Below are 60,750 nucleotides of genomic sequence, written 5' to 3'. Positions count from 1 at the left end.
CACCTCCTTGGGTGGTGCCCTTCCAGATGCTACTGCTGGTAATGTGATTATGGTTATCTTAGAACCAGTTGTGCCATGATTGGCTTAATAGAAAATACAGATTAAGGCCATGGTGCCCACTTCATCCCCACAGTACTGAGAGGAATGGTGAAAAGGTTACATATTAACCTGAACATCCGTCACACTCCTTGGCACCCACTAAGCCAATTCTAGACACCGCACTGCCTTGGATCAAGTGTTTGCCCGTAACCTTGCTTAGAGCCGCACTGTCCCCAGGTACTCCTATGAAATGCTGTATGTCTTGTGATGCCTGGAAAGCACCACGCCTGCCTGCCACCGTGTTCTCTAGTATGATAATAATAGACTAAGCCTCTGAAACTGTAAGCCAGCCCCTAACTTTCTTTTCTAAAAGTTGCCTTGGTCATGATGTCTCTTCACAGCAGTAGAGCAATGAGTGAGACACCATCTTTGAGATGCTGTATTGATTGCCATGCCTGGAAAGGGTCGTCAACCTTCCTTTCATGGAAACTAATAATCAATTATGTGTGGTCTCTCCTACACTCTTTCTTTTGGGTTACAGAGCCTTCTCCCCAGACCCCGGACTCTAATTGCTAGACCATTCTTTCCAGCTTAGGAACCAAATGTTAGTAAAAAAGCTGGGAAGAGAACTAACTGGAATGGACCGGGCTGTAAATCAGTAAAACCAAGGCTCAGACAGCTGAGAGAGTTTAGACACATTACACACACCCCAAAAGTGCTGACGACCGGACTCAGGGAAAATGGACAATCTTAAGTCTAGGAGACATTTGAAATTAAGATTTAAAAATAACTATTTTTAGTCTATTATGGGGAAACTTGATTATATCACTTTTAAAAAAAAGAAGAAGAAAGAAACCCTCCACACTAACCATTCAATCTGATGGCTATCTAATCTCATCCTGTAAACATTTTCAAAGCCAGAGATTCCTAGGCTTGACAAAATAGTACAAGCAGTAAAACTTAAATTTTTAAGAGATGCTGTCGAGGCTGACATGGCACAGGGAAATGAAGGCACAGCTGGAATGGATCAAACACATCTGTGCATTAAGTAAGAGTGGCTGTCGGGGTTGTGGGGCTGAGGCAAAGACACCCTCGGCTCTTGGAACAATTAGAATCCCCTTGCTCAGAACTAGTTCTGCTTCCTGCCTGGAAAGGTGGAGGGAGGAACTCGAATTCTTGGAAGACTCGTCTGGATGTCATGGCCTCTGTGCCTCTGTGGAGATAGGACACCGCTGTAGCCTAAGCATTTTCAGGGTAGAGGGTGGGTGGTGTCGTGGGGAACCGTGACTCCAAATATCACAGGGCGGCTGGAATGGGACCTGTGCTTTGGCTCAGTCGGCTAGCTCTCTCAGGACTGCCCGTCATCAGCCTAGCCAAGGTCACCGGCAGCTGTCTCATTGAAAGAAGAAGCTTCTGGCTCCGGGGGCCACATGACTTTATCTAGATTCCATCAGCATGCTGAGCTGAGGTCCTGGTGAGTTTAAGCTTAAGAACCAAATAGCAGCAGAATTTGATTAGTGGTCTACCATAAGTGAAATGTAAATCCCAACAGAGTTGTGAACTACACTGGGGACGCTATGGCAGGTCAAAGGTTATGATGGTTTGAATGGGAATGGCCCCGTAGGCTCATGTTTGACTGCGTGGTCCCCACTTGGAAGAACTGTTTGGGAAGGATTGAGAGGTGTGGTCTTGTTGGAGGAGATGTATCAGGGGGGTGGGCTCTGAGGTTCCAGAAGACTCCTGTCATTCCCAGTCTATGTCTCTTTCTCTGCCTTATGGTTTTGGATGAAGATGTGAGCTCTCAGATCTTCCTTTGCTTCCCATCACGGACTCCAGCCCACTGAAAGTGTAAGCCAATTAAATGCTTTCTTTTATAAATTGCCTTTGCCACTGTGTTATCCCAGCAATAGAAAAGTAACTAAGACGAACAGCATGGGAAAGCAGACTAACTACACAAGGTGTTAGCAGACCAGGAGCTGTGTGATGGGAGGCAGGCACCACTATGAGGGCTCGTCATGACCGTTTTATCCAATGAGTCATCTGAAAATTCAGGAATAAGTGACTCTTTTTCTAAGCTTAAGGAATGATGGTTTAAAAAATAGAAAGGGGTCTTGACTTCTCTTGTTGTGGAGGTAGGAGTCATGGTTATAGCAGGATGCTGTGTAATTCCCATGCATACAATAATTGCATGCAACAACTAATTAAAATGCCAATTAACTAGTGCAGTTCTTGCATCTTATCACATATGTTCCCTACTTCAAACAGGAAAGTCAGACGATGTTAATTGAATTTAAAGAATGAAAATGTACTGTGAAAGGGGGGAAATTATGGAGATATAAATGAAATGTGTTGTCTTTCCTATCAGAGGCTTAAAAGAATCAAAAGAAATTCCATTTTTAAAGAAATTTGTTTTATGAACACTATATGCAAAAATCCCTTCCCCAGTCAGCACTGTTCTAAGATCAAAAGACTTTGTTCATAGTTATCCAGTAGCATAAGCGTGTGAAGCCAAGCTCTGAGCACTCAGAGACACAGGACCCCTTTGCACTAAGAATAACACTTGCCTGCTTGATTTGACATGGCTACATACATATCCTTCATCGGAAAACATTTTCCCCTGAAATACTTGGATTGTGTGGTAACTTTCTTGAGACCCCAGACCCATTTCTAATACTCTACTTCCTGGGGGAGATTCTGCATCAGTCGTGACCCTCTGGAGATGCGATTCTCCAGGACAGAGTCTGAAGGTGCAAATACACCTTGCTTGCTCCACAATTTCAATCATCTCAGGGGCTGTCTCTTCACTGGTGCTCCATTGCTGGCCCCGTCTGCATTCCCAATGTCTTTCCATGACCAGAAGCCTCATCATTAATCCTCAGCCCACCTTTATAGCAAGGAGTGCGGGGCAGCCCTTCCTGCTATGGCTGTGAGCCCCAGGTGCTGCCACCTGCCACTCCTAGAAGACTCCAGTCACAGCAATTTCATTCCAGCTCTTCTGTCTTTCCATTCCCCTCAGATACGGTTTCTAGATGGGACTCCTGTCTCCTTCACAGCTGTGCTCTGGACAACACACACTGTGTGGACTGAAAAGATCAGGAAGACATCCTCCAGGGCTGAGTGCGGGCACGGGCTTCCCTTACTGGGAAAAACGTAGGCTGTGCTGCAAGGTGGGCCGAAGGAAGCTCAGTGGTGGGGTGGAAGAGCACCCCCTCACATGCTTCCAAAGAAAACTTGAAATACATTCTAGGTTGCTTTGGAGTGCTCTCCTAAGAATGCATGTCATGATATTTATGAAAATGCAAATAAAAAACGGGGCAAGTCTCTCAGATGGTGAAGTGTGCTGTTCCCTAACAGAACTGGATCGCTTTGTTGGTGCCAATAGTTTCCCACCACAAGAACAAAAGGAAAGTAGAGCAAGATAGAAGGAGGAAATCATGAAGACACAGGACTGGGAAAGAGACCCTTGCCCTGGAGTCTGGTTAAAGCTCCTCCCCAGGTGAGAAGTAGGAATCCCAGCACAAATAACTTTGCTGCAAAGGCCCCAACAAGAATTCACATTCCTCGCTTACATAGGCTCATGTTAAAGTAACAAAAAGGGCCTTATGACCTTGGGAAGGGCCTCTCTCTTCTTCCCCGACATTTACTGAGAATCTCAGACTGCTACTTTTGTTTACAGTGAAAATATCCACTTTCTGCATCCCTGGTCTAGACTTTAACCTTATCAACTGTAATCCTGTCAGGGGCCCTCAGGAACCACCCTGTGCTCCCCCCATTTAGAGCAGGGCCACACTTGGATGACAGCTTCACACCCCACCAAAGTCCTGCATACAGCTATTGGAAGACAACGATGTGGATTCTCCCAGACGCCCAGGTCTGTGCTCTTAGACGTGTCTTACTTGTTTCTGAACATCACCGGTTTCTCTTAGTCCTCATCCTTGAGTCTATATTAAAATCTTCATTAAACCTGGACTCTGCTTTCTAATGGCTAGTCCTGAAATTCCTTTCTGAGTCAAAGCCACAAACCCCACTTTGCGGTTGGACAGTATTCCACAAGGGAGGCAAGCTTGGGCTGGGGTTGAACCTAGGAAGGAGACAGATGTAGAGCGGACACTATGTAACCGTCAGGTAGGTGGAGCTCACCAAGGAGTCTAGCCGTGGCCATTTTATGTCTGCACTGCTTCCACATGGGAATGAGCAGGACACAGGGGCCATGGTTGAAATCTCTGCACAGGGTGGGTCTCTTCTGAGATACCCAAGGAGATGTGGTCACTCCCCTGTTCCACTTCTTCAGTTGCTATGGTGTGCCAGGCACCTTCCTTTGTGGTATCTGGTGGGAGGCAGGATAGGAGGCAGGTTTCTATTCCTCAGACCTAGACTGCAAAAACAGACGGTGAAGGATGGGGCAGTGTCAGAACAGACAGAGGGGGATGGGGCAGTGGTGAAGGACAGACAGACAGAGGGGCTCCACAGCCTGGTTTTCCTGAAGCCAAGACGTGGCCCAGCCCCTGTTTTTCTCTGCTTTTGGAAGTCACCTCTACCTCTGAGACGGTTGTTCTGCCCAGGACCACATTTAAACAGAAAGCCACATGGGGCCACTTCACTAGCACAGTTGCAGAGCCTGCTAGTTGCAGGGAATATAGGGCCCCAGGGCAGCACACACTTCATACACTGATGGAGCTGGTCTCACAGTGGCCCCTGTTGTTCCCTTGTGTGGCCCTGAGGATGTCATCTTGACAGCATCTCTGACATGGGTTAAGATTGTCAGTTCCACACTCTGTGTGCTGTTCACAGATAGAGGGATCTTGGTCCTAGGTGTTCCTCTAGTGCAGGATCGGTGCCTGGAGTTCTCAGTTCTCTCATGACTGTGCTCAGCCCTGCACAGTTTTCCCCCAGGAGTTTCTGATCAGTGTTCTCCTTGGCTGGGATCTCCCTCAGTTATGTGAAAGTTTACTCCTCACCCTGTCCAGTGTGCTGGGTCACACCCGTTCATATACCTGCCCCCGGCTCCAACACAGGGCTAGGGGACAGGAGGGTGGGGTCCCAGTGACCACGCCCTGCCCTCCATCTCCGGCGACTCTGCTGTGTTGATGGAGTGTTTGCAGGCTTCTCCCACCCTGGTGTACATTCCCTGCCGGGCTTTCTCTGGACCTAGATGTGGCCTTCATTATTTCAACACCCCCAGGGCCTCACAGAGTGCATGTACCCATAAATGAGTGACCCCATCCAGTAGCCAACTCTTCCACAAGGGAAGCCCCAGAACAGAAAATCCCATCTTCCTCTTCCTCGGAGTCTAGAAGTCAGTGCTATCCAGTATGGCCACTGCATAAATGTGCTTTAGTAATTCATGCGTTTCATTAAGGAATTAAATAGAATCTAATCCTTTAGCCACACTTGCCCCGTCTCAGATGCCCCATAGAGCTACACGCCACTGATGATCAAGAACACGTTCTCTGCTTGGGCACCTGCTGGTGTTTCTGACTCAACTTCTGCCATGGCATGCTTTCCAAGCTCACCTAATGCAAAGGCCTGTCTGCCGCAGTGGAACCTCAGGGTGGTGCGGCTGGAGTTGGAGCGGTAATGACCCGATGGCGATGAGAAAGTGAGGTTTCCACAGGCTTGCTTTAAGATGGCTCCTCTTCCTCATCTTAAAGTTTACAACTGTTTGTAGTGTCTTGTGAAAGACCTCTGACTGGACAGACTCAGAGTATGAACCAAACAGTCCTGAGGAAGGAGCCAGGGTGCTGTGAGAGCCACGGTGATCTTAACAGGTGCAGGCAGAGGAGCACCAGTCACTACTAACTTACTGCTTCTGGTTGTGAGCCTGAAAAGGAGCTTCACTGAGCACCTGGACTCCAAAATGAGAACAAAGACTCTCAGGCAGGGACAGTTCTCCAGGTAGGGCCCAGTGAAAGACAGTGTCAAGAGCAGTCAGGTGCCACCCACTGAACATTAAAAAGGAAAGGTATGCAGGAATCTGCTTGTCATCTGCATATTCCAATAGTCTGGCGTGGAGTGGGCTGGCGCTGGCTGTACAGTCCTCCTCTCTCGCTCTGGTGTTTAAAGGTGGTTTTTCCCCGGGAGGGTATCTTTCCCACCTTTGCCACAGCAAATCTCAAATCCTTTAGCTGTGCTGGTAGCACCCCCTGGGAACTGTGTGCAAGAGATGCACAATGTGGACCCATGAGAGGAAGCTGCTGGGACAGGATTTGCTCACAGGCTCAATCCTATGAACCTGCTGACAGCAGCCCTCACATATGCCAAGTGGAGATGGGAAGTTGACCCCCTCTCTCTTCACTTTCAGCACTTGTAGGTTACAGGGCAGGCCAGCAGCCCTGAGTGGTGCAATGTACATGATACTGATAAATTGTATGGGTTGCTTGAACTCACTGAAAAGCTGGCTTTGGAAGTCAAGGTGGACCCCTGATTTCAGACCTAAGCATGTTTGCCTCAAATTGTCCTCCAGAGTCCTTTGTCTGGGGATGGCGCCACTAACTCTGTGACAGGGAGCAGAGAACAGCAAAACAGCCCAAAAAGAAACACACTGTGCCCTTGAGAACAGCTAGAAGGTGGAACCATTTCCAACAGAAGTTACTACTGTTTACTTCATGATATAAAAATGCCTGCAGTGGGAAGTTGGGTGGTGGTGGCACACACCTTTAATTCCAGCACTTGGGAGGCAGAGGCAGGCGGATCTGTGAGTTCTGGGCCAGCCTGGTCTACAGAGTGAGTTCCAGGAGAGCCAGGGCTACACAGAGAAACCCTGTCTCGATAAAACAAAACAAACAAACAAAAAATGCCTGAAACGGGAAAGAGAAGTAGAAAGTTGGAAGTTCAGCCATGGAGAGAAATCTCAATCAGGAACTCTAGTTGACTGCCTCCACTTCCGAGCTGATTTCCCCTGGATGATTTGAGGACCCTATTGAAGGATTTCCCCTATTTATCTATCACCATCCAACTATCCATTCCCTGGTATATATCTTTTCCTTTGCTTACTATATACTTAATAACCTCCTTCTCTGGATCCTATAGAGCCGATGAGAACAAGAAGGTCTCCCCTGAGATTGCTATGTGTGCCCCAGAATCCTAGTGCAATGAGGAAGACACGTAACTGAGCTCGTGTTGGCCTCTACCACTCACCCAACTTTATTTCAACTTGCTCACTTATGTGAGGTCTGTGTCCATCTTTCCTAGAACCCCTCTCTCTGTGGCCAGGCAGGATCCCAGAAAAGGTGCGGGAAGGGATAGCCATTGGCCTCTGGGAAGCAGGGGCGGGGGTTTCCTGTCCTCTGAGACCCACTGCGCGAAGCACAATGCTACCGAGCTCCCAAGTTCCAACACCCTCGTGGCTGTCAGATACACCCCCTTCCAGTCCTTCAGGGCATCAGAAACTCCAGCACCAGCTGTCAGGACTCTAGCTCCTTCCCTTACCTGCCGAGTAAGGGGGTTGAACAAGTCCTGACATGTCTAACCTTGGGTTTGTTATCTCTGATGCCTCCGAATGCACAGAGCTGGTGTGAGGATTAAACTTTTAAGGCTGACCCAAGATAATCACCACGACTGAAACACTCATTTCCCATGGCTACCCCATTGGTGCCACTGCTCTGTGCCAGCCAAAACTGAGAAACAAAAAGCATGTCATTGCCTCCACTGACTTTGTGAACTGTGAAGGAAAAAGCATGCCATTGCTTCCGCTTTGGCCGCTTCCCTCGTGGCCTCCTGTTTCTGCTCCTCCCTATCCCCTTTGCACTTTCCTGAGTCTCCTCCACACAGCTGAGGTCCATGGGACCTCCCTGTCTGAAAAGGGCTCCCTCCAGAACCTCTTCTTAGGTTTTCATATTGCTGAACAACGGTGCTGAGCAATCCTGAGGAACTAGGTTGTGGGTTGCAACATCTGGGCTCAGCTCCTGCGCTCTGTGCACACCCTGCCCCCACCCCAGCTCTCCTGCACTGGGACTCTGGGCACTCATCATCATTATTCTCCTTTTTGGAATCCACAGAGAGCAGTGAGGATGTCGGTGGGCATCAACAGAAGGAAGGAGGGTATAATGAGAGAAGATGGTAAAGCCAGCACGCACACTCCGGGCCACGGAGTGCGCTGCGCAGGGCTGAGGCGACCTTGACCACCTTCTCTCCGGCTACTCGGGGAAATCGGAGTAGAGAAAAGTATCGAGTAGGGTAAGACTTGCTCCAACATGGCAATTCCCATGGGTGCTGAGCAGATTCAGTGATCCCATGAGGGCTGCCTGTGGCCTCCAAGACAGCTGGGAGGTGTGTGAGTTCTGGGGTCTTCAGCCTCAGTGGAGCCTGTGTGGCTCTGGGGAGACCTCGTGGCACTGAAGGTACTGGGTTCTATAGACTTTTCATATGTGTGTAATAAGCAAAGCACAATTAAGAGCTCAAAGTAAAGCCATGGCACCTTCAGTTCGGGTTGTATTGAGGACAGGACCATGAATTACGTGTGTTCCTTTCACTTTTTTTGTGCTGACATAAGTCTACTTGGATTTATTCTATTTTAAGTGGCATTTCATTATTATACTGAAATACTTGAAGACATATATATATATATATATATATATAAACTACCACAGCATAATTGCTTCTATTGAAAGGCACAGACAAGGTTTGATGGCAATGGAAAAAATAATTATTTTCAGGAAAAGGAAAGAACTCCCGGAAGCTGCCCATGTTCACAGTGCAGGGCGTGGCTCCACCACGGTCAGCAGGGCCCCTGCTCCTCAGGGTGCCTGATGGAGCTGAGCCCTTTCCATCCCAAGGCTGGAGCAACCTCTTCAGCGGTAGGGCTCACTTTCATCGGACTGAGCCCACCCAGATGGAGGCTGAGGAGGTGTGCTCCTGAGAGGCGGTTTACTGCAGGGGGGACACTTTTCTTCCTGGAAACAGGCCTTCCAGGTAGCAGAGAGCTAAAAGAGAAGGTTGTAGGAAGCGAGGAAAATTCCATTAGTTAGCCCATTGTTTTGTGGGATTTCCCGCATGCTTGTCCAGAAATGCCCTAAGAACTTGCTAAACACCTGGCACAGCCCAAGCTGTCAACCTAGTTAGATGATGTCAGCAGACCTCGGGCCTACTTCCTCCAGGTACAACAGCACCCCACTCCTCCATCATTCCCTGAGACTAAAAGAATACACTGAAGCTTTTAGACTGCCATGCTGTCTCATAAACCTTTTGTCTGAACCAGGCCCTTCCCTAAACCTAAAGGTTGGTAGCCATGATGTCCTTATTCGAAAAAAGAAGTCTGGCCTTGGTGCCCAAGGTCACCTCCTAGGGCTGAGGAGGCCTGGAGTCCTATACAGCTTCCCCACAAGGTGGCTCTGCTCCCTAATCTCCACGGTGTCCCCCAGTGACCAGATCCTGTGTCTGTGCTACAGATGCTCAGAGTGAGGTCCCCAAACTGAGACATTCCCATCAAGCCTGAAGTCAGAGGACAGGAACCATCTTGTCCTCTTACCAGACCAAACCCATGATCGTTTACTTTTTAACTGTGTAGCTTTGGAACTAGCCTCAGAAACATGTTGCATATTTAAAGTTGGAGGTTTTAACCTTAAGCCAGATATATCTACTGTTGTTGAAAATATACATCAAAGTACAAGCAGCCTACACAAGGCAGACCATAGTGAATTTTGTGAGCACAGTTGCCAAGTTTTGGCATGTCAGCTCCACAGCAGAAAGCCCTGGGAAACATCGAACTCAGCCTCTTGCCCCGTTCATGCTAATGTGCTCAGAATGCTCAGTCCTAACTCACTTTGCTCTTGGAACCTTTCAAGTTAGACATTATTGTTCCACCCACAGGAGACTGCCATCGTGACTGAGTAGATTAACTACAACACCCAGGGTATTGACAGTAGGTGTATAAATTTATAGGGATTGATATTCCATATCTAGTCATACTGTGGAATAACTAGTATCAATTAAAACAGTAGAAAGGTACATTTTTCAATAAAGCATGCTTCATGCCAGGGAGCTACATCTGAATTCTACCCAATATTTCAGACAGAAATGATGCCCTCTCCTACAGAGCATGGATCTGGGAGGAAGAACCTTTGCCACACTGTTCTCTTTGGATCAACAGTAAACACCATGGGAAAGGTGAATTACAGACCAAATGTGCCTGACCAGATTTGCCAAATCTAATGCCAACCATTGACATCTATCAGAGATGTTCGGAAAGAGAAGAAACTTAAGATTCCAGGGTAAGATGCTCAGGGGGCTGATGAGAACATGATCCCTCTGTTGGGCACTGAGAGTAAGGAGGAGGAACAGTAGGCATTTCACTGAGGCAGGGCCTAGATAGTCTGCAAGGAGGGTTCTCTGGTGGAGTGGCTATCAAGGGGGCTTTTAAAGAGGAGCGATGTCTCCAGCCCTGGACCACAGCATCTGGGCTGGTCAACAGGCTGTGGGAGTAGGTTCTGATGGAGAGGGAGGAGGCTGGGAAGGAGCACTTATTGGGTGCAGATGCTGTCTGTTCTCAGCCAGGTCTTCCTCCACCTGCTGTCAGATCAGTAGTGACCACACATGGGCATGTGGCAGCTTCCTCAACTAGCCTCTGTTGGGCCAGTTCATCTCTAAAAACTAGCAGTAACATTTCATCTAGGCCTGTCCAGTTAAATCCAAGCTTATTCACTGCGAGAGTGTTCTGTAAGTGGTTTGGAAAAGGCCTGAGATCTGAGCCACTTTGGAGCCAGAGGACCCACTAGCTCCTCAGGGAGTCAGTTGTCTGACCTCCAGGAGGAAGCCGATAGGTAAAGATGCTGGGGAAGAGAGACCTGAAGTGGGCTGCCCTGGTTTCTGCAAAGGGAAAATGGCATAGCTTATTTGGTCAGGATTGATCCGGACTTGACCGTTTTCTTGTCTCAGGCCTCATACATCTACTATCTCCATAGCCCCTTGGGGCTGACAAAATTTGGGGAAGGAAATGAAGGAGGCCCTCGCCTCCGATCAGAGGACTCTTGTGAACCAATGTTTCACATCTTGAGCCCGTCCCTCCCTGTCCAGCTACAACAGTGGGTCCAACCACTGCTCAACTCACACACAACTCCCCCGCAAGGTCCATGTGGTGATAACAGATCCTCTGCATAAGCTCCCAGGCACCAGGCCCACGGGAACCCTGGGTAGGGACTTATCTTCCATGTATCATCTTCCACCCACATTTCCTTGCAAGATACAGCCACTTCTCACATCTGGCTCACGCTCTGGGCCCATGATGCCTCCAGCTTAGGCATACCACAAATGCAGCCACCGCACTTCCTCAGGCTTTGTCTGAGGTTTTATACTACACCTCACAACATAGCACTAGTAAGTAGGCCCTAAGAACATTCCAGTATCACAGAGCAGGAACTGAGGACAGAAGGTGAAGCATCTTCCCCGTGTCACGTGGCTCACGTGGGACCTGCGTACAGGCTAGCCAGCAACCACGCCCAGGCTCTGGTCACTGTATTGCCTCCTCTCGGGAAGAGCCATGTCCTGCCATCAGCCTCACATAAGCGTTAAATTCCCAGCACACTGAGAGACCCTTCTTCCTAAGTCTTGCATTGACTCTTCTGGACCCTGGAGGTCAAGAACAGGAGAACCAGGAACCTGAAAACTATAATTTCTTATGGACTTCAGCCACCGGTGTGTCAACGGTCACCCGTTTTAAATCTGTTTTCTAAGACTGTGGATTAAGAAGCAAAGACACTAAAACATTCGAACGTAAGACACACCAGAAATTGAGGCCCCAGGCTAGGAAAGCTTGCGTCTGTACCAGCAGGGCCTGCAGCCTCCCAAGGGCACCTGGGAAACACCAGAGTGGACTCTGACCCTCCCCTCTGCAGGTCTCCCAGGCGCTAGCCACTGACTGCTATTTGCATATCAGTACTGAGACTGTGAGCAAAGGCTGTCTGCTGGACAGCCAGAAAGGAGAAGGGAGCTGCTGGCAGCTCCCAGCCTGGCCTCTGTCCCCATGCTCAGCCGCTCGGTCAGACTTTAGTCAACGAAGACCCAAAAGCCTTTCCCTGAGACATCTGAAGCCAAGCAGCCACCTTGCTGCTTCTTTGGGCTTAAGTGCTTGTCTCCAGACATGGTCAGTTAGGGAGAGGCTAATTATCTGTGCAACTGCTGCCGGGTAGGCGGTTGGTTTGGAATGCTCTGAGTTCTGAGCCAGTTGGCAATTCAGCAGACCACTGGCCCTCAGGGTGGTGCTGGTGGGCCGTGGGCATCTGGGCCCCTGGAGTTTAATAGGGCTTCACCCAGAGGAAAGACCATGTCTGTCAGCTCAGAGGGTGAAAGAGCCCAGAGTTGACTCAGGATTCGGGCCAGGGCCCTTTTCAAGGAAACCAATCATTTCGCCATCGCCATCTTGAGTTAGGAGGATTTGGGAAAATGATGATAAGTCCTAGGCTTGCTATCCATGGCATGACCCAGAGATCTCTGAGGGTCAGGAATCTCTGAACAGGTTTTTCTGCCCTGCAGTCATTACTGCCCTGTGGCGTGCTGGGGGAATCCAGTTATCTAAGCTGCAGTGTGCTCAATCATAAGGTAGAAGTCATGGTCCCTCACCGCCACACCCTGCATCACATCACACCACTGGCTTTTCCAGGAGCTGTGACCAAGTGCCCTACTGAAGTCACCGTGACACCAGGTCCTGTTAATTCTTCCAGACACATGACTGAAGATTTTTTAGGTAGCACTTACGAAGTACCAGACATTTTTCTTCACGTTTTTTTTTTCTGTTTATTTTCAAAATAACGAAATACTAGCAAGCAGGTCTGGTGGCAGTTCTATGTTGAAGAACAGGAAACTGAGACACCAAGGGGCTGAGCACTATCCCCAGCTTGGCCTGAAGGCCACCAGGAGCTGGCAGCCCCTGTGAAGAGTGTCCACCTGCTGTATACTGCTCATCTCAATCACTCCTGCCACTGCCTACTTAAACACAGACTAGAGATAAATATCAGTGATCAGCATCCTGCACACACTATATGAACACTGCTGAATACAGTGGTTCATAGGTTTAACCTGCACTCAGTAGTTCAGGACCTGATGTTGTCAGTCCAGAGACTACTCATATGCGCATAACCTATCAACACAGCATTACTGGTATTTTCGCCCACTTTGACTGCTGTATGGTATTTCATAACATGCAGGGACTGAATGTGCCTTTAGTCTCCTCATTCCAGTCAGCAGCTGCCCCACTTCTCACAGTGTCACAACGCACCTGCCTGCTGTCCAGCGACAACACAACGGAGGGTGAGCAGTGACTGCATCCTCTCCGGTTTGCTGTGTGATACACACGTGACACCATGATGCACACATACATGAATAAGGTGTGTGTCCCCTCTTTGAGTCACTGCAGGGTTCAGCATATTCCATTGTGACATGATGCAGCTGAGCTTTGTGGTCTTTGATGACATGACACCCTCAGGAACATCGTGACATACTGTGAATCAAGGGCTGGTCCCTCTTTGGCTTGTCTTATAATTATTAGATAGACATTAGATATTAGGTCTATTATGTAGTTACCCAAAGTGACAAAAATGTGTGCCCCCTACAGTTGTCATATATCTTATGCGACACAGTGTAAGACAATCTAAGCCCTCCGTTGTCACATAGTACCATGTGACACGTGGCTGGTACCTCTCTCCTCTCAACCGATACATTCCATTTATGCACATCTAATGTATCTCAGGTCCGCATCCCAGCTCATCTTGTACATGACATTTTACATAACGTAGAGTGAAGACTCACACCTGATATGAGGACAGATTGCAGCCCTGGCACATCGCATTAATGTCACAGATGATGTCCCATCACCTGTGTGAGAGACTGTGGCTCACGATCTGCATACTGTCTCTGGACTGTCATATTAAGCAAAAAGGTGAAAAACTGTAACTCCAGCCTCCACTCCTGACCATCTTAAGGTACCGTCTATGCACAGTGGCCTGATGTGATGCTCCGTTCTCCTCTGGATGACTGTGTGACATCATGATGTAATGTGGCTCAGTCACCATTTCCTCTCCCAGATGTCATATGACATCTTATGACTTAGTGACATGATATGTAGAGATATGTATCTTCCATGAGCTGTCATATGATATCACAGGCGGCATGGCGGCACCATGGTGATATTCCAGTCTCCATCCTTCTCGGCTGTCATAGGGTGTAAATGTTAGGGAAGCAATGTGACTTAGCTCTCAGCTTTCAGGGGGCCTCGTAAGGAACACAGTAATATTGTGTCTCAGGCATGTGTCCCTGTTGGGGTCTGTTAGTTTGTGTCTTAATCAGTGTGTTAAAGAGACAGTTAAGAATTGCTCACACTCCAATATCCAGAGTTGAGTACGTGAACATTTCATTTTTTTAGGGCCAAAGTCTCATGTATCTCAGGCCAGCCTGGAACTCACTATGACAGAGATGACCCTGAGCTCCTGATTGAGCCTCCAGTTACCGAGTACTGGGATTACAGGGGGGCACCACCATGCCCGCTTTCTGTGGTGCTGCAGATAGAACCTCGGTGCATCATGCAGAGTAGGCAAGCGCTCTACCAACTGAGCGACATCCCTGCACTGGCTGCTTTTGTGTGTCAACTTGGCACAAGCTAGAGTCATCAGAGAGGAAGGACCCTCAGTTGAGGAAATGCCTCCATGAGACCCAGCTGTAAGGCATTTTCTCAGTTAGTGATGAACGAGGGAGGGCCCAACCCATGGTGGGTGGTGCCATCCCTGGGCTGGTGGTACTGGGTTCTGTAAGAAAGCAGGCTGAGAAAACCAGGGGAAGCAAGCCAGTAAGCAGCTCTCCCCCATGGCCTCTGCATCAGCTCCTGCCTCCAGGTTCTGGCCACGTTTGAGTTCCTGTCCTGACTTTCTTCAGTGATGAACAGCAATGCTGAAGTGTAAGCCTAATAAATCCTTTCCTCTCCACCTTAGTTTTTGATCATGGTGTTTTGTTGCAGCAATGGAAACTCTTAACAGACAATCTCCAGCTGCAGATGACTTTTAAGTGTATGATTTAAATGATTCATCATAATTTGGTATACTGTCAACATTAAATTACAGTTACTTTGGAGTATATTTATTCATGCCAATTACTTCTTCATGTACAGGTGTCTTAGTGACTTTTCTATTGCTGTGCAGCCACTACGACCAAGGCAACTTATAGAAGGGGTTATCAGGGTCTTCGTTTCAGAAGGTGAGTCCATGACCATCATAGTGGGGAGCATGGCATCCGACAGGCAGGCAAGGCCCTGAGGCAGTAGCTGGTAGCTTACACCTTGATCCATAAGCATGACGTAGTGATGGGGTGCAGGGAGGGGGGGTGCACCAGCCCCCGGTGACACATCTCCTCCTACAAGGCCACACCTCCTAATCCTTCCCAAATAGTCCCACCAACCGAGGACCAAGTATTCAAATGTATGAGCCTATGGGTCCATTTTCATTCAAACCACTAAAAGGTTTCTTCACTGTAATTTTAAGTTATTCAGATCTGAATTCACTACTTCAGAGCTTATCGTGGCCCGAGAAGATAAAAAGAATGCAACCAGACGCTTCAACGACATACAGATAGATAGACAGACAGACAGATAGATAGATAGAAATAGAGATATAGATGACACTGCATGGAATGTAACTGTAAAAGTGTCAGCCTTTCTGCAGTGGCATAGTGTAAGAAACCCTGCTTTAGGAAGGTGTCATTCCTCTTACTCATGCTGCAAGCTAAGAATTTTGACACTGCCAGGGGCTGGGGAGATGGCTTAGTGGGTAAAAGACCTGCTGAGCAAGCGCGAGTTCAACTCCCAACACCCTTTTCTTTTCCATTCTCCAGTTGTAGACTGTTGCTGTGGTTTACAGCTTGTCTGTGGGGTGGGGCTTCTTTTAAGCTCTAATAAAATTGTCCTTGTGCTTCCATGTGAGTTCATTCTTAAATTATTTTATGAATGAGGCTAAGAAGGGAAGCTGGATTTCCGCTGTATGGTTCTCCTGCAGTCCCCAGGGTGGAGGACAACAGTCCGGCCAGCGTCCGGCCTCCAGCGGCCTGAGTCCGCGCACACTCCGTGCTGGCCGGACCCGCTTCTTTAAAACACCGGGATGCAGAGGTCAGGGCGTGCACCTCCGAGGTCAGGTCCCTACCGGAGCCCAGCGAGCCCCAGCTCCACCCCACTCCCCGCGCTCCGACCGAGCGCGTCCAGCAGCCTCTGGAGGGGAGGGGCGGGTCTTACCGAGCGTGACGCACGGCGCGGAGAGCCCACACTTACCGGAGGGGCGGGGCGCATGCGTCATCCGCGCCGGAGATTGACGTAGGGGGCGGGGCTCGCCGGAGCGTCCGGGAGAGGCGGACTGGGGGGCGGCGGGCGGCCGGGCTATGGACCGCTACGCGGGCGCCGGGGACGAGGCTGCGGACCGGGCCCGGCAGCAGGAGCGGCACTACCAGCTGCTGTCAGCGCTGCAGAGCCTGGTCAAGGAACTGCCCAGGTTCGGGGCCGGGCCGGGGGCCGTCGGCCAGGGGCGGGGGGCGTGGACCAGGGGCCGGGCGGCTGGGGTTATCGGGGACCGGGGAGCGGAGGCCGGGGACCGAAGGGAGGTGGGCGGGGGGCGGGGAACGGGGAGCGGAGGCCGAGGGGGGAGCCCGGGGGGCGGGGACCGGGGAGCGGAGGCCGGGGGGATCGGGGGCCGGGGAGCGGAGGCCGGGGACTGAAGGGAGGTGGGCGGGGGAGCGGGGAACGGGGGCCGGGAGGAGGGGACCGGGGTGGGAGGCGGGGACGGAGGGTTAGGGGCCGTGAGCCGGAGCAGGAGCCGGGGTCCGGGTTGGGGGTCGGAGCGAGGGACAAGGGGCTGGGGGCTGGAACGGGCACGAGGGTCCGGGTTAGGGGCCGGAGCGGGGGCGGGGATCCGGGTTGGGGGCCGGAGCGGAGGCGGGGGTCCGGGTTAGGGGCCGGAGCGGAGGCGGGGGTCCGGGTTGGGGGCCGGAGCGGAGGCGGGGGTCCGGGTTAGGGGCCGGAGCGGGGGCGGGGGTCCGGGTTAGGGGCCGGAGCGGGGGCGGGGGTCCGGGTTAGGGGCCGGAGCGGGGGCGGGGGTCCGGGTTAGGGGCCGGAGCGGGGGCGGGGGTCCGGGTTAGGGGCCGGAGCGGGGGCGGGGGTCCGGGTTAGGGGCCGGAGCGGGGGCGGGGGTCCGGGTTAGGGGCCGGAGCGGGGGCGGGGGTCCGGGTTAGGGGCCGGAGCGGAGGCGGGGGTCCGGGTTAGGGGCCGGAGCGGGGGCGGGGGCCGCGCTCACCCGGCGGTCTGCCCGCAGCTCCTTTCAGCAGCGCCTGTCCTACACCACGCTCAGCGACTTGGCCCTGGCACTGCTGGACGGCACTGTGTTCGAGATCGTGCAGGGGCTTCTGGAGATCCAGCACCTCACCGAGAAGAGCCTGTATAACCAGCGACTGCGGCTGCAGAACGAACACCGAGGTGTGGGGGGGGGGGGGACCTTCCCAGGGCGTCTCTGGTAGCAGGAGCATTGGGTGGTGCAGAGCCCGTCTATGCTTGCCCTTTTAGCCTGCTGCTCAGAAACTTCTTACTTGGGTCCCCAGGTCCCCGCATTCTCCTAGACAGGATGGGCCTTGCTGCTTGTAGGTGTGTTGACAGGTCTGTGGTACTGGTTAGATAGCAGCCGGTTATTCGTAGCTCCTTCCTATAAATTATACTAGGCTGCTCCCGTTGTACCTTCAGGTCTCCCTCCCATTTTATTTGATCCGAGCTTGACTCGGTTCACACAGTGTAGGAAAGATGAAGGCCTAGTGTGACAGTGTCCCCGTGCTCTCCACTAATACTTTGCTCTAGATCTTTGGGCTTTGTTATTACTTTGGATTTTGATCCTGAGGACTGAACCCAGGGCCTCTCAACATGCTAATCAAGTTTTCTGTATTGAGTTACATTTACATGCAAACATTCCCAGCCTTTCTGGGACAGGTCGTGTCTGTGTGCTGCCAGACAGGAGTTCCCCCATTAGAAATGTGTGTTGCGGGCGGCGGTGGTGGTGCATGCCTTTAATCCCAGCACTCGGGAGGCAGAGCCAGGCAGATCTCTGTGAGTTTGAGGCCAGCCTGGGCTACCAAGTAAGTTCCAGGAAAGGCACAAAGCTACACAGAGAAACCCTGTCTCGAAAAACCAAAAAAAAAAAAAGAAAGAAAAAGAAAAATGTGTGTTGCATTTTGTTAAAACCTTTGCAGTTCCTATGGAGATGATCAGGTGGCTTTTCTGTTACTACAGTGAGTGACAATGATTTTTCTAAATTCCTGACATGAACTGCATCCTGGAAATCCGTTCTGTATAGCCATGATGTATTTTTCTTTTCTGTATGTTGTTTTTTAAATTGTGTGTAGGTCTGTGTGTAGTGTTCATGTGGGTGTGTCCACGTATATGTGTGCTCATGCATGTGGAGGCCAGAGGTAGGCATGATGTCCTGGGTAGGGTTACTATTGCTGTGATGAAACACCAGGACGAAAAGCCACTTGAGGAAAGGGTTTGTCTTACACTTCAGCATCACTGTTCATCATCGAAGGAAGTCAGGGCAGGTCTTGGGGACAGGAGCAGATGCAGAGGCCATGGAGGGGTGCTGCTTATTGGCTTGCTCCTCATGGGTTGTTTGGTCTGCTTTCTTATAGAACCCAGAACCACCAGGTTCTGGTGGCACCAGAGATGGCACCATCCACAATGGGGTTCGCCCTCCCCCATCAATCACCAATTAAGAAAATGCCCTACAGGCTTGTCCACAGCCCAGTCCTATGAAGACATTGTCTTAATCAAGGCTTCCTTCTCTCAGATGACTTTAGCTTGTGTCAAATTGACATAAAAGTAAAGCCGGGTAGTGGTGCACGCCTTTGATCCCAGCACTCAGGAGGCAGAGGCAGGTGGATCTCTGTAAGTTCGAGGCCAGCCTGGGCTACAGAGTGAGTTCCAGGAAAGGCACAAAGCTACACAGAGAAACCCTGTCTTGGAACTAACCACACAGCAACAAATGTCTTCCTCTGTTTCTTGCCGCCTTATTTTTTTACACCAAACCTGGAGCTCACAGATTTGATCCTGTGGCTGGCCATTGAACTATAGGGAGCAGCCTGTCCCTGCCTCCCCAGTGCTGAGCCTACAGAGCACGCTGCTGTGCCCAGCTCTTGACGTGGGGGCTCATTTATTGACTGAGTCACTTCCCATCTTGGTCTGTTGAATTTGATTCATGAGAATCTTAGGTGTTTTGCCTTATTCCTGATAGACAACAACCTTTCCAATTTTTTTGTAATATTTTTGTGGGTATGAAGATAATGCTTGCCTCAGAATGATTTAGAAGTCTCTTCAGTTTTCCAAGAGTTTTATTTCTTCACCAAATGTTGGAGTGGCTGTGTCTTTTTGTTAATGTTTTGATAGAGGTATATGGTGTATCTAGTTCATAAGTACATGACTCAGTTCATTATTTTCTTTGCTTTCTTGGTTTACTAAGACAGTGTAGTCTAGAATTGGCAGTCCTCCTGCCTCAGCGTTTCCAGTGCTGGGATGCCAAGTCTGGGCCAGGCCCTGCTTTGCTCACTGTTTTCAGTGTCCTGACTGCCTTGTGTGACCAGTAGGAGGCTTTGCCTGGCTCCTTCTCTTACATCCATCACTCTTCCAGCACTTTCCTTCTGGTACCAGAAAGGAAAGACCTCCACTCTTACTTTTAATTGTTCTCCCCCGACTTGATCTGGAATTGGCCATTACTCTGCGGAGCCCCTTTATCTGGAATGTTTTGGTACCTGCCTCAGGCCTTCGCCATTTGTCTTTCAGAAGGCTTGGCCCAGGCACAGGTGCACCTGGCAGTGGGAGCCTCCGCGGCCTTCAGCCAGATCCAGAAGGTGGTGATGGGATGGGCACCTTGATTCCCTTGGTCATTACCATGCCCAGGCCCCTCCTGAGCGAGTGGCCAGAATGGACTCTGGGGATTGGCCTGGGACTTGTAGCAGTGTTGGCTGAGTGACTGAGGGACGTGTCATGCACGTGCCCGTTGCCACAAGCCGTGTGTCTACCTCTTGTTCGCTGCAACCAGATAATCAGGCGGCCTCTTTCCTGTCCTTGTGTTGGTACTTATATTGAGGTGCCCCTCATTTTCAAACAACAACGATGCGTGGTGTCATTGAAGTACGTACAAAACGTACAGAACGAGGGCACTGTAGAGGCTCAGACTCAAGGCGCCTCCCTGAAGAGAGCTGTCCTGTGAATCTCCTCTAGGAGTAGGAGTGTTAGGTTTTGAGTTTTCTCAGGGCCAGCCAGCCACACTCCCATTTTATGTGCAGATTGGTGTGGTACGTTCCACTTTGTGATGGCAGTTCCATGTCTGTCTGTCACTGTTCCCATCAGGGCATGTAGTTTGTACATGTCCATACGTGTGGCACAGTTGATCAGGGACCAGGTACTTTGCCTGCTGGTAGAGGGTAAAACAACAGACTTCCCAGTGCAGGACCCTGCTGGCTCACAGTATGAGCCTGTGCACACCCTTCACCTCTGCTGGCTGCTGGGCAGTGGCTGCTCTGCTCACCTATAGGGCAGCACCAAGCTTGATTTGACCCAGCGGCACCACTGGCAGACAGAGCCCCTTCCTTCTCTTATGGGCTTCTTTCTGGCTCTTTAGTACTTCCGTAGGTGTCCTTGGGTGATGTCCTGTGGATGGTGTTGAGGACAGCACAGCTAGAACTGTGCCGCCTGAATCCAGCGACTGGCTGCCTCAGGCACCTGTGTGCCTCCTGTCCCTGCCCTGGGTGTACTGAGCTCTGAGGTCACTGCCATCCCTGCCTAACCTGCAGCCCTCTCTTAGCACCCTGGAGGCGAAGGACTTCTTAGACTAGGCCTCTAACCCTGCCCCCTCTTCCCAGCACCTCTCTTGCTGACAACTCTCTTTCCCTCCTAGTGCTCAGGCAGGCTCTGAGGCAGAAGCATCTGGAAGCCCAGCAGACCTGCCGGCCCCACAACTTGCCAGTTCTCCAGACAGCTCAGCAGTGCGAGCTGGAGGTAGGAGCTGGGGCGGGAGAGCTGGGCCTGGCTCCGTGGAGGGGCGGAGGGGGGTTCAGGAGCGGAGCTCATGGCTTGCTGGAGGCTTGGTGAGGTCCAGCTCATGGCTTCTCCCCATGGGGACTGAGATACCCTAGCTGAGAGGAGTCCCAGCCCATCTGTCGTGACTCCTGTTCCTCCCAACAAGCATCTCTGTGGACTGGAGCCTACATAAGCAGTCACTGAGTCAGGGTGCTGAAGTGCAGTGGCTGGATGGCCAGAGCAGTCGGGGAGGATCTGGGGTCAGCTGTAGACCCACAGGCCAACAGGCCATGGCGTTAGAGTGGTGGCCCCAAGGGGCTGGGACTGTTGGGTAGCCTTATGGAGCCCCTCTGCTGAGCCACAAGCAAGGATGCCGTGGCCCTGGAACCAGAACCACCTTGGGTGGGCAGGGTAGCCAGGAAGAAGGAGCAGGCAGGGATGTTTGAGGCATCCCTGGGCGGAAGCCCTAGCAGGAGCCACCCTCACTCAAGACATGGCAGGCCATGGAGCATCGAATCCGGGAGGAGCAGCAGGCCATGGACCGCAAGATTGTCCTGGAACTGGACCGGAAGGTTGCTGACCAGCAGAGCACACTGGAGAAGGCAGGGGTAGCTGGTTTCTACGTGACCACGAATCCTCAGGTCAGCACCTAGGCCGGCCCTACTGAAGCCTGTGTCCCTGGCCCCTGAAGGTTCGGTTCTACCTGGAGCTTGTTTTGTTGGTGTATTGCTTGTTTTGTTTGTATTTATTTACACTTTTGGGGGACAAGGTCTGCTGTACTGCTCACGCTGGCCTTGAACCTGAAGTCCTCCTGCCCTGGCTTCTAAGCATGGGATTACAGGCATATGTTAATACACCAAGTCCCTGGAGTCTTGGCACATTGGTTCTTCATGAAGCTTAGTTAGTGGTGGGCAGAGGTGAGGTGGAAGGCCCTGGGAAGGGCGTGGAGGTAATGCCCACCTGTCCAGCCTTGCAGAGGCTTCCACCTACCTCCTGCATGCTAGCCTCCTGTGGCCACTCTAAGGAAGCCAGTCAGAGACTGCTGCCCTAGGTGCCAAGGGCCAGATTCTCCCTCTGCCTGGCCATAGCCACATTCCCCTTAGCCTTTCTGCCTGACGTCTTCTAGGCCCTTGTATGTCTCAGGCCAAGACGAAAGGGCATGGGGTGTCGGGTTGGCCCTTACAGGGCCTGTCTTACATCCCAGGAGCTGACGCTGCAGATGAACCTGTTGGAACTCATCAGGAAGCTGCAGCAGAGGGACTGCCAGGTGGGGAAGGCAGCCCTGTGACCAGGAGGGCCCTGCTGTCCTCCACTGCCTGGGACAGCTGGCAGCACTGCCTTGTCACAGTTGCCAGGACGCTGCCAGCTGTCGACAGGTCTGTCTTGGTGAGGAGACGCTGGATAGATGCTGGCTGCACCTGCAGCTGTCCTTGGTCCAGATTTGGAGGAGGGGTCCAAGCAACAGGAATGGTATCGCGAGAAGGTCCCGTGACTGAATGTTGAGCCTTCCCCTCTGGGCATACCCACATTCCCTCCAGGCTCGGCTTTGCTTGTTCTGGTGTGGCCCCAGCTCTGGGTAGAAGCTCCGGAGCCCAAGTCGTGTGTGGCCTAAAAAAATAAAGACTCCAGCACATGCTTTGTGTCCACGCTAGCTAGGATCCTCTCCTAGTGGCTCTGGCCATGCTGGAGCCAGCAAAGAGGCAGAGACCATGGGCAGTGGCCTTCTGAGATACCCAGTCAAGCCCTTATGCCTTTCACTGTCAAGAACCCACCTCCAAGCTGCTGCGTGAAACTGGAGAGCTTTAGCAGGAGGTGGGGGACCTGCCACAGAGCCAGCTAGGGCTTGAGTTTCTGGAGTGAAGGGCAGAGGGACAGGAGGAGAGGGGAGCTGGGCCTCGGCCTCTGTGTGCTGCCTACACTCATCCACAGCCTGGAATGCAGGTGGTCGGGTGTCCCCAGTGTCTGGATTAGAGTGGCCTCTGGAACTACAGGTAAGAAATGTTCCGTCCAGGCCAGCCCCTCTGCTGCTCAGAGCTGACTTCATGTGCAGTCACTAACGGAAGGCAATGTTCTCAGTTACAGCATGATTTATTGACTAAACAGGCTTCTGCTCTCCACCCACCGCGGGGTCTTGGAAGATGGGTTAGACCCTGGCAGGTATTCTGGACTGGGGCTCTGTGGCCTGCGGAGGTGATCAGTGCCCACTCAGAATAGTGGGGCGGCTCCCAGTGGCTCTGGCCAACCCCATACCTGAGTGTCTGCTCCTGGAGGTGCAGGATGTCCCGGGGGCAGCCCCCACCTCAGCACCTCAAAGACTTGGATATAAGGTGAACCCTGTTGGGGTAGGTTAGGCTAAGGAATCCCAGCCCACCCAAAGCTGTGCCCTGCCTGAGGCCCCAGAGCTAACAGGTTGAGTGGCGGAGGTGTGGGCATGGTTCCTGCAGTGACTAGGCCGGGTGGTGGAAGAGGTGGCCAGTGCGCAGCCGCCTGCGGAGTTCCTGCCACAGCAGCTGCCTCTCTCGCTGGGCGCCTTTCATGATGCTGCTGTTCTCCAAGGCACGGCGGGACAGGTAGGGCAGCACCTCCATCACGGGACCATAGGGTACATACTTGTACACGGGAAATCCTGCCTGGCCTGCACACACACAGCTATGAACGCCCACGCTCACGATGCCTCCCACCCCCCTGCACACACCCAGGACAACCCAGCTCACCTAGTGGGAAGCTAATTTGGTCGCACATCCCCAGCAGCTGTCCGAAGCTCACCTGGCCATCATCAGGATGCAGGCCTAACTCCTCCATCCTGTGAAGGGGGCCATGCTGGTGAGGACCCACCCCAGGACACAGGCACCCTGATGTAGCTCTGAGCCCCTCTTCACCGACATTCTAGCCTGTCTCCAGTGGGCTGGGGCAGGGATGTGGGCTCTGCTCTACCTATCTAGGTCTTTCCCACAGGGAGAGCCATCCCACCCCACCCACCCACCTCCGACACCCCTTCTCCACCTCCAGTGCCCCCTGTAGTGCTTTGAGCCTTCCCCGCTCTAGTGACTGGCACTTCATTCTCCCCTGCTGGGTGCACAGCTCTCGTTTGGTCTGAATGGAAAGCAGAGATGTACTACGGCTATCACATGCTATCAACATGTTGACTCAAAAAATAAAATCATTTTTAACTTGCCTACTAGAAAATCCAGTTATGACTATGGATTACATTGCATTACATGTACGTGTGCTTAGTGTTCATGCGTGTACATGCATGTGACTAGAGGACCACTTGGGTAATGTTCCTCAGGAGCCATCCATTGATTTTTGAGACAGTCTCATCATCCCAGGGCTCACCACTTTGACTGTTCCTCCTGTGTCTGGCTCCCAGTGCTGAGGTTACAAGTTCTTACCCCACACCCGGCTTTCTTACATGGGCTCTGTGAATCAAGCCACAGTCCTCATGCTCACACATCAAGCCCTGGGAAGTCACTTGTGCTCGACTGGAAGGTGGGGCAGTTGTCTCCGCAGGATCTGACTGCATATTCCTAGTTTAAATGTCTGCACGGTGATAACTACCTCATCTCATCTCCAGCTTCCTAGCTCCAGGCAGCACATTGAGCACATTCCTGAACTCAGGGCCCCACCTCAGGACATAGGACCCTGGGTCTCCCCGCACCTATTCATGGCAAGGTCTGGGATTTCCATCCCTTCCCCTCACAGAGTTGGTTCACATCATCTCAGTCCTGACCCTGTCCCAGGCTGGCTGGAGCATGGCAGAGCTCTGCAGGGGACTGCTCTCCCAGGTCTTTCTCCCCAAACCAGGCTCCACTGTCCACATCTTAGGTGGCCGTGGAGTGTGTGCAGAGGCCTGCTGACCTCTCCCTCACCGCTATCTCCGGACAGCTGAGGGGCTTTGTGATGTCAGGCTGTGAGAAGCACCATCCTGAGCAGACTGCATACAAGGCCCCCAGATGACGTTAGAGCTGGCAGGTAGGAGTCTCCCCGACCCACTGCCCAGCCCAGCCTTTCAGCTTCATTGCTCCTTTAGGAAGCCCCACAGGGTGGCCCAGCCCGGGTGTAGGCTAGCCCACTGTGCCGTGGAGCCTGAGCCTGATTCCTGGGCTGACTCAGCAAGACCACTGTACAGGGTCTACCAGATTTTATGCATCCAAATCCAGAAACATGGAGATGGGGAATGGGGGTTATTGGGGCCCTGGTAATTACAGGAAATGTACTAGACTCTCCAAGACTTTACTTATTTCTGTATTTGACTTGTTAGAACTCTACCAAAGTTGCACTCCTTGGGATAAGTATTCAAAGAGAAAAAAAGATTACATTAAATTCCAATGCAGTTTAAAATGCTACAGGAAACTTGGTAAACAGGAAGGCCACACTTGGCAAGGCTTCCCAGGGCCCTGGGACCTACCCCTGGATCTGTCTCTTAGCCATTTTTTGTCACCTAACAAAATTTATTTTTGAACTTGATAATTGGTATTTCAAAAACTAGAGTAGGAACCTCGTAGAGGGAAAGGTCAAGAATGACGGACAAGCCTGGTGCCTATCGGCATCTATAGGCTTCAGCTGTGTCCGCTCATTCCACACGTTACCACCCCCCAGACACTCGGCACACTCAACAGGTCGCGTGTGTTCCCTCAGCCCGGTACCACCTGCCACCCACAAGCCACCGAGAAGCCCCCAAGTCCAGCTGGCAGAACCCACCTACGGAGTGTGAAGCGTACTGTGTCTTCATTGTGGGAAGCCACCATCACCTCTGCCCTGGGGCTGCGCTTCAGCTCCTCCAGGACGTAGTTCAGGCACCTGGGACAGGGACGGCCCCACCTAAGCTTGGCTCCAGGCCAACCACCCCCTGAACCCCTCGTGGCTCTGCAGGCCATGGTTGCAGCTGTGGCCAGGGCCAGAGCCTCAGAAAGGAGGGCCTCCCTAGGTGGTGATGTGAAACCTTCCTGCCTGGAAGGAGGGAGGTTCCTAAGGTTCAAGAAGATAAGGACGTCTGCATAGGAACTCACTGCTCAGTGTAGGAATCCCAGACGTTAGATTGACAAGCCACTCCCACAGGTAGAAAAGCATAAAAGCGGTAAGGTAAGCAACTGCTGGGGCAGAGACTCCGTGGAACTGCCTGCAGGGTGGTTAGGGAGCTCCAGGGATGCAGCTTCTATTGAACTGTCCCCTCTGCTGGGGTGAGCTTTTCACTGATGCCACTGCGTGAGTCGCCCCCATCATGTAACGCCCATATATTCCATCGGTTAACTACACTAGATTTGGATGGTACCAATCCGTCCTGGGTGTTCTATCGGGAATCATTCGTTCACATCTCCGCAGCAGTAGTGCTCTGAAAAGGAAGGACTGATAGGATCCTACCAGGGCTGAACTGTGGCTTGGCTTCTGGGCAGGGCCCTATAGCACACTCGTGGAGGCCTCAGGTAGGGTGGGTATCCCTGAGCACCAGACACGTGCTCTCTGACCAGAGGTCAGTTTCTAGGAACATCCCCCAGCTGTGCCCTATGACTGCACGTGCTTACAGCAGGAGGGCAGGATGGTCAATGAGTCCAGTACGATACCCAGAAAAGGCCATGGGCCTGAACATAGCCTTGGGTGTCCTGTCCTGGCGTCTGTGCTGAAATAGGAGATGGAGTCATTAAGAGGCAAGGGGCAGAGGGCAGCGTGTGCAGCGTAAACATTGGCATGTGGCCCTGCCTGGATGTGCAGCAGACTCTTGAAATGGAACAGGAAGGAGCTGGAACCCAAGGTTTGCAATAAGCAAGCAGAGCCTGGGGGAGGGGCTTCACGTGAAGCTGGACTGCATGCACCGGCAGTATAGGTTATGTGGGTAAGCGGTCACGTGCTGTTTGAGTTCCTTGAGACGCTGGCCCTAGAAGTGGGGTTGCCCCCACACTCCAGATCACAGCGTATTCTGTCTGAAGTCCACACTCACCCACACCCATTACGTCAGGCTAGCCCCTTGGTTCTGTCACCATGAGAGCGACGAGCAGTGGGTACATCTTTAACAGCTAGATGTCAAAAATCCAAAAGTTGACATTGTTTATCTCACAAAATGTTTCCAGTAGGAAAGGCAAAAAGCTGGTCCTGCGGAGCAGACGGCTGTCCCGGACTCCCCATCAGGAGCTCCGGCATGACTGTCTGTCTGGGTGGGGCTACCCCGACACTCCAGCTGTCTGCTTGACCTTATGGGCCCATGACTCGGTAATGTTCACTATCTGCTGCTTCTCTCCGTTAATCCTTTTACTTTTGCTTGCTGTACACTTAATAAACCCATCCAGAACTGAAGGCACAGCTAGCCTAGATCATTCTTCATAACGTCCAGAACAACTGCACAAGAGACCCCAGTCAGAACCGGCAGAAAGAACGGGTGTGCCACCGCCCCTGACTGCCATGCTGAGCTGAAAAGCTGACAGGTGGAGCCTGCCACGTGGGGCAAGCCAGGCACCTAGGATGGATCTCTTTCTCCTTACCCCCTCCCCTCTCTCATTCAAGCATGACTTTGAACTACTGATCTTCCTGCCTCCTCCTCCTCCCAAGTGCTGGGATTAAAGGTGTCCACAATCAATCAGGCCTGGTTTATGTGGTGCTGGGGTTCAAACCCAGGGCTTCAGGCATGTTAGGCAAGCACCCTGCTACATGAGCTGTATCAGTTGTTTCAAGTGTCAGCAGAAGCCAACTGGAGGCACAGAGGCCAGTACTTACTTATCCATATTCAAAAGAGGAAAAATCTGATGTTCTGGAAAAATGGTGACAGTAGCAGAAATAGCACCTTTGCCCTCCGGAAACTGGCTCTGCCTGAATGGGACCATCACACTCGGGGCCAAGGTTCTCTTGCATCGTTCCAAGAAGGCACAGAAGGCCCTCTCACCTGTGGTACATGGCATTGGTGGCCTCATATGTAGGGTTGACGGGGTCCTCATAGCCGATCTCCACAGCCCTGGCACGCTCTTGGGCCATGTATGCACCGCGTACCAGCTTGGCCCCAAAACACCAGCCCTCACGGCGAGCCAGTTCCATATCCATGGTCACATTGTCATAGGCATCCTGCAAGGCCAAGCTCAAAAGTCACAGGGAGCCCCACTCAGCACTGGGACTGCCTGCTTCGTGTGTGACTCAGCTTAAAGCGCCCAGGCCAGCCAGGGGTTACCTGAGGGACGCACCCCTCAAAGCATCTGGGAGACAGATGTGGATGAAGCTGGGCCTCCAACCTCCAACCCCAAGGAAAGGTGATGGACAGTGGGGCCATCTAAGCCTCCTCTGTGTAGCCTGAGATGGCTCTTGTGGGTGCCAACCCAGATGCCTGGAGTTACCGTGTATTTCAGAGTCACCTTGGCCAGTTAGGAGCAAATTGCCACCTGTCTGGGACTGCCCCCACATACACTATGTCCTCTTGGTGCCCAGCAACTTAGGAACCTCAGGCTGCCAGGCTCGACTTGGGGTTTTTCTGGGCTCCCAGATCTACTTCAGCCCTGTCAATCTTCCAGGGGAGTCTGGTGATTTTTTTCAGATTCTTAAGAGGATCCTGTGCTAATAATGGCAGTCAGCTATGAGTCTTCCAAGGAGCCCAGGAACATCCTTGTCCTCTGTCCTCATGCACTTTTGTTTGCATTTTGTGTTAGTACTGTGGGAAGGTGGTCTGCAGGGCACTGTCATGCACATGTGGAAATCAAGGGAAACTTAGAAACTGGCTCTCTCCATTCACCATGGATCTAGGGTTCAAACTCAGGCTGGCAGGCTTGCATAGCAAACGTTTTCATTGAGTCATCTTGCCAGACCACACGTACACTCTTGACTGGGTCCTGGACAGGGTCCCAGGTAGTCTTGTTTCCTCCTTTGCAACTGGCACCAACCCAACCTCTCCTGCAAGCCTGGGTGTGGCCACTGGGCAGGGCCTGTTTCCTACACAGCTGAACTCAGTCTAGGGTTAGCAGCCTGCGCATTCCTTTACCTCTGCTGCTCTGGCCTCTGCACAAAGCAGGGCCAATCAGATACTGCATGGCGCCATAGAAAGGCAGATCCCTGCGAGGTGGTGGGTCGCACCACCTGAGAGGGTCTCAGCACCGCAGTCAGACACTGGAAACAGGCAGGGAGCTAGGAGGCAGGAGGCGAATGGCTGTACCTTGAGGTAGCACTGGAATGTGTTGAAGATGAGCGGCTTATCCACATTGAACCTGCGCTGCATCTCCAGGGTCAGGCGGCTGATGGCCGGCTGGAAGTAGCTCTGCTCAGCATCTATCATTAGCCGCACGCCTGAATCTCTGGCTTTCTGAGAGGCACATAGGGAGGAAGAATCTATGGTTGAAGGTTGGTGATGCCTTCCCTCTGCTCGGGTGCTGGGGCCCCTAATGCTCTGTATCCCCCACCACTACCACACACACACACTGGTAGGGCTGCTCACACCTTGGCCAGCACATCCATCGTCCCCATCCTCCCCTACGCCCCCTCCCATACACACACAGGGAGTTGATCACACCTTGGCCAGCACATCCATCCTCCCCACCACCACACACACACACACACACACACACACACACACACACACACAGCTGCTCACACCTTGGCCAGCACGTCCATCCTCCCCACCACACAGACAGCTGCTCACACCTTGGCCAGCACGTCCATCCTACACACACACACACACACACACACACACACACACACACACACAGCTGCTCACACCTTGGCCAGCACGTCCATCCTCTGCAGCATCCTCTTCATCTGCTGCTCCTCCTCCTCGGTGAAACGTGACAGCAGAGGCTCTAGCTGGCCTGTCTGAGAGTTACAGCAGAAGTCAGGCCACTGTGGGCCACAATGCTCCACCTGAGGCGAGTCACATTGGAGCAATGCTGTCTTCTGCCCACCCTCCTGCCCTGTCGGGGACCAGAGTACCTCTCAGTACCTTGCCTTAAACCAGTTAGATACAATGACAAAATGGCCCAAACTGAGAGCCAGCCCACTCACTGTCCTATGTGAGGAAAGCTGTGCCTGTGTAAGCCGCACCAGGCCTAGACCTGTATCCCCAGGAGTTTATTTCTATGGCTCCCTTCAATCCTGAGATCAGTAGGGAACCATGCAAAAAAAAGGCAGAGGAAGAGAACCTTGACCCCAGTCAACCAGAAGGCTCCATGGGGATAGAAAAGTCTCGAGAGGAGGAGCCATTGGCTATGGGTTACTACTAACTTGCCGCCTGGGACCAAAATGTGGCTTTCAAGGAGCCAAACAGGTCATTGGTGGACTGGTGAGAACTGGCAGGATGCACCAGAAACTCTAGGTCTGCCCCTCCTCCTGCAGCCCCAGCCCAGGATGCTCCTGCAATGCTAATAAGCCATCCGTTCACTGATCCCAGCAGCACACTGAGCACAAACAGCATGTGCCAAAGTCTGTCGGTGACCTTGGAGCGGAGACGTCATGAACACGCTGCACCCTGAGGTTCCAGGACAGTGGCTCAAAGTTTGGGGTGGACCCTCAGTCTCAGGGGCTGGGAACACAACAGAAGAAACAACCGCAGGTCCCTTGGCTGCTACTGCCGTTCCTCCTTCAGAACCCAGAGCAGGGGTATTCCACACAACACTTTCCCCCTGAATTCAGGCCACACTAGCAACTTACTTTGCCAAGCTGAACTTGGCGTGACTTCTAAGGCCAGGTTGCAAAAGTCAATGCAGCTTCTGCCTGGCCTTCATCTCAGGGGACACTCACTCTGGGAACCCAGCCACCATGTTTGGAAGAAAGCCCAGGTGGCGGTCAGCACCACCTTCCACACGTGTGCAGGGTACCTCCATGACCTGTCCCTGCCTGCCACCCTCTGAGTACAAGTGACTAGGAGACCCCAGATGAGAGCTACCCAGCTGGACCCTGTTCAGCCCTAAAGACTTGTGGTGACCCAACACACAAGACTAGGTGGGCTGGGGAAGACCTTCTCAAGACATCCATCCTCTCCTTGTGTGTAGAGGTCCACTGAGCACTGTGGACCCTGGGTTTGTCTTTGTGGTAGGGTGAGAAAGAATGGCACCTCAATCACAGTGAGTCCCCTGGGTGGGCAGACACATGGAACTGGGGGATACCTGCACATTGGGGACCACCAGGTGCCTGGAGAGCTGGGTCCTGCTGTCAATGAGGCTGTTCCAGTTCAGCAAGTCCACAGTGCTGAGGGATGAGGTACATCAGCAGAGCAAGCAGCCAGAAATTCTGGGTCCAACCACCTGGCTATACTCCCAAGTACTAGGGTTGTTTGGGGGTCTGACACACACCAGCCCATTCCTCAAATGACTACTTCCAAACTCAGCCTTCACAAAGCCCACCCCAGTGTTTGATTTTAAAGACTAAATACTTCTCTCGATTTAAAAAAAAATTAAAACCAAATCATGACCATTTTTCCAATGTGTCAGTATCAGTAAAAACACAAAGTATACAGAGAATTCCACAGCCAGGTCAGGCTTAAGAGCCAACAGTGTAAGGCTAGGCAGGATGCAGATGTCACTTCAGGGGGCTGGAGATGCCAATGGGCAGGGCTAGCCAAGGGCACCTGAGAGCCAGTAGCTCTACCTCAAGCCAGCATTCTGACTTGACTTGGGACTCCTGGTGACATTAGTCCCAGCCTCTGTCCCTAGGGATGGGACATGAGGTGCTGACTTCACCCGCCAGTGTGGCTCTTAGGAAGATGCTCTGGGACCAGGGTTGTTTTCTAAGAGTCTTGTGCCCATGCTGCCTGTCCCCCAGGACTCCCAGCTCACTATCAGTTCCTGTCAGTAGGACCCCTGACACTGTCATTCCCATGGCTCATCCTTTCCTGGAAGGTGACCAGGAATAGAAGCCACTGGGGCTCGGCTGAGACCATGACTGTACCGGGGTGGATGTCAGCTCTTACCCAGACACTCCCAGCGTCTCTGGTGTGAACCACCCCTTGATCTCAGCCCTGGACGCGATGCCCATCTTTGCGATGCTTTCCTTGAGAATGGAGAAGGCAGAGTCAGTTGGCGTCTCTCGCAGTCCATTAACACCCATCCCCACCACGACTCTGAGAGTGTCACATCATCTCTGATAACAGGACTCATTTCAGGGTCATTTCTGTTCCTGGTGGCTGTGGTACCTTTTCCATCTTTGCCGTTTCCCACATCAGCTATCTGCTGAGCCAACTCCCTACTCCCATAGCCATATACTTTGTCGACAGTGGAGCCGTCCAGAGTTCCTACCACAGCACTGTTCCCCCATTTTCCCCGCTACTGCCCCGGCTACACCTCCAAACATCTCCAAGACCCCACCTTAGACCACTGCACAGTTCCAGGGGAAGGGGAAGGGCTGCTCACCTGGAGCACCACCACCTCCAGCTTCGTGTCTACAGCAGCACGCCCAGACTGTCCCTGTTCTGCAGCCACTTGATGAAAGAACCGTCTCCACCTGGTCAGCACATCTGAGAACTGCAGCTGCCAGTGCAGGTGTGAGCCCCATTGCAGCAAGTGCCCAGCTCCTCCATCCAGTCCTGGGGCCACCTCTGTGGCCCCAGATCGCAGCTACCAATCTGAGCCTCTCCGTGCACCTAGCAGCCCCAGGTCTCAAAGCCTCTGCAGATCCAATGTGCCACCACTTACCAGAAACTGCGGTCTTCCCAGTGCAGTGAGCTTAATGGCCGAGAAACCACCGTCACTGGCTCCACCTGTCAGAAGCAAAGGAAGAACCATGAGTGTCTCCAGGGAGACGGATGACTGAGTCAGAGGGACCAAGTACACCTTGCAGTTCCCTGGCCTTTAAAACCAGCCCTGTAGCCAGCTCCCACCCATAGTGAGACCCAGTCCCCCAAATGCCCTTGCCCATGGCTGCTCCAAGGACAGTGCTACAGAGGTGGAGAGGGCTGATGAAACAAAACAGCCTTGGAACTGCAAGAAGACACCAGGCAAAGAAGCCCAAGGGATCTGTACTGCCCGCGGCCTCCTTGGCTGTTTCTTCCTTACGCCTTCAGTACTGTAGGCCATCCATGTATGGGCCACGGAGCACAGAAATGCCAAGTGGAACAGGGACTGCACAGAACCCCAGGGAGAACAGTCAGAGGACAAGTGGATGCCTCTCACCAAAATGCCAAGACGCCAGAGTGCCATGATCACACAGGCCACCCTGCCGTGAGGTAACTGCTTACCAGTGTTACACCCTGTGGAGTGCGATGCATTTAAAGGTGTGGGGCCCCCCGCTACCACACGAGCAGGACCCCTGGGGCCCGAGGGCTCGATGGCCCCATGACTTCACTGGCCTTCCCATCCCCAATCCTCTTACAAGGAGGAGCTGCAGTCACAGAGGCTGGGTCATCAGCTCCCAGATCTGACCCTCAACCTGAGGGGTGCGGATTCCAGAACTCAGTGTCAGGACACCATATGCAGGTGCAGGCCCAGGGGCAGGAACGTGCACAGGAACATGGGCTTGTCAGGGGGTCCCCCAGGAGCTGTCAGGACCCTTCACTGCAGCCCTGACCTCCTCCACAAGGCTCTGCCGAGCAGCTAGCGAAGCGGGGACCCCACCTGAGGCCTCGATGGTTTGCAGTAAACGCTCCATGTAGTTGTCACACTTGGCTTCGTTGGCATAGAAGTAGGTGCGGGCACAGATGACCCCATCTCTGCGGTCTCCAAAGGCAGGGTGGACCTGATATTGTTTCTCCCTCTTATTTGTGCCTGGGAAGGTAGAGACATGGCCTTTTTAGAGATGCTATCCTGGTTCAGAACTTCCTCTTCAATGTCCTGCCCATCCCAGCATAGGCCAACATCCCAGCGCTGCAACCCTCCAGACGGGCTCCAAACAGGCCTTGCTGAGCAGCCTGAAGCTGCCCTCCTGACAGCCCGAATGCCTTTGCCACTTGGGTCCCCCGGCTAAACCTCGTGATGCAGCAGATCAGGCCAGGAAAGTAGAGCCTCCATGGCAAAGGCTTGGACGGTGGCCTGCTGAAGGCCAAGGTGACTGAGCCTTCCTAGAACTGTTAAAAATACCAGGAGCCTGTATCTCACTAGGAGCCCTCAGGTGGGTCGGGTACAGAGCCAGGACCATAGCTCTGTCCACAGGATGCAGTCTCTGGCTTTGACTCCTGCCCAAAGGCTGGCCCAGGCCGGAAGCCCAGGTGCCTCCTGGGCCACCAGACTGTGCGCTGGCGTGAGGAGAGTACCCGTTCCTAAACTCACCCCTGCTGTCTCTCTCTGCTTCAGAAGTGCATGACCTGCAGGACAGAGGAGGAGGCAAAGGTCAGGTCACCAGGAGGCAGCTGAGCCTTGGACTAGACCATGAACCTGATGGAAGACTGACTCAAGGAAACAGACCAACTTGAGTTAACCCAGCCCTTCCTCAGGCCTGGCATGACCACCTGGGCCAGAGAGAGGATGCCCAGGCTGCCTGTGGGTAGAGCCTTCCTTACTGATGAGGCCAGGCAAGGAGAGGAACAGGGGCCACCCTGTACAAGGGCTCCTCCGTTCCAGCAACAATGCCCCTTGCTCTGGCCTGCACCCCTAACATCTATGGTCTCCAGATAGAGTCCCACACACCCCGGCTACTCTCACCCTATGGCCCCAGTCTCTACTAAGACGCTTAGGCTTATTTTCCAAATAGCGACCAGAAATTTTCTTAGAAGATGTAAATGAGACCTTAATATCACGTCATTGGAAACCTCCCCAGTCCCCATCACACTCGGGGACATCAAGTCCTCCACAGGGCAGGGTGCCGAGGCACATCACAGGGCAGAACACTGCTTCATCAAGGAACCTCACTACTCGAGCAAATCTGGGCCACCAAGCAACGTGCCAAGAAGTCTTGTCCTGGGCCTTCCTCTCAAGTCCCAGGACCCTTATTCAGATGTTTTGAGCCAGAAACTATAGGGGGGGGGAGGAGGCCGTGTCCTTGGGTGTCTGGGGCTCCCCACAAGCCCCTCAGCCCACAAGGCCACAGCCCAGGGGACAGAAGCTAGGCAGACAGCTACTGCTCCATCTACCCCATGCTGACAAGATGTAACAAGAAAGAGGGTGAAATGCCATTTGTAACAGTGTTCTGAGTCTGTAATGAGGAGGCAGACAGTCCCCATGCGTCACCTTCCCTCAGAGACAGACAGCCAAGGTCCCTGGAGGATATGGGTTCCCTAAGAGCAGTGTAGGTCAACCAGACAAAAGTCCCCAGGGCTATCAGTGCAGGGAGGCAGGCGCAGGGATTCCCGAGCAGAATCGCTGTCAAGGAAGGAGACTTGGCTGCTCAATGACCCCTGATGGGAGGTTGGTTAAACAGCCCCACAGCCCAGAGTTTAGATGGTCTGGTCTCCACGCTTTCTGTGCCTTTTTCCATTCGCTAGGGACAGGCCTCATCTCTGGGTCTGTAGGGCTGCTCACTTCTGGTCAGGTGCAACCAGTGGGCCCTGTGAGCTCTTTGCCCTGCTGGGAGGCAGCATGTGGAGATTGCCAGCCTCCCTGTTACAGACTCAGAACACTGTCAGAGTGGCATTTCACCCTCTTGTTAGTACTTTGAAGGCACAGACACCAGCAGCAGAGCTGGACCCACATCCCCACCACTTGTTGGCACTGGAGGGTGGGCACTGTTAGGTCAGGAAAGGTCTATTTCTGATGTCCCGGAGCCCAAGCAAAGCTCCCGGAGACAAGCAGCCATGACAAGCTGAGCAGCCAATGGACATGCACAGACAGGCAGGGAGGGCGGGCCTGCCACCCAATCTCACAACAAGGCCGCTTGGGTGAGAGCACTCAGTGCTCACTCTATCTAGGCTGAGGCCGTGGAATCCATTTAGTTATTCACCAGCAGCCTTAGTAAAGGCCTGCAGCCAAATCCTGAGGTTCACAGGGGATGCAGGGGCTGGGTCACCCCGCCTTCAGAATGGCCAATCACTAAGCCGGGGCTGGGCTCCCAGGCTGAGGCCAGGCTTGGACATTCTGTTCTCTGGGCCAGCAGCCTCACATGACTGCCTTTCCCCAGCCCCTCCTGCTAGCCACCTGGGGAGGAGCAGGGTAGAGTCAATGGCCTGACAAGGCCCATCCTGAGCTTCACACGTGTGGAACCCCTGCAGCCAGAGACCTAGGACCCAAAACCCAAGCAAGGGCCCGTTAGGGAGGGTACAGGCCTCCAGAGAGTCAGCTGCCACCCCGGGGGCAGAATAAGGCCACTCTGTCCTGCTGCCAAGGGGGCAGTCTGTGAGCTGTGCTTTCTACTCATGGCCTGGGGAAAGTCCCTGAGGCAAGTTGGTGCCAGCAGGATACTCCAAGCTGCCTGTCACACCACACTGCTTCCTGCTACAGTTCTACTGACCATGAGTGTCTGGCTAGGCCCAGTCTGCAAAGCTCTACACCCTGCAGGCACAGCCATCTGCAGATTAGGAAACTATTTGAGGACTAGTTGGAACCTGCAGGTCCAGTCAGTGAGTCGGGAATCCTTGGAAAGAGAGATTGTAGACTGTAGCAGAGCAGGAAGCCGGGCACCACCAAATGTTTCTGTGAATGGCTAAGTCTCAGCCTTAGAGGCCACACACTTACACCACTCTGCCCTTGCAAGTTGCAAAGGCAATCTGAATTTTAACTAGTTTTGTATCACAAAATATAGTTCTTGTCCTGATAGTTTCAACCACTCAAAATGTAAAACTACAGCCTCAGTACTATGTGATGAGCTGGACATGCCAAGGGCCAGTTTGCAGATCTATCGCTCAGCCCTCTTCTGGTACAGGCTCACAAAAGCACAGCACTCTGGTCTGCAAGAAAGAAGAACTCTAGCTAGGCACAGCCCATGAGGGCTGCTGGCAATCAGACCAAAGGCTCTCCAAGTCTTGGCCACCACCTAGCTGAGGCCCCCACAGCCTGGTGCACCTCAGGGTTACAGCTGGGCCTTATAACACCAGAAAGACAGGCCTTACTCCATCTCCTTGCGCTCTGCCTCCTCAGGGCTCAGGTCTTCCTCCAATCCATAGTCCAGTATGGAGCCAACACCGAAGGCTTTGTTGTGCTGGATCAGAGGCCTGATAGACTCCTGGTCCTCGCCAGCCACAAAATGGCCATAGACGGTCATCTTCATTAGTCTGTCGAACATCCTCTGCCCCAGAAGCTTCCTGGCAACATGGAACAACTGAAAGGCAAAGGGAAGCAGCTGTCTGGCCATCTGTCCGGCCATCCTGGCAAGACCACTGCTGACTCCTCCCATTTCACCCCAGTGCCACACTGTGCATGGTTTTGTTGTTTGTTTGTTTGTTTGTTTTGTTTTTCGAGACAGAGTTTCTCCGTGTAGTTTTGGTGCCTGTCCTGGATCTCGCGCTGTAGACCAGCTGGCCCCCAACTCACCGAAATCCGCCTTGCTCTGCCTCCCGAGTACTGGAATTAAAGGCGTGCGCCACCTCCGCCTGGCCTGTCCGTGTTTTATAGAGACCACTTGACGCAGTCCTGATCCAGGGCAGCATGGGAGAGGCTGTGCTACTTCTCAAGCTGCTGGCTCTATGAAACTCTGAGCACACTGTTCCCCTAAGGACTCTGCCCCAAGGGGGCTGGCTCATGGAGCACCCCAGGACACCAGGGTTGCCTGATCACCCCTTGGTGGGGAACAGTGGATCCAGCCAATCTCCGAGGGACAGCAGTTGGCATTTCTGCGACATTTAGTGGTCTTGGGGGCGGTACAGAGGTAACTCTCTAGAATGATCTCTCTCACGATGGATGATTTGTTCTCTCGTTCTAACCCACCAGAACAGGGCTTGGTGTGAGGCCCTCCAACAGCTGCTGAGCAGTGGCTACACACAAAATTCAAATGTCTGGAGAGAGGTCTGTCTGTCTACAGGACACCATGAAATGGGAGTCCACTCCACAGTCTCATCCAGCGCTGACCAGCTATGCTGACAGATGTGCCCCCACTAAGATAGCTGCATGCAACCAGCCACTTTTTCTCTGTCACATCTCACTCCATCTCACATTACTGTAAGCATTCCTTAAGCCTGAGGGGAAAGGGGGAAGGAAGCAGACAAGAGAGATGCCCAAGGGGAAGAAGCAACAAGGTCACTCCTCACATAGCTAAGGCAGAGACAGTATTGTGGACAGGGATGAGGGGTATTTGCTAACCTAGAGTCAGGAAAGAGGGTGCTCCACAAGGCAAGAAGGTGAAGTGGGGAGCACGAGGAAGAGTTCTGGCAGTAAGGAGTGGTGACAAGCAGGCCCCAGGTGCTCAGAAGCAACCCCACACATACACACTGTAGAAGCCCGTGTTTACTCCTGCCCACCCAACTCAGCTCCAAGAAAGGAAACGCCTGGGGTTCCCCAAGCCCCATGGACAATGAACCCCTTTCTATGTGGGGAGCTCACTCTTAGTCTAAACATTCACAAGTCAAACACCTTCCCTATCAGGCCCTGCCACTCTATGATGGGTACCACGGAGACGCCGCTAGACAGCACCTCATGCAGTTCTGTTCAGGACCTGGGATGACTTCTGCATTGTTCGTTTATCAAGAGTTATAATCTCTAATTTAAAAAAAAAAATCCTGACACACTTTCCATGGGAGGCGGTAGATGAGGGAATGGCCACCTATGACAATCACATGCTTTCTCACCCTGGTCACTGAGAATGGTGGATACACACACACACACACACACACACACACACACACACACACACTAAACATTAAAGCAAGAAAATGGACAGCACCCGAGGAAGCACACCCAAGTGTGTCCTTGGGCTCCCATACATGCACGTGCGCTCATACACACAAAGGAAAGTCTCAAACGATGTCCAGGAAATGACAACAGTAAAACCAACTCCCTCCTCTGGCCCCAGAGAACCACTGCAGTTTACACCCAATCTCTTCAGCTTAGGCTCACAGTCAAAAAGTGATAGCCTGCCAGGTGTGGCGGCACACGCCTTTAATCCCAGCACTCGGGAGGCAGAGGCAGGTGGATCTCTGTGAGTTCGAGGCCAGCCTGGTCTACAGAGCGAGTTCCAAGACAGGCAGGGCTACACAGAGAAACCCTGTCTTGATGACAAATAGGCTGCTTCATGGTCCCCAACAAGGCTCCAAACCCAGGCAGCATTCCAATCTCAGTTCCTTAGTCCACGGCTCCTTGTTTGGAACAAGTCTGGTTGCCCACTACCTCAGCTAGAGCTCACAGCTGCAAGGCCTGGGTCGACGGTCCTCAGTCTGGCCGTCAGTCTAGGATCTGGAAAGCAGATCTTCGGGGCAGGACCTGGCTTTGAACACCATTTCCTTCGACACTAGTGTGACAGCAGCACAGATCTCCCAGAGAGGCTCCCAGGGTACAGGATAGACAGGTGGAGCCTGGGTGGGGGTGGGGTTTGCTGCTTCCTCCAGGAAGTCATAGCACATCCCTGAGCACTACCCAGCACTACTCAGAGCAGGCTCCAGAGAGCCAGAGGAGATGGCATGCCCTCCTCCTGGTCACCCGCAGTACCCTGATTGGCATAGAGGTGCAGGACTCACCCGCCTTAGAACCAACCCTCAGGCCCCCAAGGACGCTGCTGGGCAGCTGGGGAGCTGGTAGTGAATCTAGGGGAAGCACAAACCACTGCTCATCCTGTCCCCAAAGCAAAAGCAGTCACCTATTGCTACCTGAGGGGATGGTCCAGTTCCTGCTCTGCACAGAGACCCGGTAGTTAACCATTGTAAGTCATTCTTGCCCAGCTTGCTCCACACCCCCCCAAACCCCCCCCCCCCCCCAGCTGCCTGCTACTTGCTGAGACTTCACAAAGTCCTTGACTCTTGACTCCCCCCAGTAGGGCTCCTTTTCCTGTGTCCCCAGCTCCCCTACCGGGCGTTATTTCCGCGCATCATGGCCCTGCCCACCATTACTACTCCACAAACATACCTGGCTCCCACACTTCGTTTTACCCCCAGGCTCCCATGCTTACAATTCGGTTGTTCCAAGGGATCCCGGCAGCACTTCAATTCCATCTTGTGGGGTGTGACTCACCTCCTACCTGCTGTGGCCTCAGCTAAGTGCAGCTCCAGCTCCTCCAGTCTCGCTGGAGAAGTCACTTCCAGATCTGTATCCTTGCAAACATCACCGGGTCACCTTGAGATAACTAACTTACACTAACCTTTCAAGACTGGCTGAAGCGGTATTCTGCTTTCCCCCAAAGGCCCTCACATTTCTCAAAGTTACCATGTTGCAGTTTAAAGTTGCATGTTTCCTAGTCTCTGAGAACCTCCAGCTTCTACACTGCGTTCCAGTTTGCGCCTTCCAGTTTGCGCCGGGTAGAGATGAGTTACCCTCCGGCCAGTAATCAGAGCACTTGGGAGGCGGAGGCGGAAGGATCAGAAGTTTCTGAATCTAGGCTCTTCGACTGTATTTACAATAAATTTAAACATAAGAAACAAAACGTTGGGAGTTTGTCCCATTTCCCATAACTGTTCGGAGTAGCTGTGTTTGGGAGCGGCTGGTCACACTGGTGGAATTCTGGGGTCCTAGCCTAGATAAGCCCTTCAAGCTGGTCAAACCTGGGAGCTGCATGGAGGAGAGCAGACTTATCACGGTGACGGCTGCATTCCTACACACCGTACATAGTTTAAACACTATCGGCCCTTCTTCCTAATTGGTAGTGACTGCAAGTAGGAAATTTCACGAAGTCCGGCAGCACGCAGGAAACGGCCCTCTTTCTTGCCTGCCCAGCCTCAGGCCATGCTTGAGTGGCTCTGCCTGACACTTCCGAACTCGGTAACCCGCTGGCCGCGCCGATGTCCCTGCGCGGCTCCTGCCCACCGGGCCACCCACCCGCGCACCTGTTCGTGGTGCGCCAGCAGCACCCGCGACGCACACAGGCGCAGCACAAGCAGGTTGCGCACCAGTTCCCAGCTCCTCCGACTGCGGTACGCCTCTTGCGTGTTGCTGAAGTCGACGACGGGCACGGGCCGCCGCACAGCCTCGGCTGCTCCCCATGCTTGCACAGCCCCTGGGCTCGCGGCGGGCTGCTCACCGGCCTGCGGCGCTGTTGAGAGACCGGCAACACGTGGTGCCGCCGAGCGCAGCAGGAAGACGCGCCTCAGAGCCATGGCGGAGCCAACACGCGCGCCCAGGAGGCTTAAGTACGCTCGGCCAGCCACGCCCCCTGAGGCCACGCCCCACTCCCGGAAGCCCCACCCACCACCCAGTGGCTCCGCTCCCATTTTAGGAAGCTTTTTCCGGCTCCGCAACCCCCTCCATCTCCCCTGGAGTCCTTCCCCGGCGTCCTAGTTTGGCGTGCTTCCCGTGGCTGACCACGCCTCCCCAGGCCGCAAACTCTCCTCCTCCTGAGCCCACCCCCAGTTCTACCCCCAAGACCCCGCCCCTTGGGAAACCGGGATGTTTAGCTCTGGGATTTAGCTCTGGGATGTTCCTGTCCCTAGGCTGGCCGGGTGGGTCCAGAGTCCACTGGTCAGTGCCATGACACCCTGGCACACCCGAATCCTCCGTTCCCAAGCAGCGGGGACTCACAGCTCAGGCCTGGCCTGAAGAATTCTGTCCCAGAAGGTGGTCCTCTCCCACCACTGCACCCTGCCTAAAATGCTGTCTTAAGAGCTGCCCTTTCCTGGTTTTTTGTTTGTTTGTTTGTTTTTTGTCCTTTAGACCCACTTCCTTGTCTCGGGGTAAGCAAGGGACCCCAGGCTCCTCTGTGAACCCTTGGAACTCTAGTGATTCCTCCCTCCCTTACCTCTCCACACCCGGTACCACCAGCAGCAGATGTCACCTACAGATCCTAGCTGCCTCTACCTTGGCACACACTTCCCTGTCACTCACCCCATGTTTCCCCTCTGATATCCCATCCTCCTGCAGAGACCTAGTCTGGTTGTGGGTGGCAATATGACCCCCCGGATATCCCCTACGGGCTTGGCCCTGCCTTTCCTACACCTCTGCAGAAATTTTTTTGGAGCCTTGGGCTCTCCTGTCTATCTTAGACTGGATATTTAGAGCTGCGTGATTCTTTATGGTGGAGATTGTCCTGTGCACTGCAAAACATTTATCACCATCTTTGGCCTCAGATGGCAGTTACACACACACACACACACACACACACACACACACACACACACACTTGAAATGACCTAAAACATCTCCGATATTGCCAGATGCCCCTGGAAAGCATAATCCCCACTTGTCTTGGCTGAAGACAACTTCCTAAGACAGGACCCAGGTTTTTCCTGCTGGAACCTAATGAAACCTAAGGGGGAAAAGCAGAGCACGTCAGAAGCATCAAAGTCGGGAGGCAGGAAGTCAGGAGTACCCTACGGCAGCTCAGGAACTTGACTAATAGGGAGCAGGATACCCTTGGAAATGTCACCATGACCATCCACCCATCCTCCTTCTGGTCTAACCCACACTCACCGCACTCCTCCACCCCACCCCCACCCCACCCCCGATCTTTGGTCAGCCCCAGTCTGTTGCATGTGGCTGTGGGACATCCACCCCTCCTACTGTGCTCCCTGTGTCCCCCTCCTCCTCCTGAGGCTCTGGAGGCTCTGCCATCCCTCATTTGCTAGCCACTGCTGCATTCCAGCTGACACTTCATGTGGCTTTGTTGAGAGAAGGAAGGACAGAGTGATATAGAATATTTTGTCATAGGCTCTAGGTGTCTGGCTCGTCCTCCAGGCCCTGGTCTAGAATCTGAGTCCTGCTGGACCACACCTGGCCCTCACTCAGCACCTGAAGGCCGAGTGGCTGATTTATATAGTTGGGACCTTCTTCTCCGCAATATAAATCCTTCTATCTAATATTTCCTGCTGCTCATACTCAAGAAAACTCTGGAGAACTCTGGAGTTCGTGGATAAATGCCCCATACCCATGGGCTTCCAAATAGCTCTATCCCTGTGTTGGGCACAGGCACCCCTTTGATGCCATGTGTCTCTAGCAGCCACATCCAGTGGTTTGGCTACATTCCAAGCTCCTGCACCTGGTGACCAGTATTGGACCCCAAGTTCCCGAGCCCCAGCTTCACCCAGATCACATTTGGTAGGAGAGATGTAGTTGCACACCAGCTGATTAAGAGATGTACGCCCAGCAAAAGGAACCGCACTATGGATGTGCCCATTTGTCGTTGGTCTTGCTGACCCACGAGCCCCACTCTATCGCTCTTTTATGAGCATGGAGAATGCCATCCTTCACTGCACCAGAACAGGGGAGACTGATGAGTTTCCTCATTATGACAAAGTGAGACCAAGCCATGTATTACAAGCAAGATGGCCAGGGTTCCTTCATTGGAACCCCAGCTACAGCTGGTGAATCAAGCCCTAGACACCTACCACTGATCAGAGGGGACCATTTCAAAATTGTCCCCTCTATTGATTTTCTGGGGTGGGCTAAAGTTTGGTAGCTCTCCAATGATCATGGACAGTTTCAAAACACCAGGTCTGTTGCTATTGTTATTATTGTTTGAGACAGGGTCTCATATATTCTCGGCTGCTTCAAGTTCACTGAGTAGCCAGAGATGGACTTGATCCTCCTGCCTCTTCCTACCCAGGATTAGATGTACACCACCACCCTTGGTTTATGTGGTGCTAGAGGTCAAACCAAGGGCTTTGTGTATGCTAGGCTAGCACTCTGCCAACTGAGCCACATCCCCACCCTTCAGACTGGTGTGTGTGTGTGTGTGTGTGTGTGTGTGTGTGTGTGTGTGTGTGTATCTGATGCCTGTGGAGCAGGATGTAAAGCTCCAGCTACTGCTCCAGCACCATGCCTGTCTGCTTCCCACCATGATGATCACGGACTAACCCTCTAAACTGTAAGCAAGCCTCCAGTTAAATGATTTCCTTTACAGCAGTTGCTTTAGTCATGGTGTCCTTCACAGCAATAGAATAGTTACTGAGAAAATAATTTTTATAAGTTAAAAAAACTATTTCATGTGTATGTGTGTTTTGTCTACATGTGTGTCTGTGTACCACATGCTTGCCTGGTGACCACAAAGACCAGAAGAGGGTATCAACTCCCCTGAGACTTGAGTTACACGTAGTTGGGAGCCCCCATGTGGGTTCTGGGAACTGACCCTGGGTTCTCTAAAAGATCAGCCATGCTCTTAACTGCTGGGCTATCTCTAGCCACACAATAAGGCAGCTTGAGGTGAGCTGAAGCACATGGGAAGTTGTGCTTGGGTTATGTGCAAATACTATGTCATTTTATGAAGGAACTTGAGAAGCCTTGGAGGTTCATACTCACAGATACCAAGTAATAAGTGCTCTTTGGAACTCTGGAATCTAGTAGACCACTCAGTATCCAGGACACCTTGATGGAGCAACTCAACTTTAGTCACTATTAATTTCTACCTTCCTGGAGATAGTTGCTGTCCCCTGCTTCCAGCCCAGAGCAAGCAGCTATGGGGACAGTGGGTCTTGTTCCTGTTTCATAATGGCACATATACAGTAGGGAAAAGTGAGAACAACCCAGATGTCCTCTGACGAACGAGTGGGAAAATAAAATGCAGTGCATTCATTCAATGGAATATTGTTCAATAATGGAAAAGGGATGAAATGGATTTTGTTGTTCCGTTGAGATAAGGGTATCACTATGGCACCTTCAGTATAACACACTTAGAATCCATCCATTCTATGACACATATTAATCCTTCACTGTAGTGGTATTTGCTCCGCCCATGACCTTGGGTTATAGGGCCCAAAGGAGGCGGTGCTTCCTGCTGTTGTATGTGACCTCTTAAAAGGAGCAGGGAGAAGGGGCATGTAGAGACATTCAATTGTAGGGGCTACCAAGTTAAACCAATATGTATATTTTAAAGGTATGTTGACTTCGAAATTTATGTCTAAGGATATGTTGCTTTGGAAAAGAGGTTCTGCTTTTGTTTCCACAGAAGATGAGAACCTACGGATTGCTTCCAGGTTAATGTGGTTTGATCAACCAAGACCCTCTGAAAGGTCAATACAGCCTCACAGACTACGACAGCTAAGATTTAACTATAATTCTTAATTTTCTCAGGATCCCCATAAGATCTCCAACACCCCCAACCAACAGGAAGTAGTATGAGAAGCTATGCCCAAATTCCCAAAATATTATTTATGAATGTTTATTTTTATTTAAAGGGGGTTGATTATAAATGCAATTTTCTTCTAAAGAAGAAAAGGGGATAATATAGATATGATAGGATAAAAGGGTAGATTATTGAATGTGGCGGTATTGTGTTCCCCAAAATATTGTGTACCCTAATAAACTTATCTGGGGTCAGAGAACAGAACAGACACTAGATATAGAGGCCAGAAAATGGTGGCACACACACCTTTAATCCTATCACTTGGGAGGCAGAGATCCATCCAGATTTCTGTGAGTTTAAAGCCACACTGGAAACAGCCAGGCATGGTGACTCACGCCTTTAATCCCAAGAAGTGAGCCTTTAATCCCAGGAAGTGAGGGCAGAAAGCAGAAAGGTATATAAGGCTTGAAAACCAGGAACTAGGCTGGTTAAGCTTTTAGGCTTTTGAGCAGCACAGTTCAGCTGAGAGGCATCCAGTCTGAGGAAACAGGATCACCTGAGGAATTGGCAAGGTGAGGAATCTGTGGCTTGTTCTGCTTCTCTAATCTTCCAGCATTCACCCCAATACCTGGCTCCAGGTTTGTTTTTATTAATAAGAACTTTTAAGATTCGTGCTACAATTGAATCTACTTTAAAGAGCAACAACTTGTTTGAAATGTTTTATATTGCTATGGATTTTAGTTTATTGATACAAATTTAATTTTGTTATATATACTGTATGTATATTTCTACTCTTGTTTAAGGTATGTTTATGCAACTCATTTAAAATTGTAATGTATAATTAAAAATACAGATTAATAATTAATCATCTGATAAACTTATAGTCATGTTAGTTAGGTTTTATAGATGTGCAGAGATATATGTCAGACAAATAGGTAATTTTCAAACACTTCAAAGACCTACAGAATATGGCATTTAAAATGTTTTAATAACTTAGACTTTTCTGGACAATGAGACACATCTGCTCCTGGCAGCACCAATTACTTCAAAGAGGATGATGGGCATTGAAGAAACCCATTGTGGAATCTGTTTTCTTTGTGGCAAAAGATAGCCACTGGGCAAAAAAGTGCCCTTGCCTCGACTGCTTGACATGATGCTGTATAACATGGACATGCAGGACCCATAGGAAGGTGACCACTGAACTTTGCAAGACGAGATGGTTCTTCAGGTTCCTGTTTCACAGAAGAAACGGTCAGACATTCTACAGGACATGGGGAGAAGCGACTGATGAACTTTGCCAATAGGTGAGACAATTCTTCAGATTTCTTGCTTCATAAAAAGTCTGCCAGAGACTCTAGGCCTGTAGGCTGAAGATGGATGCCCCAATGTAAAAGAGGAACTTTGGATAACTGTCCAGGCAGCCAGATGTCTCTGTCATTTCTAGAATTATGGAAGTTGCTCACAATGCATTTCTTGTTTACTCAGGTAATATTATATCCTCTGGGGTCTTTGATGGAGTTGAAGACTAGATAGCTATAATTGTAGTTTTCCTTCATCATGATAAAAGATAAATTAGATATGAAACTTTAGACTCACAAAAATAGGATATATGATAGAATATTTTCTTTAATTTGCCAAATAGAAATAGCCTAGATATTGTAATTCTTTCTTTTTTTGTTTTTGTTTTGTTTTGTTTTGTTTTGTTTTTTGTTTCCCGAGACAGGGTTTCTCTGTGTAGCTTTGCGCCTTTCCTGGAACTCACTCTGTAGACCAGGCTGGCCTCAAATTCACAGAGATCCGCCTGCCTCTGCCTCCCAAGTGCTGGGATTAAAGGTGTGTGCCACCACCGTCCGGCTGTAATTCTTTCTTGATAACTGTTTTGTTATATGTAATTTTACTATGTTAAAATTAAAACCTTCCTTTTTGATTAGATAGAAAAGGAGAAGTGCTGTGGGATGTCTTTCTGTATGCTGTGAATATGTGTTGCTCCCATTGGCTAACAAATAAAGCTGCATTGGCCTATGGCAGGGCAGGATGGAGCCAGGTAGGAAAATCCAAGAGAGATAGTGAGAGGAGAAAGAAAAGGAGGGGGAGATGCCAAAGGAGCAACATGTAATGGGTCACAGGAAAAGCCACAAAACACGTGGTGATACATAGATTAACAGTTATAGGTTAATTTAAGTTGTAAGAGCTAGCTAACAAGAAGCCTGAGCCAATAGGCCATAGAATTGGTAATTCATTAATATAAGCCTCTGAAGGATTATTTTATAAGGGGCTGCGGGACCACAGGGCTGGGTGGGACTGGAGAAACTTCTGCTACACTTCACTGTGCCAGGCATGGTGGTACACACCTATGATCCCAGCACTTGGGAGGCTAAGGCAGGAGGATCTCAAGTTTGTGAACTTGGCTACATAGCAAAAGTACTTAAAACAAAAATTGGGGGTTTTTTTTGAGACAGGGTCTTACTATCTAGCCCTGCCTGGCCTAGAACTTGCCATGTAAACCAGGCTGGCCTCAAACTCAAGATCCTCCTGCATCTCCTTCTCAAGTGCTGGGATTAAAGCCATATTCCATGACACTTGGCAAAAATTAAATTTAATGAAAGAAGCCAGATTTAGAAGACCATATGCTGTTTGATTCCATATATATGAAATCTTCAGAACAGGCCAATTCATAGGGACAGCTGCCATGTAGACAATCATAGGATACACTGGCAATTGTATGGAAATGGTGGGGTAGGTAGGAAGTGGACTGATGATCAGTGGGTCTAGAGTTTCTTTTAGGTATGAAAACATTCTGGGACTAGACAGTAGTGACATTCACTCAACCCTGCAACACAGTCGTCTCGAAGCAGTCACAGGAGATTGGTGCCAGACCCTCCAGCATACCAGGGTGGAGGGATGCTCAAATCCCATACTGGAAATGTCATGGAATTTGCGTATGACTCATGTGTGTCCTCCCAGATACCTAAGTTGCCTCTAGATGAGGCAACTTACTGTACCTCATCCACATAAATGCTGTGTGAGTCCCTGGTACACTGTATCATTTGGGGAATGATGAAAAAGAAAGCCTCTTCCTGTTTAGAACAGATGCAAGATTGTTCAGCTACATTTGGTCTTCGGTCGGTTGAGTCCACAGATCCAGAAAATAGGATACAGATGGCCAGCTGTATAGTAAAAGTGGTTCAACTGTGCCAGATAATGAATGAATTGTGGTGTGTGTGTGTGTGCATGCACGTGTGTGCCCAAGTCACACTATGTGCTTTAAAGCACACTTGCTGAACCTATCAACAAATAAAACAACTGAGAGCCCAGCCACTCCATAAACACTTAAAGCCTAGGTCAGCCCTTTGCAAGGACCCCTGGGCAGGTGGCCCCTGCTGTGCCAGGAACTGCCCCATTCTGGAACAGTGGGGACTAGGCAAGAAGGCTCCTGTAGGACAGAAGAACGAGATTCTGTCCTGCAGTTCCAGAGCCTGAAGGGCATCTGAGCATCAGACTCTGGTACATAATGGTAGCTCAGCTGCTAGTCAGCTCAGAGGCCTGTCTGCTTCCCTTGTCACGGGCTCCTGAAAAGGAAGCTGCCTGAGGACAGAACCTGGGGAGCAGATGGGCATGTTGATTCTAGCTCAGCAATTGCAGGACATGTGCACCCCTTTGCAGGCAGGAAGCCGCCTAGTCTTTTTTTTTTTTTTTTTTTTTTGAAGACAGGGTTTTATATACCTAGGCTGGACTAAACTCTCTATGTGGCTTATATAAGTTGAGAGTGACCCTGAACTACTTCTTTTTTTAGTTGTTTTTGTTTTTTTTTGTTTTTTGTTTCTGTTTTTTTTTGGAGGGAGTGTTGTTTTTGTTTTGTTTTGGTTTGGTTTGGTTTTTCCAAACAGGGTTTTCTCTGTGTAGCTCTGGCTGTCCTGGAACTCACTCTATACACCAGGCTGGCCTCTAACTCACAAGAGATCTGCCTGTCTCTGCCTCTCTCTTATTTTTTAAACACAGTAACTTTTACCAAAGTCTTACTTGTGGTTCCCCTCAGTAGTCTAGAATATATTGTATGGCTACAATATTTTAAACAAGAACAGAAATACGTGCATATACCATAACAAGAATAACTCTAAATTTGCATCAACACTGTACTGAGATGAAACATCTGAAACTAGCAGTAGGTTTTCTTCTTCTTCTTCTTCTTCTTCTTCTTCTTCTTCTTCTTCTTCTTCTTCTTCTTCTTCTTCTTCTTGCCCTCCTCCTCTTCCTCCTCCTCCTTTTTTTAACAATAATAATTTGTAACCAACCCCTCTAAATGCTGACAAATATTTATAATCTATGGATCTGAATGATCAAAGCAGCCCTGGCTACAGCCTTATAGCACAGCTGCCGTAGCTTAGCAACCACAGGCAGTGACACTCGGCTCCACCCTTGGAGCCAAACAGGTCTTGGGGGCCCCACCTACCATCGCGGGAGGGGACGGTGTGAAGCTCAGGGACGAAAGATTATTATTAATCCCAGATTCTCAAATGCATGAGAGCAGCAGACTGGGAGTGTCTTCCTGCCCCAACCAGGCCCCTCTGGGGGACCCGTAGACCACTCCTGGGCTGTGACCCCAGGGGGCAGTTCTCCACCAGCCCGGAGTCCCAAGGAGCACCCAGGCCAGGCACGCTCTGAGACACATGAGGCCCCTGCTGGCTTCCACCTGCTTTGCACTGCCAAGTCTCCACCCCGCAGCTCTCTACACAGCAGCCTGGCCTCGAACCTGTTGTGTCCAGCCCCGCAGTGCTCATGGCCTGCCCCAGAGCCCAGCTGCTCAGTGGTGACCTAAGTCCCTGCCCCAGCCGCCACTCACCCAACTGCATGTGCTCTGGGCCAGAGAGCAAGGAAGCAATGGGGGGTAGGAATACTCCCAGTCTGTCCCAGTTCAACCAAATGGACCCTCTGTCCCTTCTGCTGGCCATCTGGCCCAAGGCTGTCCATGTACAGTTTCTGTCTGGAGTTACAGCATATACATAAGCCCAGGCATAAAACACGCATACTTGTGGCCACATTTCTCACATATCCACACATTCATATAGGGAGGACATTCCAAAAGAAAGGCAAACAGAACTTTTTCCCAAGGAAACAGTGTCGTTAGCTGACCAGCTCAAAAATCCTAAAATAAGAGTCTACAGTTTTCGTAAGTCAGGAAAAGAACAAAATTACAACACACAGGACAACAACATAGCTCTCCTGGCACCTGGAGACAAACCAAAAGGCAGACACCAGTCTCATGCTGTCCTGAGGGAGTGACTCACGTCATCTATACAAATCAACCAAAGGGGTCCAAACCCGTCCAAGGACCCTCTGCAGGCACTTACAGGGGGATATCCAACAGGCCGAGAGCCCACTTACAAAGGGATATCCCAAAAGCCCACTTACAAAAGGATACCCAAATGAAATTAAACATAGAAAACACAAAAGTAAACAGACACAAAAAAACGAACTGGCTGGCTTCAGGCTCTATAGGTGTTGGTCCTGGTGGGCTTGGGGGATCCCGGGACAAGCCCCCAATTGTTATGCCCAGATCATGGGGACCCCCCCCCCCCAAAGACCACCACGGAGACTGAATCCCATATGTAAAAGCAAAGAACCTCATTTCAAGCTCGGAGCTTGGTCCCTCTGTCTGTCTGATGCAGCAGTGAGAGCAGAGAGCCCTGAGCCCGGGCAGGGTGAGGTTTTTATCATAGCAGAGGTTGGGGTGAGGAGATTTCCAGGGTTCAGGACCCTGATTGGCTGACATTTGTCTAGGGGATAGGGAATGTTTGGAATGTCAGGTATTTCTCCTTCGTTGCCTGCCAGTAAGCCTGTCACAGAAGCTGGGTCTGGCAGTTGTCCAGCAGACCAGTCACGGCAGTTGTGTGGTCAGGCTGTTTTGGGCCCCGCCCCCCCGTCCCCCCCCCCCACCTACATTGCTGAAAACTTTGTATGCAGGCTCCATGGGGAGCATAGGCTCACTCTGACTTGGGACACTGTGCTGCTTGCTCTCCACCACTTCTGAAGGCTGCCACTGTCTGCAGGCAGAGGCATCCATTCACATTTAATTTGGGGCTTGTCTTCTTGATATCAGCCCACACCAATCTTAGGCCCATATTTGCTACCTCTGCATGTAAATTCTTCATCACACATTTTCCCTTTATCCATCCCAAGTCAGTGTTCAGAAACCCTGCTCCAATTCCATTTAGCTGTACCATTTTGTTCACTTTTTTTTTCAGAGCTAATAAAATATGATTGCATTTTGCTGTCGCCACTGTGTGTAATCGCTCTCCCTGCACCTTTGAGAAAGTATCTCAACTTCCCCCCAGATCTTTTCCTTGTAAAATTGTATATACCATCTATTGACATGAGCTACATTCCCAGCCTTCCCACACCCATCTATACAGGGGAAACTGAGGCCCAGAGTCTCTCTCTCTCCTCTCTGCACGTGCTTCTTCCCCAGGCCTGGTCCCCCCCTCCCCTCCCCCCCCCCAATAAAGCTCGGATACTGTGTTTTGTCATGGCTCGTGCCTCATGACCTTTGCGCATGGTAACCGGCGCCGCTTGTCATTTTTAACACTCAGGGTGGCCAGCTCCTTCCAGTGGCACTCAGGCTCAGGAGGTAGGACAGTGAAAACTGCTGGGCTGACAGGACGGCAGTGAGAGGCTGGGAATGAGAGTGAAGTGGAAGCTGGGCAAATGTGCCTCCCTGGTGAGTGTGAGGGAGGAGGGCTTGGGGTACAGGATGCCTCTGAAAGACCCCCGAAGGCAGTCTTCCCTCAGGAGAGACCCTCGCCTCCAAGGAAGACACCGAGACCACGAATCAGATGCAAACAGCAAGAGGCTTTATTCAGGAACACGGGTACCCGGGGCGACACAGACTCTCGAGAAGCTCAAGGGACTGGCGCGCCCACGGGCTGGAGCAGAGGGTTTTTATAGGGTCGGGCACGGGTACAGAAACAAGAAGCCTGGTTACAGAGTCTTGATTGGATGATGCAAATGAGGCCAGTTCTGATTGGATTATTCATATGAGGCCAGGTTCGAGCCCAGGTCAGCTCGTGGTTTCTCCCCGAGCTCGCCCACGCCTAGCTTCTGTCTAGGGTACAGGGTGTTTTTCTGACCTTTTAGTTCCTTGCTCTGGGGCCTGGTGGCTAAGTACAAATGTTCTGTTTATCCCATGTCCGTTAACTGAACTCCTCAGTACCTCTCAGGCTTTATTCATAAGCAGCTGAGCTAAGCTATGTTAGGCGGGGAGGCTGGGGGTCTTTCACCTCGATTGGCGGGAACAGCCCTGAATAGCACGTAATGACAGCAAGGCTGACTGGGTTTTCATTGTCTCCTGGGCACAGCTTGTGAAGAGCCCGTAAGCTACAGAGTGAGGCCATGGGCAGCAGCTTCCAACCAGACGGGATCCGAACTTCCTCAGGCAAAGAACAACAACAACGTGCCTACCCTGTGATGTTGTCACCGGGATGTGGTGAGCACTGAAGGGGTTTTCTTGGAGCCCAGCATCCACTCAGAACTCACTAGCCCAGAACCAGGGCCCTTCTAACTAGTGAGATGCTGTGGGAAGACCTCAGCATCCATGGCCTGCTGCTGCCATGAGGACCAGCCTCCAGCGGCCGTGAGGACCAGCCTCCAGCAGTGCAGGGCTGATGGGGATCCAGCGGGTTGGTGAACTAAGGCTTTTTTATCTGAGGGAGTAAGGGGAAAGACACACACTCTCCCTTCATGGTTTCCTTTTGACTTTGTCTTTCGTCTTCTTCCTCTTATTTTTCCTGGTGTTTCCCTCTCTCATTCTTGATGTCTTCCTTCTAACTCACTTTATTTTTCCCTTACAGCTTATATACCCCAGTAGAATCTTTCAAGCAATATAAAAATTACAATGTGGTTGCATTCTATTTTTCAAGTGAATGATTATAATGAATACAGGTAAAAAAACATGTTTCCCATTTCCCTTACATGATTAAACAAAGTCATCCCAAGAACCCACTGTGGGAGGCCCAAAACAGCTTGACCACACAGCTGCCATCACAGGCTTAGGGGCCTAGATGTAGCTGCTGTGACAGACTTACTGGTAGGCAATATCCGGATCCAGGAAAGCCATAAGCTTACTCCACCCAGGGATCCACCCAGGGATGGGCCAGCATCTAAGGGGAAGTATCTGACACCCCAAACATTTCAACCATTAACATTAGATAAGATCACTAGATGTCCCTGAGCCTAGCACAGACCAAGATACCCCTAGACAAATGTCAGCCAATCAGGGTCCTGAACCCTGGAAATCCCCTCACCCCAACCTCTGCTGTGATAAAAAAACAAAACAAAACAAAACAAAAACCCACCCCGCCCAGGCTTGGGGCTCTCTGCTCTCACTGTTGCATAGGACAGACAGAGAGACCAAGTTCCAAGCTTGAAATAAAGTCTCTTTGCTTTTACATATGGGATTTGGTCTCCATGGTGGTCTTTGGGGGTCCCCGAGATCTGGGCATAACACCACATACATTTATATCTAAGAAACTTATTATAGATTAACAGAGTGTGAGCAAGCAAGGCATTTTTTTCAGCCAGTTCTTTTGCTGGCAGGCTGCATTTTGGGGTTACAAAGAAAGGACCAATCATTTTATTATTTATCTCAAAAGGTAATCTTATAAGAAATCTAGGAAGGATCACAAATCTAAACTTTCATATATGAAAAACAATCAGTCAGCTCTATTTTAAATCCTCAGGGTGCACCAGGTGGCGGCGCACGCCTTTAATCCCAGCACTCGGGAGGCAGAGGCAGGCGGATCTCTGTGAGTTCGAGGCCAGCCTGGGCTACAGAGTGAGTTCCAGGAAAGGCTCCAAAGCTACACAGAGAAACCCTGTCTTGAAAAACCAAATACATGTATATTCTTGGGGTGCATATCCATTCTTCACCAGATTTTTATATCAGGAAGCTGAGGGCAGAAATGGGCACAAGGAATTGATCATCACCTTTGGTCACCAACCCGTCCTATCAAGAAAGATACGTCAGCTGATAATAATTGAGCTGCTTTGTTCTTGTTCTCTGACCTTAACGAGTCCCCCCACTCAGTTATATGTCTTTCTAAAACTTTAAATTGTCTTCTTGGGGTTTTCACCTCAAAACTATTTGACAAAAACCACTTAGTCTAACTTGAAGTTATTTTCAAAGCGTTCTTTCAGCTGTGATGCACTCTGAAGCCTGTGAACACATCTCCCAATATTAAGGTTAAAAGAATTTAAACTAGCTGGGCTTCTGGGACTCAGTTGTTTTCCTTAATCATTAACCTAAGCCACAGTCTATATGGCTCCTCAACAGAAACTCCTGTGTTCTAGCTGTGTGACACTTCCTTGTTTTATTTTTTATCCTCTGCAGCCTCTGCTTTATCAGAGTCAGGGGCAACATTTTATCCCACCTTTACCTATGTTAATTATTCCACTAAACTAACTGTATCATAATTCATTTCTATATTTATTAAAAACCCTCAATCATCAAAACCATATTTAAACTAACACTATTATTATATAAAATCATTGTTTCAGTTAAACAGTCCAGCTTGGGAGGAAATCATCTCCATAATAACCCACAGGTAAAAATACCCAGTAGAACAGGATAGCTCCATGAGATAAACACACTACATTACAGGTAGTGGGACTCTCCCCACATCCATTCACACCATGCCAGAAACCAGAGAAAAACAGCATCAGCAAATGTGCAAAGACACAGCAGTAGTAAGAGACATTCTGGGCCGAGGCTCTCAGGGCCTTGCTTATCTGAGATTCACCCATCAGGGTTTTGTTTCCTGGAGGGCCGATCCCCTAAAGTCAATTGCCATCTGACGTGGCCACTGACAATGGTCCCCATGGGCTGCAAGAGAATCCTGAAGACAGTCAGCAGCTACTTGAGAGGTAGAGGCAGTGGGGTGGGTAGTGCAGGCTGCTGCTGATGCATTTTCTTTTCTCTTTTGAGAGAGGGTCTCATATAGCCCAGTCTGACCTCCAGCAAACTGAGGAGTCTCCTGTGGAAGGAGAGCATTCCCTGGGGCTGTGATGTAGCCTGTGGTGGCTCATGGACTAATGAGGGCCCTGGGAATGGAGTTTGTAGGGGATTTGACAAGTCCTAAGCAAATCTGAAGGAGTGGGGCCATTCCAAGAAGCTATTATTTTAATCTCCCTCAAGCACCTCCATCACACACACACACACACACACACACACACACACACACACACCCTCCATCACGCACAGACACACACACACTCAGAATGATACACAGACACACACACCCCTCCATCACACACACACACACACACCCCTCCATCACACACAGACACACACACACACACACCCCTCCATCACACACAGACACACACACACTCAGAATGATACACAGACACACACACAACTCCATCACACACACACACACACACACACCCCTCCATCACATACAGACACACACACACACTCAGAATGATACACAGACACACACACAACTCCATCACACACACACACACACACACACACACCTCCATCACACACAGACACACACACTCAGAATGACACATAGACACACACTCAGAATGACACACACACCCCTCCATCACACACACACACACACACATACCCCTCCATCACACACACACACACACACACACTTCCATCACACACAGACACACACACACTCAGAATGACACACACATACCCCTCCATCACACACACACATACTTCCATCACACACAGACACACACACACACTCAGAATGACACACACACACCCCTCCATCACACACACACACACACACACACACACACACACACATACCCCTCCATCACACACACACACACACACCTCCATCACACACAGACACACACACACACACTCAGAATGGCATACAGACACACACTCAGAATCACACGTACACACACCTCCATCACACACACACACTTCCATCACATACAGACACACACACACACACACACACACACACACACTCAGAATGACACACAGACACACACATGCCTAGCCATGGCCAGGCCCTAGGGCGGGCCATGAGCAGTGCAGGGACCAGCAGGGCAGGTTCAGGGTTGCTCCTGAGCAGGGAGCCCTAGGGTGGAGCAGCAGAGAGCGGACAGGGCCTCGAATAGCTCAGAGTGTGCCTGACCCAGGAGCGCTGTGCGATTTGGGGCTGATGGACAACTGCCCCCTGGGGTCACAGCCCCAGAAAGGCCTGGTCGGGGCATGGAGTCCCTTCCAGTCTGCCACTCTCATGAACTTGAGAATTTGGAGTTGGCAGGATCTTCTGTCCCCATCTTGCACTCTGTCTCCCATGCTGATGGATGCAGCTCCCAAGACCTGCCCTGGGGCTGCCTGCTAAACCTGACCAAGGTTTGGCTCCAAGGGAGGAATGGAATGTCATTGCCTGTGGTTGCTAAGCCACAGCGGCTATGTTATAATGTTGTAGCCAGGGCTGCCTTGATGACTCAGATCCAATAGTTTCTTTATGTTGATACAGTGTTGATGCAAATTTAGAGTTATTCCTGTTATGGTATATACATATTTCTGTTCTTGTTTGAAATATTGTTGCTTTACAATATATTCTAGACTACTGAGGGAAATCTTTGGTAATAGTTTCTTTGTTTAAAAAAATAAGAGAGAAAGCAGGAAAGTAAAATAATAAAAAAAAGGAAGAGAGAAGTTTGAAGTAAATGACCGAGGAATCAAAGGAACGGACTGAGGGTACATGGAAGGTTGTAGAAGGTCAGAGGGGATGTGGATTATGTTTGTTGTGGTTTCTTATACCTGCAAATACTGAATTTAAAAGTTAATTCTGGTCGGTTTTTATTTTGAAAATTGCTAATGATTCTTCACTGCAAATTGTTTATGTTAAAAATGGATATGTGCGTGTGTGGACATATATGTGACTTGGATTTAACTATATGTGTATGTAACTTGGATCCAATTGTGTGTATGTGTGCAAATAATTATTGTTCAGAAAAACGTGTTTTAAACAGCAACTACGTGGCTTTCCTCCATCTTGGCTGGTGACCTCATAGGCAGCCACGTGGCTGGCAACCATCTTTTACTAAAGGTGGTAAAGCTCTATTCAGGTTAACAAAAGCTAACTTGGAGATTTATACCTAAGTACTTACGTCTTTGCCAAGTGTTCAACAGCAAACTTCAAGAGAATTTAAATAGATGGCTACATGTGTTTAATAAATAAGGTATTTGATGAATATTAAAACTGCACCTCAGTGATTTATACATAAGGATGTACCTTGCTCTGGCAGCTGAACTTTGTAATTTAGGAGCCACCCAGGTGAAAGTCACCAGAAACTGTAATGTTCATTTCTAGTGATGCAGCAAGGCAATGACCTAGGCAAAGGGCTTGGAACAGCTTCTGACTTCATGAGTCTCGACCCTTTGGGGGTTGGAAAACCTTCTTACAGGGGTAGCCTAGGACCACCTGTATGTCAGATGTTTGCATTGAGATTCGTAACAATGGCAAAACTGAAGTTGTGAAGTAGCATTGGGAAGTTGAGAAGCAGTGACTTGGAGACTGTTTCTCCTTCCTCAGGGTCTATTCAGGCTTAGGAATGCATGGCCAGCCCCCTGGTCTTCGCTGAGTTTGTTAAGCTTAAGCTATTTGGACAACTGAGTCATATAAATGTTTTGTATTGATACTAAAAGGAACTTAGGACCCTCCCACTAACACGGCCATTGTGTTTTGGTTTCTTTACTGAACCTGTATTTGATACTAGAAGAGCTTCAATTTAAAGTCATTGTTTTTGAGGCTACTTATTGTAGACTGTTAGAGAACATAAGTAAATAGTCATAAATAATCAAGTTCTTTAACTGTAGTCATGCTAAGTACTGTTGTAATTAATTACGGGAATAAGCTTTACTCAGTTCCTTACATATGTTTTTAGGGTTGAACTTAAAACAAATAACTAGAAACAAAGTTTGTCTATTCAGATAAACCTAGACAGCCCTCATATTTCAGAGATCTGCAGAATATGGCATTTAAAATGTTGATCTAAAATCTTATTATATGAGACAGACTTCCAGATCCTAACAGTGACCCAAGGTCTCCAAAGAAGATTATGTCCATGACCATCAAGGCGGGGATCACAGTAGCAGGCGGCAGTTATGGCGCTGGGGGCAACAGCTTCGAGCTCACGTCTGATGAACAAAATGGAAGCAGAGAGAATGTGTTTCTGGCATGGGCTTTTGGAACTTCAGAGCCTGTCCCCAGTGACACACCTCCCAGTCCTTTCTAAACAACCTTCCAGCTGGAAACCAAACATTCAAATATATAAGCCTATATGGGCTCCCCTGGGCCACAGCGAGAAATGTCTCTGCAGGAGTAGGGTAAAAAGCGACGTGGGCTGGTAGGGCAGCTGGAGGAGGGTGTCCCTCTCTTGAGGAGACCAGCTAATGTTAAGCTACCATAGGGAGCACAGAGTAAAGCAAGAGGCCGCTCCTGCTCCTGAACCCAGTAGCAGCAAGCATGGTGGCCAGAGGCTGGGGAGCTGGGGTCCTCCCTCCTGATACTGAAGCCTGGGGAGCTAACAGAAACAGAGTAAGAGTGTCGGGGGTCTGAACCCTGGTAGCATGGCAGTGTTATTGGAATTTGTGGTAGTTTTAATGAGAATGCCGCAATACTTCTGTCTCCAGTTGACTGTTTGGAAGGATTAGGAGGTGTGGCCTTGTGGAAATAGGCATGTCCATGTTGGAGGAGGCGTGTTGCTAGGAATGAGGTTTCAAAAGCCCAGTGTCTGTCTGTCTGTTTCTATCATCACCTATCTATCTGTCTGTCTGTCCATCCATCTATCTATCTATCTATCTATCTATCTATCTATCTATCTATCTATCTATCTATCTATCTATCTGTGTGTCCCTCTCTGTCTGTCTGTCTCTCTTTTTATCTATGGATCAGGATGCAACTCTCAGCTACTGCTCCAGCACCATGTCTACCTGTGTGCCGCCATGCTCCGCACCATGATGACAATGGACTAACCCTCTGAAACTGTAAGCAAGGCCCCAGTTAAAATGTTTTCCTTTATAATGGTTGCCTTGGTATCGGGGACTTCGGGGGTCCAGCCTCTCGATAGTCTCCTCCCAGGGTCCAGGAAGAATCTACAACCAGCTGATAATTAATCCTTGATGAATCTATGTACACGAAACTCCTTAGTCCATACACTTTATTCTTCTGAGTCAGTTACAAGCTTATATTCTGCTCTCATATTTAGCTCATTTCTAGCCTGATTTCTCTCTACACTTGTCTGCGGTCCCCTCTAGGTTCTATTTTATTCCTTCATCTAGTTCTGCCCCTTCTAGGTTCTCATCCATCTTGTTCCTTCCCATATCATCTTTTCTCCCATCTCCTTCTCTCTCCTCATCTCGTTCTTCCTCAACTTGTTCTTCCCCATCTGGCTCGTCCTCATCTTCCATCTCGTTCCTCTAGTCCTCTCTTCTAGCCCTTCAATCTAGTTCTTCCCCATCTCAGTTTGTTCCTCTCAAATTCTTACCCATCTAGTTCTTCCATTCTCTTTTCTCTTCTCTGTCCCTCCGTGCCCTGGAAGTCCTGGTATATAAAGCCAGGCTTCCAGGGTCAAACGGAGGGGTGATAAGAATCACATAGGGAGGCAATAACTGTTATCATTTGCAACCCCAAAGGGAAGTGACCAATGGGGAAATGAATTAACTAAAGGCTGAATTCAGGTAATATCTAAGAAGAGGGCTCTTATGTGCTCAACTATAATCTTAAACGTGATTGGTAGAAAATGTTAAGAATCTATAAGTTGCTAGGTCAATGGGAGAAAATAAAACTGTCTTCTTTTTTCCTGTGGCTCCTATCTGTCCAAGCTATCTGCCGTTTTTCTGCAGGGTAGGGGAAAGTGTGCTCAGTCGCTAGGCAACCTGTGTACAGCTGGATGCCTCTGGTGATAGTTAAAGGGAGATCTGGAACTGGAGGTAAGGTTTGGGAAATGAGGAAGTAAGGCTTAATTGGCACATCCGCCAGGCCTTCTCAAACAGGTAGCCTGGATGGTCTGTTCTTGGAGAGTACAGAGGTATCTCTGATAAGGTACTTTCCTCCATCCGGTGATGGACCTGGCCAGATGCTGCCAATAATGATAATTACAGGGAGACTTGAACTGGGGTTCTGGCTGAGCATAGCTGTCAGCGCAGAAGGTTATCTAAATATTCCTAGAAGTGGTTAGGTAAGGAGTTAGCGGTCTATAAAGTTAGTAAGGCTGTAAGAAAGGAGGGGGTCTGAGCTGAATTGTGTAGAGCTATTACTTAACGTCCACCTGACCTAGGTGGTGTCTCTTTGTGGAATTTACCTTAAACCAGGAGACTTGCATGTAGACTGTTATTACTGCTAGTCCTTGAAAGTGGCCAAGGCAGATATCTGATTCCAGAGAAAGCCTTTCCTGAGGCTGTTCTCCAAATACCTGGAATGTGTATGTCCAGAGAGTGATCAGTCCACACTGTTAGCCCTTCTTAGGGAAAAGTCAATTGGGAAAACTATGAAGGCACACATGATTTTCATAACAAAAGACAGCTGATATATAACAAGCAAAGTAACACCAAAAACTCCTTGGGATTTGGCTTCCTCTGGAGGAATTCCCTGATTCCTCCAGGTAGTGACTTTGCCATAACCAGCTGAGTTCTTATGATATATTCCTGCGGCCTGCAGCACCTTGGTCATAGTGTCTCTTCACAGCAATAGAACAGTAGCTAAGACAGAATTGAAACATCTCATGAGGGGGCCCATGAGACTCAAAAAGTCACATTTCTGGGA

The 60,750-nt window shown here is 50.7% G+C and overlaps 2 protein-coding genes across 2 annotated transcripts; one reads left to right on the top strand and one right to left on the bottom strand.

Annotated features, from left to right (window-relative positions):
• The first annotated feature begins 16,054 nt into the window (after positions 1 to 16,054).
• On the top strand, positions 16,055 to 22,370 carry LOC131902117 (protein DGCR6-like). Its single transcript, XM_059253149.1, has 5 exons — positions 16,055 to 16,493; positions 17,310 to 17,470; positions 20,931 to 21,031; positions 21,523 to 21,693; positions 22,257 to 22,370. Exons 1-5 carry the CDS (start codon positions 16,384 to 16,386, stop codon positions 22,338 to 22,340), a joined length of 627 nt encoding a protein of 208 aa, XP_059109132.1. The 5' UTR covers positions 16,055 to 16,383; the 3' UTR covers positions 22,341 to 22,370.
• Positions 22,371 to 23,121: 751 nt separating this feature from the next.
• LOC131902116 (proline dehydrogenase 1, mitochondrial-like) lies at positions 23,122 to 41,045 on the bottom strand. The gene is made up of 14 exons (XM_059253148.1): positions 40,776 to 41,045; positions 36,921 to 37,129; positions 34,210 to 34,244; positions 33,559 to 33,708; positions 32,641 to 32,705; positions 32,359 to 32,475; positions 31,920 to 31,999; positions 31,117 to 31,198; positions 29,735 to 29,827; positions 29,175 to 29,321; positions 27,924 to 28,099; positions 25,754 to 25,852; positions 23,767 to 23,855; positions 23,122 to 23,687 (listed from the first exon to the last, which is right to left on the bottom strand). Exons 1-14 carry the CDS (start codon positions 41,043 to 41,045, stop codon positions 23,500 to 23,502), a joined length of 1,800 nt encoding a protein of 599 aa, XP_059109131.1. The 3' UTR covers positions 23,122 to 23,499.
• Between the last annotated feature and the right edge of the window lie 19,705 nt (positions 41,046 to 60,750).

This window comes from Peromyscus eremicus, unplaced genomic scaffold (assembly GCF_949786415.1).
Source record: "Peromyscus eremicus unplaced genomic scaffold, PerEre_H2_v1 PerEre#2#unplaced_2489, whole genome shotgun sequence".
In the NCBI taxonomy this organism is placed as follows: Eukaryota; Metazoa; Chordata; class Mammalia; order Rodentia; family Cricetidae; genus Peromyscus; species Peromyscus eremicus.
The sequence above is the reverse complement of the archived record's forward strand: the minus strand, read 5'-3'. Positions and strand labels throughout refer to the sequence as shown.

Coding starts and splice junctions, on each gene's coding strand:
- LOC131902116 (XM_059253148.1), bottom strand. CDS start 41,045: ATGGCTCTGAGGCGCGTCTTCCTGCTGCGCTCGGCGGCACCACGTGTT. Junction 34,245..36,920: donor GCAGAGCGCAAGGAGATGGA/GTAAGGCCTGTC, acceptor TCTGTCCTGCAG/GTCATGCACTTCTGAAGCAG. Junction 23,856..25,753: donor GTACGCTTCACACTCCGTAG/GTGGGTTCTGCC, acceptor CCCCCTTCACAG/GATGGAGGAGTTAGGCCTGC.
- LOC131902117 (XM_059253149.1), top strand. CDS start 16,384: ATGGACCGCTACGCGGGCGCCGGGGACGAGGCTGCGGACCGGGCCCGG. Junction 17,471..20,930: donor GCTGCAGAACGAACACCGAG/GTGTGGGGGGGG, acceptor TTTCCCTCCTAG/TGCTCAGGCAGGCTCTGAGG. Junction 21,694..22,256: donor ACGTGACCACGAATCCTCAG/GTCAGCACCTAG, acceptor CTTACATCCCAG/GAGCTGACGCTGCAGATGAA.